At 44.0% G+C, this 72,089-nt stretch overlaps 2 protein-coding genes and 1 pseudogene across 5 annotated transcripts; all 3 read left to right on the top strand.

The window, feature by feature from the left end:
• The first annotated feature begins 33,374 nt into the window (after positions 1-33,374).
• On the top strand, positions 33,375-50,891 carry LOC311351205 (diacylglycerol O-acyltransferase 1-like). Of its 3 annotated transcripts, XM_084471305.1 has the most exons (17): positions 33,375-33,652; positions 35,512-35,599; positions 36,739-36,779; positions 36,882-36,967; positions 40,640-40,692; positions 41,047-41,152; positions 44,971-45,099; positions 45,382-45,450; positions 45,642-45,745; positions 46,125-46,163; positions 46,586-46,627; positions 46,957-47,001; positions 47,387-47,499; positions 47,802-47,867; positions 48,612-48,699; positions 48,786-48,848; positions 50,429-50,891. In XM_084471305.1, exons 1-17 carry the CDS (start codon positions 33,426-33,428, stop codon positions 50,576-50,578), a joined length of 1,509 nt encoding a protein of 502 aa, XP_084327431.1. In that variant the 5' UTR covers positions 33,375-33,425; the 3' UTR covers positions 50,579-50,891. The 3 variants fall into 3 exon arrangements, 2 of the variants coding, with proteins under 2 accessions (XP_084327431.1, XP_084327432.1); XR_014636724.1 differs by lacking the exon at positions 48,612-48,699 and having other exon boundaries at positions 50,429-50,444; XM_084471306.1 differs by lacking the exons at positions 36,739-36,779; positions 36,882-36,967; positions 40,640-40,692.
• A 6,597-nt stretch (positions 50,892-57,488) lies between these two features.
• On the top strand, positions 57,489-60,656 carry LOC311351371 (G-protein coupled receptor 20-like; the record flags this gene model as incomplete). The annotated part of the gene is given in 7 exon segments (XM_084471490.1): positions 57,489-57,504; positions 57,507-57,673; positions 58,371-58,637; positions 58,857-59,110; positions 59,388-59,472; positions 59,864-59,989; positions 60,453-60,656. Coding segments are annotated over 7 exon segments (1,119 nt in total).
• Positions 60,657-64,124: 3,468 nt separating this feature from the next.
• Positions 64,125-71,173, top strand: LOC311351688 (solute carrier family 45 member 4-like; annotated as a pseudogene). The gene is made up of 12 exons: positions 64,125-64,383; positions 67,475-67,663; positions 67,765-67,944; positions 68,133-68,775; positions 69,024-69,180; positions 69,332-69,593; positions 69,795-69,914; positions 70,009-70,108; positions 70,221-70,301; positions 70,402-70,502; positions 70,629-70,673; positions 70,877-71,173. The product of its transcript is annotated as a solute carrier family 45 member 4-like (transcript).
• The last annotated feature ends 916 nt before the right edge of the window (positions 71,174-72,089 follow it).

Here is a 72,089-nt window from a genome sequence, read left to right as displayed (position 1 = left end):
CTTCTTATGACAAATGTACTTATTGTAAGTAGCTTTGGATAAAAGCGTCTGCTAAATGCCCTAAATGTAAATGTAAAATGTAAATGTTTGTCGGCAAGTGTCTGTTTAGGTCACAAAGTTACGATTGTTTATCTTTCACATCATCCCTTAGCACCTGCTCCATTGATCATGATTTAGTATTTTTTACACAGTCTGAACTTAGTCTCTATCAGGTTATTCTCTTTCTATGGAAGTAAATAACATATGTTTACACCTTTCTATATGTTTATTGTATCAGGGTTGCTCTTACAAGGGGGCTTACAGGGGCTGTAAATAGTTACCTATATTAGTGCTGGTTTAAAAATTGTATTGTTTATTTACGACGGACCCGTAACACATTGCCCATCAATTCAGAACAAAATGACACTGTTGTAGGCCTTGAGAATTCAATCTTGGTTAGCACAATGATCCACTTCTGATAAAGGGTATATTGCATATATGTTCTGTTATCTTTAAAAACAGAGTGATATACCTGTTAGATTCAACAATCCTCAGTACCTGTGGTACAGATGATTATGGAATAGGTGTGAAATCAAATGTTTATGATTCGGATCATGCCGTCCATGTATATGTATTTATACTGTGTGTGTGTGTGTGTGTGTGTGTGTGTGTGTGTATTTATTTACACCTTGCTTGACGGTGTTTAGTAGTGGATGTGCCAAGATTGAGGAGCCAGTTGCATTCATATTCATCAATCTATAATGTGCTGTATATATAATATCTAAGAGACAAGCGCCGGATGCAAACAAGCTCAGAGTGAAACGTTTTAATTGGCCTGTTCCATTTCCATTTCAATAAGCTGTCCCCTCCCCTCCCCTCCTCTCTCCCTCCCATTCCTTCCTCTCCTTTCTCCCTCCCTCCCTTCCCTCCCCTCCTCTCTCCCTCCCTTCCATCATCTCATGTTCTCTCTCTCTCGCTCCCACCCCTCTCTCCCTCTCCTTACATCCTCTCCTCTCTCCCTCCAACTCCCCTCCCCCTCCCCAACCCTCCCCCCACCCCTCTCCTCCTCCCCCCTCCTCTCTCGATGGCTCACTTTTTAACTCCCATCCTGTCTAATGTTTGGCCTCCTCTCCTGTCCCTCTCAAAGGGGTCAGCAAGCTAAATAATTTGCAGGAGTGTGTGTATATTGGTGTGTGTGTGTGTGTGTTCATAAGTGTGTATGCACACGTGTGTGTGTGTGTGTGTGTGTGTGTGTGTGTGTGTGTGTGTGTGTGTGTGTGTGTGTGTGTCTTTGTATGTGCCTGTGTGAGAGTGTGAATGATAGGGGTATTTTTTGGAGTGTGTCTATCTTTAGACAAAGAAAGGAGTGGACAACAGGGAGCTGAATGAGAGAGAGATGAGAGGGAGGAGAGAGAGGCAGAGAGATGGGATGGAAACAAGAAAGTTGAGGATGGAAGGATTTGATGAACGCTATAAGTGGACCATTGGCATCTCATATAAAAGACTTTCTATTTCCCACCATAGCAAGGCTGATTGGCAGCACCACAACGCAGCATCTCAGCTAAAATTATTCAGGACATGCCCAATTGACCACTATTCAAATTCAAATACCACTGCTTACTGTAGTATTTTAGGAAGTTCTTCAAATGTAAATTTGTTTCAGTGATGCTAATTTCTGCCACCGCCGGAGAAGCAGAAGGAATGATTGTGAAGGTCTTTAGGTTCCTAAAAACCCAGAAAAAACATAGTTCAAAGCTGAAGAATTTTCCTGTTTTGGGAAATATTTAGTGACAATGGGCTGTACTATCATTATGGAACAGCCATAACAATGCTTATCCAGATGTATTAGTTGGTGGGAGAAGACTAGAAGAAAAGAAGAGTTTATGACCTTGATATACAAAAAATATATATATATGTATATTTTGCATTTGCTGGAGGGGATAATTGCTTGAAGATGCTTATCTTCCTTTGTTCAAACTTTTATTCGTATTGCGGTACCAGTAGCAGCTACTTTATAATAATATTTTCTTATTCAATAGGTTACTTAGTAATTGTATAAACAACACAATTATATATATATATATATGTAAACTATAAAAAGACAAGAAGGTTCTTATGATTTCAGTTAGGCTCATTTGAAAAACAAAGGATGAGGCCTAAATCCTGTCAAACTGATGTGTCAATAGGCTGTCATCGATACACTGATCCTCCTGCACCAAGACTTTGCACTTGCAGCAAAGTCTGCAAGCACATTTGCAGGGTGCAGCAAAGGAAATGATCTGAAGCCCTGCTGTAATCTCTTACAACTCTAAAGAAGAAAGAAAGAAGGTAAAGATAGAGGAGCCATGGAGCTGCCATATCCTCCATCTTTCAGACTCTCTTTTATAGGTTTTATCTTTCACATCTTTCTCCCCATTTCTCTCTTCAAATCTTCATCCCCTCTTCTCTCCTCCCCCTCTCCCTCTCTGTTCCTGGACCCCTCTCTGGACCCCTCTCTGGACCCCTCTCTGGACCCCTCTCTGGACCCCTCTCCCTCTCTGGACCCCTCTCCGGACCCCTCTCCCTCTCTGGACCCCTCTCCCTCTCTGGACCCCTCTCCGGACCCCTCTCTGTGTACCCCTCTCCCTCTCTGTGCCCCTCTCCGGACCCCTCTCCCTCTCTGGACCCCTCTCCCTCTCTGGACCCCTCTCTGGACCCCTCTCTGGACCCCTCTCCCTCTCTGGACCCCTCTCTGTGCCCCTCTCTGTGTACCCCTCTCCCTCTCTGTGCCCCTCTCCGGACCCCTCTCCCTCTCTGGACCCCTCTCCCTCTCTGGACCCCTCTCTGTGCCCCTCTCCGGACCCCTCTCCCTCTCTGGACCCCTCTCCCTCTCTGGACCCCTCTCTGTGCCCCTCTCTGGACCCCTCTCCCTCTCTGGACCCCTCTCCGGACCCCTCTCCCTCTCTGTGCCCCTCTCTGTGCCCCTCTCTGGACCCCTCTCTGTGTACCCCTCTCCCTCGCTGGACCCCTCTCTGTGCCCCTCTCTGGACCCCTCTGTGTACCCCTCTGTGTACCCCTCTCCCTCTCTGGACCCCTCTCTGTGCCCCTCTCTGTACCCCCCTGTGTACCCCTCTGTGTACCCCTCGATGCCTCTCTTTGTGGGTCCCTGTCATTCTCCTGGCTGCCCCGGGCCCAGACATATGGTTCTCCCCTCTCTGCTATTGTCATCCATTAACACAGTTGTCAGGGGGAATTACCGAGCCAGCATGCAGCATGCAGGGCTCAGACTGCACAGCCACCACAACATGATGGGAAAGACGTGGTGGGGATCTGAGAGTGACTAAAGCTATTTAATTTATCGATATATCTATATACTGTAGATATCTACACAATAGATAGATATATCCCAATCTGCATCTAACTATTTCTGCCCGTCGATAAATACACTGATATACAGGTATATGTATCAGAATAAAAAGACAGATAGATAGACAGATGGACTGATGGATAGATAGATAGAAAGATAGATAAATAGATGGATAGATATACAGATAGACAGATATATATAGATCAATAGATATATGTGTGTGTATGCATAAATCAGCTTACCAGTGTGCTGTGATTTTACACTGGTTTTGGCTTAGATATATGTGTGTATCAATAGACATATACTGCATGGACTAGATCTCTACACATTAATACAGCTATAGGATGAGCGGAGATCCAATATAGAGTGTGTCCCTGCTCTAGGTTGTGCATCACCAAGCTGGGAGTGAGCTAGTGTCTCTGAACCAGCGTGTGTTGTGTTGTGAGAGCACTTCTGATTAGATGCTAATCAGAAGTCCATGTCAGTCTTGACTGGACTTGATTACTGTCAAGAGCTTGATTGGCTCTGAGTAGTACATCCCAACACACACACACACACACACACACACACACACACACACACACACACACACACACACACACACACTCACACACACACACACACACACACACACACACACACACATATGAATACGTTTGTAAACACACACTCACACACGCACACACACACACACACACATGCACACAAGTACACACACCACATCTCCTGTTTTCTAATTAAAGTTGCAGTGGTGAAAAGCGAGCAGTGTGATGTCCTGCACACCAGTCAGCATCACAGGCACCGTGATGACAGTGTGTCTGTTTGATCCTATTTCTCTGTATGCGCACGTGTGTGAAGGAGTGTGTGTGTGTGTGCGTGTGTGTGTGTGTGTGTGTGTGTGTGTGTGTGTGATTTGGTGTATATGCTTAGTGTAAACCTGATGTGTGTTGGTTAGTGTGAGTGTGTACGTGTGTATGTGTGATAACAGCTCTATAATAATCAACCCACAGGGAATAGCAGAGAAGAGGTGTGACAGCTTGTCTGAATGATAACAGACACACTCAGGGGCCCGTGCACACACACACACACACATGCAAAAAACACAGCAACACACACACACACACGCACACGCACACGCACACACATACACACACACATACAGCACCCAAACAAACACACACACACACGCACACACACACAAGCATGCACACACATACAAACACACACACACACATACACACACACACACACACCTAACACGACTCTTGTAATATTCCTGCAAGGTACGGATTTATAGCAATACACACATACATAAAGTAAACTGCTGTTACTCACCCATAGCTCCACAAGTTGTTCTTGAATGTCTATGTTGACTGTCAGCTTACTAAATGTAACGCTCCAATCAGCACTTAAAGTGTCAGGGCAAACTCTAAAAAGATGTCAGTAGAAATGTGTTTCATAAAAATAAATATACACATAAATATATATATATATATGCCTTTACCCATGTAAAATAAAATATGTTCCATGTTATTTCAATGGCATTGCTTTTCTGGTTAAAGACTTAATGCCCATGACGACAGGTTGAGTCAAGTTTTTTGACACAAAAAAACACCTAGTGCCTGTTGCACAGCTACAACAACAAAATCACTTGCAACAGATGAATTGGAAGGCAGTCAGTGACTACTCCCAAAAGTGGGGGTAAAATGTAGTCTCTAACTGACATCCACGCCCCATCTCCCCACTAACACAGCTCTACAGCCGAACTAGCACAGACCACTTGGGCTATGGCTGCTGCCGCGAAAGACGGGACAACACATCTGCTGTTAGCTGCTATGTACTGATCAGCACGTGGAAAAAACGTCCACCATCGCCACTTTCAGAAGAGCAGCACTAATTAAGACAGTTATAGATAGATACAGAACAATGAACATAAATATCGTCAACTGTTAAGCTAATGCTAATGCTAACAGACTCCCTGTGGTGACAATCACTACCGCCGCAAAGCGCGCATGGAGCGGGGAACCGCTTGAATGTGTAGCGCCAACTGTCTCAGGTAGAAGAGGTCCTGAGGGGCTCCGCTCAATGTTATCGTGAAGATGTATACCAGGAGCTGGTGGGAGATGAAGGCTAGCTAGACGGATATACTGTCAGGTGTAGACAAACAGACAGCACTGCGGACAGCCGGGGAAGAGGAGCAGACAGACAGAGGGATGGTGGAGTGGGACGGCGGGCTGTTTGCGTCCCTCCCTTGCGGTCCTGGGCTTTGGTGTCTGTTTGAAGCTCTTCCCTTCCACCATGGGTTTTGTTAATCTTGTCAGTTGAATATCGCTCGCTTTCTTCTTACTTGTCACGACAAGAAGTCTTTAATCTTCCCTCCATTACAGCATATACCTGTAAGAGGAAGAAAAGGAGTCGGTTATATTTTTTTCTTCTTTGTAGATCATAACACGACGGGAACTGTCAAACCGTGTCCATATTCCATTGTTTTAACCTTGATATCCGAGGCGTAAAAGCGGCTGTTTGATAATTGGATGCTTCAGATGATTAATATTACGAGTGTTGAGGGAAGAAGAGTGGATTTGCAGACTCAATAATTTAAAAAGTTCTGTAACGTACGTCTGCTCTTCCTCTGGAAAAAAAAAAGTGAACACAAAAAAACAACATCAACCTAGAAGTTAAGTTAAAGATAATGTTGTGGAAGTCTGTTGCAAACCTGCTCACCAACACACAACAGAGGAGAGAATCTCCATCGCTGTATGGGAAACAACAGTATAATGGCTGTTAATTAACTGAGATAGGGCTTTGGTACTGATGGGAGCGGGAGAAGGAGGAGATTATGGGGAATGAAACAGTTTAGAGCACATCCAATCAAAACAAATCAGAATAGTAGAGAACTGCGCCTTGCTTAGAGTCCTTTGATTTGGTCCTGTCTCTTTCCACAAAGGAGAATTAACGGAGCAGAAAATAACTTAGAAACGGTAGAACTATGGAAGTATGGGCAGAACCGAGTCCTGCACAGCAGGAACAAAAGAGCAGAGAGGGGCACAGAAACAGCAGCTTGTGGGGTCTATTCTTTGGTGACTCTGTTATATGGCTCTAAAAATCCTCAACTGTTGGAGTTCATCTTGTCATAATACGGCTCTTATTTTCTGGCACAGAGTTTGCTGACTGGGAGAATGATCGCACTGACGAGAAACCAAGCGTTCGCACTTCAGCCAGCACCTGACCCCCAACACATGGTGTCACACACACACACACACATGCACACACACACAAGCACGCACACACATGCACACACACACACACACACACACGCACGCACACGCATGCATGGACACACACACACACACACACACACACACACACACACACACACCCACTCATGCACATGCACACGCACACGCACACGCACACACACATGCACTCACACACGGACACAAACACACACACACACACACACACACACACACACATGCACACTAATACACACACATGCACACACACACGCACACACACGTACACACACACACACATATGCAAATATGAGATGACCATGTGCTGTCTCCCACATGCAAGAATGAATACACACATTACAGCTACTCAAATAAAGCGACACACGCGATTGGCACAAACACCTGGTTGTAAAAACAAGCAGGATACACAGTGTAAAGAAAACATGAAGACATCCCCCCAGGACGTGTTAGACAGTCACTAGGATGAAGGGTTAGGGTTAGGGTGAACCCAGACACTCTCACAGAGACCCGGCACCAAGGTCGTCATGCTGTTTAGTGTTTGTGTCTTTTTTGTTTGATTATGTTTTCTCGCTGTTGCCATCTTCATTTGTGTGTGTGTGGTTTGGCATGTGTGTGTGGTCGTGTGCCCCTTTGTTCGCTTGTGTGTATGTGTGTGTGTTTGTGTGTTTGTGTGGGTCTGTCTGTGCTTGTGCTACTATGGGTGTATTTGCATTCATATTGTTTTCTACATAATGCGTGTTGCGGGAGATGTAAAGCAGCTCTCGCATCCTGGTGACTGGAGATATGACCTCGCCTTGCTTGTGCTATAGCTGTAAAAGACTTGTATGTCATTGCTTAGCTGCATTTTAGATGCAGTTTGACAGACCAGACCACCTGCTTGGCAAGTGCTAGTAGCAAGTCGCTTCCACTTGTAATGGGTAAGCATCGACCTTTTTTGTGTTTTACATGGTAATATCAGCAAGGATTCAATCTTCATATGATATCACATTCATTTAATCTCTGATGTCTCTGATGTCAGGAGTGCGGGTGTCTCAATGTTTTTATGATAGTTGCATAGTCATTCTCACTGGAAACCTTTTTGTTCATTTGACTGTTCACACATCTTTGCCATTCAAAACAACACATGCACAATAGAGTTAATCCATTTATTTTTCATAACGTCACACACCCCATTTCAACATACTCACGAGAGTTACTTCTTGCCGTTAAATGGCATCTCCCTGTGTGTGATGACCTCTTTAGCGGTTGTGCGCTGTTGCTTGGGATTTCAAGGTGAACGTGTGAATACAACTGCACATTTCCCGAGCCACCGGGGACGGTGGGGCACTTCCTGCGAGCTGGCGAAGACGTGGGGAGAGCGAGGGGCGCTTTGTCAGTGATCCACTCACAGGGCCCTTCTTCTACACCTTCCTGTCTGCTCAGCTGCCTGCTGCTGCTGATCAAATGCTCCACAAGTGATTGATCTTCGGCTTACGCAGACAGCTCCACCCGCAGGGGAGGTGCGGCGGAGGGGGAGAAGAGAACATGGCTGGAAGTAGAGAGGAGGAGAGGGGAGGGGAAGGAAGGAGAGGAGACAAGAGGAAAGGAGATGAGAGGTGAAGAGATGAGAGGAGAGGAGAAGGCAAAGAGAGGTGAGGACAGGGGAGGAGAGGAGAGGGGGAGGAGATGAGAGGGGAGGGGAGAAGAGAGGTGAGGAGAGGGAGAAGAGAGGAGAGGGAGGAGAGAGGAGAGGAGAGGGAGAAGAGAGGTGAGGAGAGAGGAGAGGGATAAGAGAGGAGAGGAGAGGGAGAAGAGAGGTGAGGAGAGGGAGAAGAGAGGAGAGGGAGGAGAGAGGAGAGGAGAGGGAGAAGAGAGGTGAGGAGAGGGGAGGAGAGGAGAGGGAGAAGAGAGGATAGGAGAGGGAGAAGAGAGGAGAGGAGAGGGAGAAGAGAGGAGAGGGAGGAGAGAGGAGAGGAGAGGGAGAAGAGAGGTGAGGAGAGGGGAGGAGAGGAGAGGGAGAAGAGAGGATAGGAGAGGGAGAAGAGAGGAGAGGAGAGGGAGAAGAGAGGAGAGGGAGGAGAGAGGAGAGGAGAGGGAGAAGAGAGGTGAGGAGAGGGAGAAGAGAGGAGAGGAGAGAGGAGAGGGAGAAGAGAGGAGAGGAGAGGGAGAAGAGAGGATAGGAGAGGGAGAAGAGAGGTGAGGAGAGAGGAGAGGGAGGAGGGGAAGAGGGGGGAGGAGAGGAGGAGATGTTAAATTCGGGGGGGGGGGGCAGGAGAAAGAAAGAGCAAGAGAGAAATGGCAGCTAGAGAACGATAGATAAAGAGAGTGAGAGATGGAAAGAGTGAGGAAAGGTGGGAGGAAGTGTAGATGAGTGTAAGAGCATGCAGAGAGAGAGGAAGAAAGAGATATTCAGAAAGAGAGATAGGAAAAGGAGGGAGAGAAAAGGAGAGAGAGGAGAGGACACAAGTACAGGGGGAAATGAGAGACGGAGCACTAGAGAGAGAGTCAGAGAGATAGAGAGAGAGATAGAGAGAGAGAGAGAGAGAGAGAGAGATGTAGAAAGCTGTTGAGGAGATTGTGTGATCCTAAAATCACTGACATGCATCGTCTGCTCTGTTGTTTGAATGTCTGTTTCCCCATCGGTGCAATGTGGGCTGAAACATCACATCAAACAGCACAGAAGCGGGCGATAGAGGGATAAAGACAAGGTGAGATGCAGAAAGAGAGAGAGAGAGCGAGAGAGAAAGAGAGAGAGAGAGAGAGAGAAAGAGTACCTTGACATGAGTGCCCCAGACCTTTATTCTGTCCCGCATATTGGCTTTCTTTCCTCTTTCTTGTCATTCTAACTTCATTCTAACTCTCTCTCTCTCTGTCTCTCTTTCTCTCTCTCCCTCTCTCTCTCTCTCTCTCTCTCTCTTTCCCTCTCTCTCTCATTCTCCCCCCAGTGGAGAGTTTTGAGCATTGAGTAAGCGACAGACGAGATAAAAGCTGTTTCCTGAATCCTCCCCTCTCAGCTCTTCTGCTGTCAGGGAAGAAGACAGCAAGCCAGCAGAGCGAGAGCGGGCTTCTGCTGCACTGCACAGCTGCTGCTGATGCTGCTGCTGCTGATGCTGCTGCTGGTACTGCTGCTGCTGCTGGTATTGCTGCCACTGCGGCCGCCACTGCTGCTGCCGCCGCCGCCGCCGCCGCCGCCACCACCGCCACTGCAACTGTTGCCACTGCCGCTGCTGCCGTTGCTGCTGCTGCTGCTGCTGCAACCCGCAGGTAGGGGAATGCAGACGGACAAGTGTGTAGGGAGGCAGATAGAACGGCAGAGTGGCAGGCAGAGGGACGGACAGAGAGACAGGCAGGTGGGCAGGTACGTAGATAGAGGGTCAGGTAGCCAGCCAGACAGTCAGCCATGAACATGCCACCAGGTGTGGTGTGTGATGAGCCATTACGAGCCGTTTCTGGAAATCTGCCCCTTATGACATCACAAGTGGGCGTGTCCACCTAGATGTGTGGCGGATAGATGAGCAACGTTTGCTACGGTCCACTGGGTAGGCTGGTAGACGGATTTATCCAGCGCACATCTAGGTGGACACGCCCACTTGTGATGTCATAAGGGGCAGATTTCCAAAACGGCTTGTAACGGCTCATCACACCACACCTTGTGGCATGTCATGGGACCTTTAAATAACTTCAAATAACCCTGACATGATACTTTTGTCAAAATGAGGGCAATAAACAGTCTGAAAACAAAACAACAATATCAAAAATATATATATTTATTACACGGCTCTTCTCAATGCTGTGGAACGCTCCGTTCACTTGCATGGGCCTTCCCGACTTCCGGTGGTGAATTATTTTTCAATAATGACCGTTGCTACGCATATAATGACCAAGTAGTCCGGTAACTTATCAACCCCAGCGTACTCGGTTGCTAAGCGACGTCAACGTCTTTGCTGGACTATTTCTGTGCTGATCAACACTACGAATGGTAATTGTAAAAAGACACACCGTGTGAAGTTGTTTTTCGTTTTGGCAAGTAGCCGTGTAATAAGCGGGATAATGTATAGAACACCAGTCATTATCTAAAATAAGCCCCTCCGCTTCGCGTCGGTGTCCTGTTCGCCCTGTTGGGGCTTATCTCCCGATAATGACCGCCGTTCTATACATTATCCCTTACATATATAATATAATGTTGGCTTCAGACTCTCTCTGAGTCTGTTCAGCTGTTGGCTTCAGACTCTCTCTGAGTCTGTTCAGCTTCAGACTCTCGCTGAGTCTGTTCAGCTTTTAGCTTCAGACTCTCTCTGAGTCTGTTCAGCTTTTAGCTTCAGACTCTCTCTGAGTCTGTTCAGCTTCAGAATCTCTCTGAGTCTGTTCAGCTTCAGACTCTCTCTGAGTCTGTTCAGCTTTTAGCTTCAGACTCTCTCTGAGTCTGTTCAGCTTCAGAATCTCTCTGAGTCTGTTCAGCTTCAGAATCTCTCTGAGTCTGTTCAGCTTCAGACTCTCTCTGAGTCTGTTCAGCTTTTAGCTTCAGACTCTCTCTGAGTCTGTTCAGTTTCAGACTCTCTCTGAGTCTGTTCAGCTTCAGACTCTCTCTGAGTCTGTTCAGCTTCAGAATCTCTCTGAGTCTGTTCAGCTTCAGACTCTCTCTGAGTCTGTTCAGCTTTTAGCTTCAGACTCTCTCTGAGTCTGTTCAGTTTCAGACTCTCTCTGAGTCTGTTCAGCTTCAGACTCTCTCTGAGTCTGTTCAGCTTCAGAATCTCAGAGTCTGCAGGCCATGCAGGCCTTGGCTCCAGTCACACCAATTTTGTTTTTGTGGCATGCGGATGTGTGTGTGTGTGTGTGTGTGTGTGTGTGTGTGTGTGTGTGTGTGTGTGTGTGTGTGTGTGTGTGTGTGTGTGTGTGTGTTAGTGGCTGGTAGAGTTTGCCTTCCCCCTATAGTTTTTTGTTTCATTTGCATTTACCTTTGAGCCACATCTGTTTGTGTGTGTGTTTGTGTATATGTCTTTGCATGTGTGTGTCTCGACGTGTGTGTGCATGCTGTTTGTGTGTCTCTGCGTGTGTGTTTGTGTGTGTATCTGTCTGCATTTGTGTGTGTGTGTGTGTGTGTGTGTGTGTGTGTGTGTGCATCCCTGGGGGGTGTCAATGTATGTCTTGGCCTCTGTGAGTTTGTCTGCATGGCCCTTTCTGCCAAGACTGGGCTGCTCTCTCCATCTGCTCATTGTGTCCAGAGGTTCTCTGGCCTCCTCTGGGCATTTGGCTACTGAAGTGGACAATTCACGACAGACAATAGACACACAATAGATGAGATGCTCTAAGCTCTGTGGGATGAGTCACAGAATGCAAGTTTAGTTCCAGCTCTGAGTTAGCTTACATCGCATTGTTCGTCCTCTCATACATCTCCCCATGTCTCTTACCCAATGGGTTTATCTGGGCTCAGGTAATGTCTGATGCTTGTTTTCACTTTCACAACAACATGGCAGCAATGATCATTGTGTGTGTGTGTGTGTGTGTGTGTGTGTGTGTGTGTGAATTCATATGTGTGTGTGTGTGTGTGTGTGAGTGTGTGTTCTTCATCCAATATCTATTAGTTATTCTTTCTCCATGTTCCCTTCGTCTTCATAAGCCATGAGGGGGTCTGGTTGGGATCCAAGTCAATCCCAGGACTCACACCAACCTTGCCTCTTCTTTCTCTTCCTCTAGCCTCTCCTTCTCTGGGTTCCTTCCTTCCTCTCAAACGTCTTCCTACTCCTTCTAGAATACAGAGGCAGCTCAAAAAAACTGTTTTCAGTGTGAGTTCACCAGGCTAATGTCTGCTGGTGAACTCTGCATGGCCCCTCTATGATGACAGCCTTAAAACACTGCGTGTCTGGACAGCTCTGACGGTCATGTAGCAAAAGTTGGTTGTTTTCCCGTCCCGTTTCTCAGCCCTACGAACACCAACATTCATCACCACACTACATGTTCATGAGTCCGTTTGTCTGGGAGGGGTGTCCCTGTAGAGGCGGCGTTCCACTGGATCAAGTGCAGGGAGTGAATCGACTTCTGGGGGAGAAAACGGAACGCTCCCGCCCCGGTTCCCTTCGGGATGAATAAATCACCATATCAACCATTCCCTATCTGATTATGCACGCGATGGAAGACGACAGCGTACAGTCGCTCTAAAATGTTTTCCTGTTTGTAAAATCCACAGAGGTGTCTTCACGGATGGAGTTTTGATCGTGATACCCTTGAGCTTGTAGAATATTCTGGTGCAAATTTGATCAAGGGTGCCGGACATAAAACAAAAAAACAAAACACTGGGAAGGAACTCAGCATGGGAGGAAGATGGGAGATGAGATGAACCTTAAGGAGATTAAATTATCCCTGTCTGACCGCACCCCAACCCGACCTGTTTCCATTTACAACTGTGAGCAGGCTTCATTATAAAACATGAAAAACTATTCAATCCACTTATATTCTACCAACCCTGATATTGGAGGAATTATACCTGCATAAGAATGTGGTATACAGACAGCTTCATCTGAGCCTGACATAAACCACTGACATTATCAAGGTGGTGAAGACATTGCGAGTGTTTGTGTATGGGTTATTTCATGGATGTGTGTTTCCGTTTGGCAGACAAAGGGAGAGACTTGGAGGAAGAGCGCCTTTGAGAAAGAAAGCCAACTAAAAGTAAAACTGACTGAGAGAGAGACAGAAAAAGTGTGTTTAAGGAACAACAGAGGCTAGAGGAAGGAAGAGAGGGGTGAGACCAAAAGAAAATAGCAGACGGCGAAAAGTTACACAAGAGTGCAGTGCGCTACAATCAGAGACAGGTTGGCTGTTGGTTCCTTGGGGACGTGCGGTAGTATGCCATCTAATTAACAGTGTCCTCTCCGCAGCGTGGCTGGCTCCCGCAGCCCAGCAGCTATGATTAAAAGAGAAGCTCTCAAAGGACGCCAAACGCTTCCAATTCACCGTTGATACTTCCTGGACGCCAGCCACACACACAATCAGCCATCTCCTCTCGGCCAGGACGCAAGCTCTTTCAACTCCCTGTATTCGTATAAAGTGTCGACACACGTGCATGCACACACACTCACACACACACACACACACACGCCCACGTAGATGCATACATGCAATCAGACAACAACATGGACAGTTTGGGACACTTGCAAGCACAGACGCACATATGGACAAATATCTTCTCTGGCACTGCCTTTATCTATTATTCTATCTCTCTTTCCAAACTTTTTTTTCCCCCCAACACTTAAATCCCCACCCTCTGCCCTCCCCCTTCTCTCCACCTCGCTCCCTGCCAAGGCTGCACATCAAAGCAGATGATTGGTCTCTAACTGTTTAAGCAGGCTTGCATTTTACAATGTTCTCTGCAAAGAGACCAAAATAAAGCACCATGAATATTGAGGGAAAATCTTTTTCTATGCTAATATCCAGCTGAGAAATATCCATATCAGTCGACTACGCTTGGCTCAATTTGACTTTACACTCAAACGCCTGGCAACTCTTTACTCCAAAGTCCCTGTGGCTGAATGTCATACTTTAAATACTGATTTCTACAGCTTTGACAAGGGGATATAAATACATTAACACAAGTCAAGGTTGCTGGCTAAGTGGTCGAACCAACTAATTGATGACAATTCAACCTGATTCCACTTTGTAAAAAAGGTAACTCCACTCTTAATTGAATCATCAACTTTTCAAGGTTGTTGGCTTGGTTTGTATTAATTAATTTTATACCAGCTAACAATAAATAACCTTAATTACTTGTGCTTAAAAATACCCATTTACTTTGAAGATTGGATTTCTTAATAAAGAAAATATATATGGCTGAGTGTGTTTTTAAGCATTCTAGTTCATAAGGTAATGTACAACTTTTACATTGTCATAGGAACTGCTTAATTTACATGCTTTTATGTGTTTTGCAACTTGAATAACAAATGGCACTGCCTTTTATAAGGGATTATTTAATAGCTTTTGATTGGGTGTTGATTGCTTTTCGACTATCCTACGTTTATGGCATCGTATATGTTACAATGTTAACAAATCATTAGCGAGTTAACACTTAGTTAAAGATTAGGTAGCAGTTCTCCATACCTCATGCAAAAAAAAAGCATCCAAACACAGCATCATAAGCATAGAACATATATATATATAGAACATATAAACTAACACCACCATCACAACATCATACATCGTGTATATCGTTTTGGTGGGGGGGAATTATATTATGGTATACTGGAGAAAGTCAGATAATATAAAGGATATGCAGACACCAACCAATGCTCAAATACAGTCAACTGGTAGCTCTGTGATGGAGTAGCCCGCTCATGGCACTTGAAACAGGCTCTCTGTTTGGGTATGTAATTACAAGAGAATTAAGGGGGGATCCTGGTGGCTTATAGAACTCATTTGTACAGTTGTGATATCTTCCACAGCCGGCTCGGCGTCTTCCCTTCGTCTCTCATCAGTGAATGAAGCCTGCTATGAAAGGCGTGTGGGAAGAGGTATACAGAAACACAGCAACACGCCCTAGGGAGTGCGGCAGAGAAAAGATATGTTTCCCTCTCAAAAGATTGATAAAAGAGAGATATCCCCCCCCCTCCCCCCCCCCCGGGCTAAGTCTCTGACTGGCGGCGCGTCTCGCTGGGGAGCTAGGCCTGGCTTCAAAACAATTAGCCGCAGAACGAGAGCCGTTTAAGGGGCGAGGAGACAAGAAGATCTTAATACAGCCAGCAGTGGAAATTTCCCCATGGAGGACTCAGTTTTATAACCTCCTTACGGAGTCGCTCTCACTCAGCTACTGCTGGGCCATCTACCCTGTCTCACACCACGGAGAGGGCCATCTACCCTGTCTCACACCACGGAGAGGGCCATCTACCCTGTCTCACACCACGGAGAGGGCCATCTACCCTGTCTCACACCACGGAGAGGGCTATCTACCCTGTCTCACACCACGGAGAGGGCTATCTACCCTGTCTCACACAATGGAGAGGGCCATTTGTAGCACGCTGTGGAAACTAAGAGGAGAGGCTAAAGGTAGAAAAAGCACAGGGCATCAGCAACAAGGGAGGGAGAGAGGCTTGGAGGGAGGAGGGAAGGTAGGAGAAGAGCAAGAGAAATACTGTCATGGAGAACCAACACAGAAGAAAAGCATAATGAAGGAAAAGTAAGGAGCACAATAAGAGACAGAATCAAAAGGAGAGAGGAGACCGAGCGTAGAGAGGCGCAGGGAGTGAGGCAGAAAAGAAACAAATGGAGGCTGGGGTGAAAGAGGGACGCCTGGGGAGTTGGTAAACTGAACAACTCTCAGCTTCCTGGATCCTTCTCTCTGTGCCGTTGGGGGCCAATCAGTGAGAGCGTCTGTCTGTGGGGACCAATGACAGCAAATACCTTCTGAGTCAGCATGTTTAATCAGGATAGAAGACACAGTGAGAGCTCATTTTATCGCAGTCTTAACTCGCTGTTGAAGATATACTTATGAGCTCTTTTAGCATATATTGGCATGCTTTGTGCTAAGGTTCAAAGGGGTATAATTGAAGTTGGGAAGTCTACAAAATAATGATTGCTACGCCCTTAGACCCTTATTCTCCCTTGTAAAAATGTGCTGCAAGTGCTGCGGCCTGTGTGCGGCCGAGAATTGAGGGGATATATCTGGAATGGTTCAGTGGTGTACACAGGATTCCTCTGCAACCTTTAAGGTCCTTCTCTCGATCTGACGATGCTATAACATGTGTGACGACACAGGTGGGTCTTTGACCGCGCCCCCGCTGTGTATACCTGTGTTTCTCTCCCTCCTAATTAGGAGATTGTCGACAGGTGTGGGATGGACCGGTACGGCAGTATAAAAAGCCTGCCCAGACAACAGACCTGTTGGTTGCTCCCTCCTCCCAGCATTTGATTTCCGCTGCTTGTAACATATGGACTGATATAATATCAGTCCATATTTCAAATATTCAAATATGATTAGGTTTTTAACGACAGAGACCCCGACATTTTTTTCTCGCTCTTTGAGGGGATTGCCGATCAGCGGGAATGGGATGATGCCGAGCGCACTTTGCTTCTAAAAGCAGTCCTCGTGGGTCGTGCCCAAGACGCGTTTGTGGCGTTGTCAGTGGTTGAGCGAAGGTGCTACAAGTCAGTGAAGACGGCGGTATTGCGGGCTTACAAGCAAGTGCCAGAGTTTTACAGGCAGAGTTTTAGAAATTGGAGGAAAGGTGACCGGCAAATGTACTCTGAGGTGGCCAGAGGCGTTGTTGGTTATTTTAATCGCTGGTGTTCCGCAGTAAATGTAACAACTTTGGAACAACTGGGTGAATTAGTGGTATTGGAGCAGTTTAGAAACATTGTACCAGAGCATCTGGCTGCCTTTATCAATGAGCACAAGGTTAAAACGGCCGCAGAGGCTGCCGTACTATCGGACGAGTATACTTTGACTCATAGGAATAAAGGTAGGGACTGTGCACAGCCTAGACCTGTCAATCACACTCGAGATGAGTGTCCCACAACTCGTTACCAAGGGAACAATAGTGGTCAGTTTGTGGGTAGACAGGATTCCTCATATAGGAATAAGGCTGATTCTGAAACGTGCCATTATTGCTGTGAAAGTGGTCATTGGAAGAAGGACTGTCCGTCACTATGGAATAAACTTCCAAGCAGGGCAAACTTCAGCAGACCATACTCCGCTAAGGGGGTTGGATGCGTGGCCAAGGTTCGTCAGTCAAGTCCCACACCTAACGTTGAGCAGGTGAACAAAGACCCTACGGAGGGTACTGCCTCAGAAGGGGGTTCAAGCTGTGGGGCCGTCCTGTGGAAGGCCAGTGCTTTTCTGAATCCGCTGTTGGGCACGTAGGTGAAGGCTACGGACCATTTATTACAGACGGTTTTGTTTCACTTGTGGGTAGTTCAGAAAAGAGGCTGGTAAAGATTCTGCATGATACTACTGCTACTGAAACTTTTATTGCTGAGTCCGTTTTGCCATTCTCAGGGCAGTCAAGCACAGGGAAAGTTGTTCTAATTCGAGGCATGGGAATGCAGACTATGGCTGTTCCCCTCCACAATATCAAACTTAGTTCTGATCTGGTGATGGGGGAGGTTATTGTCGGCGCGCGCCCTGCGTTGCCTGTACTGGGAGTGCATATCATTTGGGGCAACAATTTGGCAGGGGATCGTGTCTGGCCAAGTGGGCCAGCAGTACCAATAGTGAAGTGCAAATAAACGTGCATGCCGTCAAATACCGAATTTGCCATCAACATTAGAACGTGATGATTTTATTCTGGCTCAGAAAGAAGATAATTGGTTAACAGAATTAAGGGATGGGGTTTTGTCAGGGGAAGAATTGCAGAGCGCAGACCGGGGATATTTGATTCATGATGGATTGCTTATGCGTAAATTCATATCCTTGAAAGATGATCTGATTGAGACGTTGTTGCAAATTGTTGTGCCAAGGAAATACAGGGAACAAGTGTTTAAGGACAGTGCATGGGGAGGGGGCTGGACACTTCGGGGTGAATAACACATATGATCGGCTACTACAGCATTTCTACTGGCCGCGGTTGAAGTGTGATGTGGCAGCGTTTATCAAAACATGTCATACCTGCCAAATAGCTGGTAAGCCGAATCAGTCCATCAAGCCCGCACCCCTACATCCAATTGTAGCAGTGGGACAGCCATTTGAACGTCTGTTAATAGACTGTGTTGGTCCACTACCCCCATCGAAGTCAGGTTTGAAATTTTTGTTGACCGTAATATGCCAAATAACAAGATATCCCGCGGCATTCCCGATAAGGAGTTTACATACAAAGTCCATTGTTAAAGCCCTGTCTCAATTAATCTCAGTTTTTGGGATTCCGAAAGTAATTCAATCTGACCGTGGCAGCAATTTCACTTCCAAAATGTTTGCAGAGGTTTTGAGTCAACTTCGGGTGAAGCATAGCCTGAGTAGCGCATATCATCCGCAGAGCCAAGGTGCGCTCGAGCGATTTCATTCGACCTTAAAGTCTTTGCTGCGCGCGTACTGTTCAGAGTTACAGCGAGACTGGGAAGAAGGCCTCCCGTGGTTGCTGTTGGCAGCACAGGAAGTATCACAAGATAGTCTGGGTTTTAGCCCAAATGAATTGGTATTTGCACACAAGGTTCGCGGTCCATTGTCTGTGCTTAAGGATGGCTTGAAAGAGTCGGAACCACCGGTTAATCTTATTGATTATGTGCATGGTTTTTGCCGCAGGTAGTTTTTTGGTTTTTGGCCGGACGGCGTGCAAAGAAGAATCTGGCTAAGTCTCAGGAGTGAATGAAGGAGATTTTCGATCGAGACGCCGAGAGGAGACTGTTTAATCCGGGGGATCAGGTATTGGCGTTATTGCCAATCCCTGGCTCACCGTTTCGGGCAAAATTTTCTGGCCCTTATGATATTGTTCGCCAAGTCACTGATCAAGACTATGTAATCGCAACACCAAATCGTAGGAAATCTTCTCAGCTTTGTCACGTTAATTTATTAAAATCATATTTTTCTCTGTTGTCTAGGAGTGACGTGACTGAGGATGCTGTGGGAACTGCTGCGTTGGCAGTCAGGGGTACATCTTCGTCTTTTTCCGTGGGGGGAGCTGGTGGAGATGATGAAGGTGGCCCTGATGACTGTTTGTTATTGCCACGACTGAAAAATTCGGAACCATGATGGCCTATTGGGGCATATGTCTGAGAAACAGAGGGGTGAACTAAAACATGCACGAACGTGATGGAGCACGATATAGATGTCGAAGATGCTGTGCAAATTAGGCAGCGTTTCTACCGTGTCCCACCGGCCAAACAGAAAATCCTTGAGGTCCAGTATTTGATTGACAATGGGCTGACTAAATCGTCCTACTCCAGTTTCGACGTCACCGTGTTTGCTGGTAGCAAAACCAGACAACACGTTTAGATTCTGCACAGATTACCGCAAAGTTAACATGGTAACTAAGCCTGACTCCTTTCCACTTCCTTGGATAGAGGACTGTATAGACCGTGTAGGGGCTGCAAAGTTTGTTACAAAATTGGATCTTCTCAAAGGGTATTATCAGATCCCCTTAACAAAGCAAGCACAGGAGGTATCTGCTTTTGTCACTCCATCTGGCTTATACTCTTACAATGTAATGAGTTTTGGTTTGCGAAATGCACCCGCTACCTTCCAACGTCTTATGAATCATGTAATAGCTGGGCTGGAGGGTTGTGCCGTTTATTTGGACGATGTTGTGACAGTGGGTGATACCTGGACTTTACATTTGTCCAGATCGGCGGCGCTGTTTGAGAGGCTTCCGGAGGCTAACTTAGTTTTTGTTCTAACTTTTCTATGGTGGTTGCCCCGCTCACAAATTTGTTGAAGGGAAAGGCTCAGTTTATCTCTGACTCACGAGTGCAAAAGCGCTTTTGATAATGCTAGATTGTTGCTCAGCACTGCACCTGTCTTGGTGGCTCCCCGGCTTGACCATCCGTTTAAGATCCAGGTGGATGCCAGCCAGGTTGGGGCAGGCGCAGTGCTGTTACAAACGGATGAGCAGGACATAGACCGTCCTATCTGTTATTTTTCCAGAAAGTTTAAAGCGCTGGCCCTGGTGTGGTCACTTCAGCACTTTGATGTGTATGTTGGGGGGGGGGGGGGGGGGGTGTTCATCCGGTGGTGGTGTTTTCGGATCACAATCCGTTAACTTTTCTACTCTTTGGAGAATCCGAATTAGCGCCTGATGCTTTGGACGTTGTTTTTGCAGCCCTTCAATATCTAGATTTGTCACATTCGGGGCGTGGACAACGTAATGGCAGATGCGTTGTCCCGCTCCCCAGAGTTGTTGGAGTAGGTGGTGGACTGCATGCATGAAATTATTTCTCTCCGCCCATGTCCCTCTTAAAGTGCTTTTCCTGGCCCGGATTTGCTGTAGGACCGGAGGTCGGGTGAGTGTTGGGTGGAGATAACTGGTGGTAGTGGTGGTGGTTTTTTTCTACTTGTTTTGGATTGATTGGTTATTGATTGATTTATTTTCATTCATTTTCATTTTTGATTGTTTTTTGTGACGACACAGGTGGGTCTTTGACCCGCCCCTGCTGTGTATACCTGTGTTTCTCTCCCTCCTAAATAGGAGATTGTCGACAGGTGTGGGATGGACCGGTAAGGCAGTATAAAGAGCCCAGACAACAGACCTGGTGGTGGCTCCCTCCTCCCAGTGTTTGATTTCCTTTGCTTGTAACATATGGACTGATATCCACATGACCTTTTTGCTTACTTACTTGACTTGACATACTGACTTGCACCACACTTCTTATTATTGTATTTATTATATAATAAATTCTTGATTATTGTTGAGATAGCGTGGTCTCCCCAGTTTATGTTACATGCATTGAGCCAGCATGTCACACGTGTCACTACACAGTTATACTGGTGGTGCCATCTCTTCTGGAGCACGCTGGGCCCTCGAAACCTTGCTCAAGGGCACTCCGGCAGGAAGCCACCTCAGGGACCCTCCCCGACCCCTAGCTGTAGATCATGACAGAAGGTACGCCGTGGTAGCATGGGAAGCTCTGTAGTGCGGAGGGCCGTGCCTTCAGGCAAACCCCAGCCACAACTCTGGTGATAAAGTGACCTCTCCCCGAAGAGAGAACACAACAAAGTCATCCGGCCTCCAGCGCTCGTACCCACCCCACGCCGTAGGGAGCGGTGGGGCGGCACCGGGAGCTGTGTTAATGGACGTTTGGGTAGGATCCGCCCAAAGACAGGTCACCGTGTCTTATCTGTACTCGCTCCTCCATTAGCCTGTAATTTGTAATGTTCCTCGACCGCCGCATAAAGTATGTGTAAAGATTGCAGTGGCACGTCTCCACCCTCCTCTAAGTGTGATTAATGGCCTTCTCCCCTCCCATGGTTCCTACGCTGAACGCCAGCTAGCAAGTGATAGGAGTACCTTCACCACTCGTTGAGGCACAGTCAATGTTAGTGTTGTCTGCCTTTCCCCACAGCCTGTGTGGACCGCTTGCACTGAACTCAAGGCCACCAATTTAAATAAGTGCAGTGAGCAGGTTGCCCTCCGAGCTAGAGCCTGTCTATTTCCTTCTCTTCAGTCATTAATAAAGACGACGCTTTTTGGCTAGGCTCCCGTAGGTAGAATACCTGACACATGAAGTTGCCTTGTCGGCACAATCATTTTAGAACACTTATGTCAGACCTGTCCAGCGGAATTGGGCTTCTGGATACTAGAGTCTGAGTGGCTGGACGAAACTAGCCAATCGTAGTCAATTACATCCCTCGCCTGTACAATGTGTTGAGAGGACATGCAACAAGATCAGTTGAGGCAAAGGTGTTTTGCACACCATTCTCATGAGATAGCCTATCTTTTGACCTGGCTTTCTGTTTGCTTCTCTCTATATGCATTCAACTTTAATCCATAGCCTCTATATTATTTGCATGTTAAGGTGTCCCTCTGTCACAATTAAATGATAAAGCAGTGCCGTTACAGGTTTATGTAAATCCCTCCTGCGAGAGCCGGCTGTTGATGAATAGCATGGAATTACACAACAGCAAATAACTTGGGGTGGTGTAGAATATTCCCCCCTCTCGTTTTAATTGATAGGATTGCACAGACAAATCCAGTGTTTATGAGTGTTTCTCAGGCCCTGTTCGTTACTGAAGGGAAGGGTTTAAGGAGAGGAAGAGAAAATATATCCAGTGCAAGGTGCTCAACCTGAACATGTTTAAGATCCAATGTAATAAAATAAAAATAAAATAAGTCTCCCACATTGGGAGCAATTATAAAAAAATGAAATAGTTCTTTGACATGTGGGGAATGTAACTGATTAAACAATCTGCCACCCAGGGATCAGGCCAGTGAAATTGTTAAACAGTCTTGTCATGAGGGACCGAGTCTGAGTGGTTTTACAGTGGGACCCAGGCAGGTACATTTAAATGATAATGTTACTCTTGTCCAACAGGAGGCTCAGACCCAGCAAATGTAGTCTCTGAACCCGCAAAGTAACTCCATTAACGTAGACTTCTACAAAAGTAAGTACCTGTCTCAGGATCCAAATCCATAAAGCTTTTTTCATTTGGAAGGTAATTTGATCCAATGGTGGCATACACCTTTAGCGGAATATAATTGTGGACACAGATGCTGGTTGCAATATTTATTAATAATATTTTGCCTGAGAAATGTAATAATGTTTTCACATCTGAAATGAACCATTCTTTTTTCAGTGTCAGAGGTTAAAAGTGCTCAAGTGGAGGGAGGAGAGGAAAGGACATGAGAGGAGGGAAAATAAAACGGGAGAGGAGAGAGCTTCATTTGAGTTGGGAGGTCTATAGATCTGCAGAACAGAGGTTTTGAATTTGATGAAACAACCTTCTCTGCGTGACCATGAATAGGAAATGGACAGCTGCCTCACTGTCCTATATATGCCACTATATGCACAATAGTGATCGGGATGATAATAATCTATACAGCTAAAGATATTCAAAGTTATCTTTAATTTATATAATACAATTCATATTTGGGTGGATAGGTAGGCAGGCACGCACACACACACACACACACACACACCTACCTGTCAGAATGCTCTTTTTTGACTAGCTATAAAACCCAGCAGGGACTGACAACTCACTGTCAGTAAGAAAATAAGCGAACACACACACACATGCACACACGCATGCACACACACACACACACACACAAATATGCCCACACGCATGTACACACGCATGCATTCGCTCAAACATACACACTTCATGTGTTTCTCTTGTGAGAGTGTTTGTTGCTGTTACACTGCAAAAATGTGTACCACCTTAGCCATAGTTAAACAGACATCTATGCATTGTCCACCCTACACTCATCATATATTAACCCTACACAAATATCAGAAATTAGGCTCAAATTGTTAATATGCTTTATAGACCACCATGTATAATGTTTCCCCTGTTTAGGAAAGCTTGCTCCCAGATTGCGCATGACTCCACCTGTGCACACATACTCTTTAGATAATTGCTGCATCGACATCTGAGTAAAAGGCATGAATACACACAGCAGTTTGAAAGTCTTCGACTCGTGATTGTAAAGCACTCTCCAGGCTGCGTCTGCTTGTTGTGTGAGGCTGGCTCGGCGGTGATCTCAGCCCAGGGAAATGCGACTCGCTGCCCCTTTTCTTGTGCCGGCATTATTTTCTGTGGTGACAAAAGCATCCTTGAAGTCCTCGAGGTGCGCTGGTTCTCCGAGCCAATTAGAGGAGCTTCAGCGCGGCCACTCCACAACACGAGGAGGAGAGCTCTCTGTATTGTGTTATCATTATTTTTAAATAAATGAAAAAACGGAAACATGAAAAGGGAAGGGGAGAGGAAATGAAAGCAGACGAAATGAAAGGACAGGGGAAAGGAAAGTCAAGAAGTAATGACAAAAATAAAACAAACGGTGCAGTTTAGGGAAGGAAGTCCAAATCCATTAGATGCATATTCTTTTCTATAGCTGCAGTGTCTGTGTCAGTGATATAGTTTGTGTTGGACCGTCGATGCTTATGCCTGCATGAGCCTGTGTGTTTGTGTGTGTTGGGTGTGTGTCTGTGTGTGTGTGTGAGAGAGAAACAAAGAGCTCTTTGCATGAATAGGTGTACACGTGTGCCCGTGTGTGTATAGCTTGGGAGGAAATTTAGGAAGACAGATGCCACCATCGTTTCAGCGCACAGCAGAAAAGTATTGATCTTCCTGTTTCGGCAGCCTATCTCTCTCTTTGTCTCTCTGTCGTCTCTCTCTCTCAGTATCCGACTCCATAACTCTTCTCATGGCATATTCCTTCCCTCATCCCTCCTTCTCCGTGTCCTCTCTCACACTCCCCTACTTCCTTCCTTACTCTCCATCTCTCCTCTCCACTTCTCTACGATAGCCCCCGCCCTCCCAATCCCTGAACTTCCACCCCCTATCTGTCTTGCCTGCTGCTGTCTGCCCCTCCCTCCTTGACTCCTACAGATGTTATCCTTGTAGCACATTTTCATCAGGTTGCCAGAGAGAGAGAGAGAGAGAGAGAGAGAGAGAGAGAGAGAGAGAGAGAGAGAGAGAGAGACAAAGAATAGGAGAGTGGAGTGGCAAAGAATAGGAGAGTGGCAAAGGAAAGAAAAAAACGAAAGAAAGAAAGAAAGAAACACATTTCAGAGCTCAATACCTCCACCCTCAGGATACAAGGCTACCTAGTCTCTTGTTGCAAACAAAATGAACCCCTTGTGAGTGATGTCTTCCCATTGAATGACTGTTCATCTTGCTTGTGAGTCCCTGCTCTTTAATTAAGACATCCACTTCCTTGTCTCTTCTCTCTGTATGAGGAGTGTCTTCTGCCGGGTTGTCAGAGAGCAGGAAACGTTAGCTGACTTAAAGAGCAGATGACACAAGGTGAAAGCGCTGTGTGTTTGACAGGGAGCAAAACCAGGAGGGAGAAAATCACTATTTTCCATTTCAATGCACCCTGCTGCTGACTCCTCCCCTCTCCTCACCCACCAAACACACACACACCGCCGGCAAGGGAAGACAGTTTGGGAGGGACGCTGGATGAGTTTCTGTTGGACTTTGACTGATTCATGTGAAAATGTTGCTGTTTAAGGTTGTTTAAAATAACAATGAGCTTTAAACCCACTGTTGTCTTTGGAGGCTTGACTTTCCTTTTCATGCCTTTATTGAATGAATCATCCACTTTTTTTTCTCATTATCATAGCAAATTTATTAATTAAATCTTTACATGTCTTCATTGGATACAGGATAAATACATTCACACATAATCGCATTGCTAATACAAACTCTTGAAATTGAGAAATGAGGTCTACAGGATGTTAACTTTTTCTAAATGAATTCAGTGTGTGTGAGTGGGTTGCTAGTGCGAGCAGAAGATGACAGATTTCAGTTGAGGAGCGGCCTGCATGCAGCCAGAGGTGCAGAAACGTATCACCAGATACACAAAGTATCACCAGATAGACACACTGCCAACAGAAACAAACACACAACTAAAGCTATACAAATAGTTAATTGAATCCAAACTATAAGACTTAAAGCTTCACCCTCTTCCTTCATTCCTTAATTCCTATGTCATGCTTGAATGAATCATTATTTTATGAATCAAGTTTCTACTGCTAAGAAATTAGCAGTGCTTTATTATCAAGAGCCTCAATCAATTTTTTCATTTCCATAAAATGGAATCAAGTGTTTTCTAGTTGTTTCACTATGGGAACATCAGAATATGGCTATGGCTAAATGGATGAGAGGGTTAGAATAAATGAAGGGATGAACTCAGAATACTGAGTTTTAAGGAAACACACACACACACACACACAATATTTATTCCCTGTGGGCTTGAAATAGTGAAGGTTTACTATAGACTGCAATTTCCTCCCTCAAACCGTTTGAGATATAGTAACAGAATGTTTGCATTTCAAATTGTGGAATTGTTTGTTGTGAATTAAGTGCTTCTAAGGAAAACGCTACTCATAAAAGTTGAATTATGGTGATTCATGTGTTTTTGCAAATGGAAACAGTTAAATTTTGCATTTTATAATATGATGCTTATTATGAAAGAAAGTACTTTCGAATGTCAGGGTGGAAAAAGAGGCAACAATAAAGGAAATAATTCATTTGATGTTTCAAAATCTCATACAGGCTGTAAACTGGACTAAAATTGTATTATCTTGGCAGATTACAAGTAGGATGTCATATGAACACTGGCCAAAGTCTGATGACAAAGAAAGTCAAAAGACACAGCTATGTTTGATATTGGCATCTTAATCCCCCAATACATTGCCTTTCTGTAATATAATATATTTCTTAAAATAGAAAGAAAGCAAGCATTGTGTGTATTGAATTACCTGAATATGGTGTTTGATGAATGACATAATTCATCACACTTTGGGGTTTATACACCTGAATAGAGTTTTGAGAGAAATAGAAACCCCTTTTCAGTTCCATGTTGTGCATGCCAACCAAGCAACCAATGAGCTGAAGGCCCTGTGACCCCATCAGCACTAACACATGGTGGACAGCGGGGGTAAGTGATGGGCTGAGGAGAGCTCACCTCAATCATCCGCCCGGTCGGATGGGACGTATGGAGGCACTGTGTATTTGTGTATTTATTTAATAGAAATGTGTTATTTGTTTATATATTTGTTTATTACTTTATTCATAAATGAATTATTTGTATTATTTATTTAATTCTACTCTCTTTTCCATTTTAGCTTTACGGTAATTGGTTTTGGGATTAGGCTCTGGGCTAAAATAGGTTAAATCAATGTTGGTACAAGAAGTGAAGAGAAATGAATTAAATATTAATATTCAAGTCGTTAACGGAGAGGTCTCTACAGAGCGCTAACACGTTATTAAGAGTCCGGGAGAAGAAAAAAATCCCTTGTTATGTCTCAGTTAGCTCCACTTCAAACGGCTAGCTACAGACAACTCTTCTGCGGTTATTCTCTCTCCCTGAGTGTGTGATTAGATTGGTGTGTGTGTGTGTGTGTGTGTGTGTGTGTGTGTGTAGGGGGGATGTTTGTGTAGTATTAACGTGTGTGTGTGTGTGTGTGTGTGTGTTTCTGTGTTTTTGTGGGTGTGCATGCATGTGTGTGTGTGTGTGTAGGGGGGATGTTTGTGTAGTATTAACGTGTGTGTGTGTGTGTGTGTGTGTTTCTGTGTTTTTGTGGGTGTGCGTGCATGTGTGTGTGTGTGTGTGTGTAGGGGGGATGTTTGTGTAGTATTAACGTGTGTGTGTGTGTTTCTGTGTTTTTGTGGGTGTGCGTGCATGTGTGTGTGTGTGTGTGTGTGTGTGCGTGTGTGAAAAGAATAAAGAGAACAGTTCCTTGGACAAATCCAGTTTAAATAATCATCCTGTCCTGGCAGTCCAGATACCAACACTGTGTCCCATGTGGCTTCATTACGGCTGCCGCTAATTAGGGCCTGAAATAAACACCACACACTGCCTTCATTAACACAAACACAGCAGCGCCTCACACACACACACGGGCACGTGCACACACACACACACATACATACACACACACAGGCATGTGCACACACACACACACACACACACACACAGACCTTTATATCAAATAGTTGGAAATTTGATGAAATTTGTATTTGTACAAAAATATGAATTTGTATAAAAATATGAAACAACAATGTAGAGGCAGATGTATAACACAATTCTAGTCAGCCATGCACTAATATACACACACAATGCAAATTTGTATTCACACACATCCTGGAGTATGTGTCTGAACAAGGATTATATATAATTAATTCAGGTTTAATCATGCCAGTAATTTGAATTGCTTACTTTTTGTTTGCATGAATTGTGCAATTGAATGCATTTGCATCATGTTCATGGGCATGTTAGAAATCTGAAATGTACTGAGCAAATTAACAAAGTAAAAAGGCACATCAAGTTCAGTTTTGTTCAGAAAAGAGGAAGAAGTTATTAGAGTATGTAATGATGTCAGTTAACTGAAGTCTCAAAGAGGGTTAGATTTCCGGTTAGGAGTTGGGAATACCTCCCTGTGCTTGTATTGTCCAAGTGTGAATTGTGTGTGTGTGTGTGTGTGTGCCAGTGTCAACAGATGGACTGACTTCCTGTTGTAGGTCTCATTGCCCCCTCCCCCAAGGCACAATCAACTAGTAAAGTGGAGCAAGCCAAATCAAAAAATACATTGTCAGACTTTCATCTTATCAATATTTTAATGTTCTAATTGTGCTTGACAATGATATTGATGTCCTACGTACTCTTTAAGTCTGAATAAAGCATAGACTCCATTGCAGTAAATAGTCATGTTCAGTTCTTCACATATACTTGCAATATTGTGGGTGAAAGCAGACTTCCTACCGCTGCAATAGAAGAATAAATTCAAAGTTTGGACTTGTTCACCTGCATCATGGTAGGGAACCCAGTGGTGCATCATACAGAACTGTTTATAAAATACCTATCAATTCTGTCAAATATAAAGCCATTCCCTTCGCACACGCACAGAGTGGACATAGCCTAGTATCAAACACGGCCTGTTAAACATACAAATACAAAACATAGTTTTCTTCCCAGGTGCTCTGTTAACTCTGGCTGCACTCTGATACTCCTCACATTATTTGGAGTCAATAAATTTCAGGAGGCATTCCACTCTCTGACAGATGCACATCACTGGAGCAGCAAACTGTGATCCCAACCACCATGACTTTATGCTACCATACTTTGGGCTCAAACTATGTTTGTTTTAAGGCCATTTTTTGGATTAAAGTCAAAAACAACTGTGACAATGTAGCTGCTACACTCCACCAAGGTGACTTTTACTGGACAAGGACATCACAAGGTGATGTTGGAAAAGCGTTTTATTGAATAGTTTGTGGACAATGTACATGACCTGAGGGGTATTCCATCAAACTCGCTAACGAAAGCGGCGCTTAGTTGATTAAGCCCGGTTAGAACTAGCGCCAACTTCCACTTGACGCTTAAGCCGTTCCATCAATGCATGTTCAGCCGCGCCTTGCTCAGGTTAGTTCAAGCCAGGCTAACGTTATCCTGGATTATGCGCGTTCACGAGATATGTAACCAGCACATAAACGTGAATGTCGAATTATGGATCAAATGTCCGAAAAGGACAGAGCGGGATCTTTTCCAGCGGCGAACAGAAGCTGCTTGTGGAGGTCTATGAGGAGTAGGCCTACACGCATATAATAACTCAAAAAGGGAACACCGTAACCATTAATAGAAACAGGGCGGCTGCCTGGCACAAAAATCGGCGATCTGTTGAATGCAAAAGTAGGCTACCTAGTATTAAGCGTAACATATTTTAATTTAATATTGACCATGGATTTGACAGCAGGGAGATTTGCACCCGGTCGTCCGGGGTTCATTCCCCACGTAATTAGTAATATAGGAAGGATTACTAGAGAAATCAAAGAACTTTTCATGCCATTTATTTTCCATTTCTTTGAATATTCTTAATTATGGAATTAATAAAGGGAATTACAAAATGAAGCCAATGCCAAGAATACTACGAAATAGGCTGGACGCCAACTCGGGTCGTGCGTATGACTGGGCAAGTGCCAGACCATTCACCCAGCCACTGATTGCTGATTACTCGATAATACATAGATTTGTGTAAAATTGTGTTGAAAAAATAGCCACAGTAACAATAGATAGCAATTCATTAAATTGTTTCATTTGCATCATTTAATCATAGACCCTTGGTGAAAATATAGGCTGTTTGTACTTCATATATGTACATTTATGACAAAATCATGAGGACTAGGCTTGGCGGAACCTTCTGATGGTACAATTGTTGCTGACAGATGGATTTCTCTGAAACACCGCTCAAGTTAGCCTGACAGTTAACCTGCTCCTGACCAGGTTAGTTTGGTCGGATAAATTGCCATGGTTACTTAGCAGAGATTCCCTTAAGTCACGTTCATGGAACGCAACTCTAGCTGAAAGAAGCCCGGCTAAGCGAAATAAGCCCGGCTTTACGCTTAGCTTGGTTGATGGAATACCCCTCGGGTGCTCCATGTTGCCGTGCAGAAGCGTGTCTGTGGGGAGGGCTGGTTTAACCCGTGCACATTGATTACTCAATGCCCAACAGGTGTCAGTCTGACTTGGGCCAGGTGAGGCTGCTTGAACCAGCCGTCATCCACACACACTACACCACAACATCAGCATTTCTTTGAGTCATATTATATTATTCTTAAAGTTGTTTTGGCTTCTACCCGTTTCCATTCCCACCCACTGCAGCAGAATGTCTGTCTTTATTTCAATGTTGTTTTAGTTCATCTCTCAGCCATTTTCTAGTTATATCTGTCCTCCCTCTAATTTTCCTCTGCAGAAGACAGGCCCAGATAGATGGACATCATGGAGTCCTTGGCCAATCCATAAAAGTGCTGAGTTAGCACACAATGTTTTCAACCACACAATATCTGTCGCTCTTTCGACATAGACACACAGACGCACACATGCACATACACACACATTCACAAAAACACAGTATGAGAGAGTGAAGGAAATGTGTAATATTAATATAAGGCCCAGGTATTAATGTAGTTAGATGTTGTATATGTGTACACATGGATGGATAGGACCACACCATAGTTGCGCAAAAGGGGAATTACTTTATGACTTCTATATAGACGGATTAAAATACCCAGCAGAGAAAAACATGTTGGAGCAGTATGTGTTTGTGTAAACACACACACACACACGCACACACACACACACACACGTACACACAGAAATACACACCTGCTCGTGTCAGCCAGTCTGCTCACTCTTATCTCTCAAGACAAGCTCCTACACAATTAGCATTCGTCACAAACACACACTTGACAACAACCAAGCGTTTATTCACATACACTGTTACACACTTGAAGAAGAGCATGCTCATTAGCATACACGCATTCAACTCATAGACACACACATGCGCATGCACGTGCACGTGCACCGTCACACACGCACTCACACAGACGAGCTCACACACAAGTGCGACAGCTGCGTGGTGTCTGCGGGTGTGCTGTGAGTGTTCCACACACAGCGCTAAAGTGAGTCATCCATCCATCCACAACTTCATTACAACCTGCAAGGACAAACACTTCCTCTCATCCCTGTTATCCGTCTATAGATATTTATCTCCCTAGCTGCACCTACTCAGCATCTCGCACTCTATCTTGCTTTTTCTGGGTGTTCCCTTGGTCACTATCCATCTCTCCATTTCTGGTTCTCAATCAAACTGTCCCTGTCTATCTCACCCTCTCTCTGGTCTGTCTGTCTCTCTCTCTCTCTGGTCTGTCTGTCTGTCTCTCTCCTTCTGTCTCTTTCCTGTCTGCCTCTCTCTCTCGCTCTCTCTCCTTCTGTCTCTGTCCTGTCTGCCTCTCTCTCTCTCTCTCTCTCTCTCTACCCCTCTCTCTCTCCTTCTGTCTCTGTCCTGTCTGCCTCTCTCTCTCTCTGCCTGCCCTAAGTGCCTATGGGTGGGGGCTGACATTTGTTGACAAAGGCTCAACTAGAATTGTATACACATTTACGTGTCTGTGTTTTCAAGCTGTAGGGTATGCCCACACATATCAATACATAAAAACATATACGCAGACAGACATACAGGTGGTGGAACAGACAGGAATATTGGCAGAAAATGAATACAAATAACAATAGACAGAAGTACAAAGAAGGTAGAAATGAAAGCCGCACGGCAATAGCAATGGTAAACTAAGTGGAGGAGATACAGAGACAGAACATGTTTATCACAGGGAAGACTTTTCAAAGTCACATCTTTTTGTTGGTACCATCTGCCTTCCAGGGCTTGGGTCGGCAGCCTTGGAGAAAGACAGAGTTTTAGGGCTTTTTTTTTTTTTTTGCTATTTCAAGGCACTAAACCCTGAATAATGTATGAACAAAACCTCTTATTCTCTAAATTTTAAATGGCCACTGCTATCAAAAATAAACCCGATCTGGACAACGTCAAGAAAGAAAAAAAAACTGGTCACAGAGTTGGCCAGGTGGGTGGAGTCCACGTTGGACCTGGTGGTTCTTTTGAGGTGAATCCTAGTGGTTTTAAACCAGCATTTACTAGTTTGTCTTGACTAAATTAAACAGTGATGAAGGATTAATAAATTAATATATTTTTGGGACGGTGGTGTGAATGTGGTTCCAATATGATGCAGACTAAATTATTCTCATTCACATATTGCCTCAATAAAATCGGAATAATTTTGTTTTTTGCCGCCCTCTAGTGGTCACAACAGCATTGGGTTGATCTCAGTACATTTATTGTTTTATGGGATGGTTTACTGGACGATGATGTCTTGGGGGTGTTATAATATAGAAAGATGCCTACTGTTTTTGGGGAAATACTAGAACAAATTACATTTACATTGTATAAAATGTCCTTTTGACATTTTAACCAGTTAGATAAAATGATGAGCTAAGAATGTGTCATCCATTGATATGAATGATAGAGCTATCTGGTGAAACTGAAGCCTACGTGAGCAATTTAACACACACACACACACACACACACACACACACACACACACACACACACACACACACACACACACACACACACACATTTCCAAATATCATGTACTGTTATAGCTCCTGTAAATTATTAAATTGGGATGGGATTGGGATGAGCTAAATAGGTCTACTAAAAAAGTTGTACTCAAATTCAAATTAGGCACAGTCCACGGGCCTTCCTAAAAAAAAATAGTGATCAGTTTCTTATTGATCCTTATCCTTGCCGTATCCAGTAGGAGACAGTCCCATTACTCCAACCCTATAGACAGACAACCCTCCAACCTTATAGACGGATAGCTCTGATAAAGCTGGATCAATGCTGCTGATCAGCTTCGTCGTGAACAAGGACACGATCAGCCTGCAGACACTCTGGACACACAATACTCTGGACAAACACCCACACCAAATGTCATGGTGCACTATTCTGGAAAAGAGTCCACCCACTATTCATATATCAAAATAAGGTGTTGTTAAAGTAGTCTAGAGTTATGAGACGTCTACTTAGAAAGCAATCTCTTCTGCTAAAGTAAATAGAAAACAATTGTTTTCAGTGGTTCTCCCAGCAGTAATGGGCGTCGTATGCGGATGTCGTTGGGTCTGTCCATGTCCTTTAACCACAGCTGAGCTCAGCTCACTCCTACTCCCACTCCTACTACACGAACCGGGAGGCTCTCCCACTGGGCGGGCGGGATGGCGGATTATCTCGCAACTTCCTCCTCCACGCAACCGTGTCAGTTGAGAAGGGGGCATGTCGTTACCTGAAGTAAACTTACCAAACACGCACATGCAAACACCCCCCCACACACACACATGTATACACACAGCGATATGTTAACTTTGAAGCTTACACTTTGAAACATGGGTGATTCTTGCGCCATCAGGCCCGCCGCCCTCCGCAGAAGGGCTAGTTTCTGTGCGGTACGAGGCTCTACTGTGCAGCCGGGCAGCGGCGGGGCTGCCGCGGCGTGCGGCTCCGCGCTGACTGCGAGCAGAGAACCAGGCAAGCACAATGGCTCGCATACAACTCACTCCAAATCAAAACACGAAAAACGAAAACGAAGGAATGACCACGGTGGCAGATTGAGGTGAGGATAGTGTTCTTTTAAAATGATTTATTTCTGGGCCATACATTTCCATTTAAATGGCTCAGTTGTGTCGTCTGCTAACTGCTGGGGCCCACACACTTATTTTGGTCTTTCGTTCTGTTTGTAGGTATATACTTTTTCTATATCCATAGAAAAAGTATGTACAACCCCGCACTGTTTACAATGTGTATGTGTGTTTTAGCTGTCAACCATTCCTTTAGTTACTTCCCTCATTCCCCTTAATAATTTAAATATTATTGCGAAATCCGAGAATAATTGACGATATGCATTTATTTGTGCACTATAATAACACGCAAGGGACTAACAGTCCAGAGGGGTGTAAAGGAGCAGTCACAGGTCCTACTAGTTAAAGTTCATAGTAAACTGTTTATATTTCCCTAAAAAGATATGCCACCAGGATACCCGGTATTAATATGTTCACCTGTTGCGTTTCATCCATCTTTCTTCTTCGGTAGAAATCCTTTTGCATACACATGGTGTGATTTCACCTCGTCCATGCATCCACCAAACCACACACTCTGCCATTCATCAAACCTTCATCCACTCAATACATCCTTCCAAACATCATCTACCCATCCCTCCCTCTACTACCAAACCCCCCCTTTACTACCCAACCCCCCCCCTACTACCTAACCCCCCCTCCACTACCTAACCCCCCCTCTACTACCCAACCCCCCCCCCCTACTACCTAACCCCCCCCTACTACCCAACCCCCCCTCTACTACCTAACCCCCCCTCCACTACCTAACCCCCCCCTCTACTACCTAACCCCCCCCTCTACTACCTAACCCCCCCCTCTACTACCTAACCCCCCCTCTACTACCCAACCCCCCCCCTACTACCTAACCCCCCCCTACTACCCAACCCCCCCTCTACTACCTAACCCCCCCTCCACTACCTAACCCCCCCCTCTACTACCTAACCCCCCCTCTACTACCTAAACCCCCCCCTCTACTACCTAACCCCCCCTCCACTACCTAACCCCCCCCTCCACTACCTAACCCCCCCTCTACTACCTAACCCCCCCTCCACTACCTAACCCCCCCTCCACTACCTAACCCCCCCTCTACTACCTAACCCCCCCCCCTCTACTACCTAACCCCCCCCTCTACTACCTAACCCCCCCCTCTACTACCTAACCCCCCCCTCTACTACCTAACCCCCCCCTCCACTACCTAACCCCCCCCCCCCTCTACTACCTAACCCCCCCTCTACTACCTAACCCCCCCCTCCACTACCTAACCCCCCCCCCCTCTACTACCTACCCCCCCCTCCACTACCTAACCCCCCCTCCACTACCTAACCCCCCCCTCTACTACCTAACCCCCCCTCCACTACCTAACCCCCCCCCTCCACTACCTAACCCCCCCTCTACTACCTAACCCCCCCTCCACTACCTAACCCCCCCCTCTACTACCTAACCCCCCCCTCTACTACCTAACCCCCCCGTACTACCCAACCCCCCCTCCACTACCTAACCCCCCCTCTACTACCTAACCCCCCCTCTACTACCTAACCCCCCCTCCACTACCTAACCCCCCCTCTACTACCTAAACCCCCTCTACTACCTAAACCCCCTTTACTACCCAACCCCCCCTCTACTACCTAACCCCCCCTCTACTACCTAACCCCCCCTCTACTACCTAACCCCCCCTCTACTACCTAACCCCCCCTCTACTACCTAACCCCCCCTCTACTACCCATCCTTCTGTCCATCCATCCATCCATCACCTCCCCAACCCTCCCTCCCTCCCCTCCATCCATCCACACGTCCTTCCGTCCATCATCTCCGCACCCCTCCCTCCATCCCTCCTTTCATCCATGCCTTCTCTATCTAGTTGTCACCAGCAGCAGGAGTCCTTGCTGAGCTCGTCCAGTGGTTTCAGTAATTATCGCGGAATCCTCAACTGGTGTGTGGTCATGCTGGTGAGACACACACACACACACACACACACACACACACACACACACACACACACACACACACACACACACACACACACACACACACACACACACACACACACACACACACACACACCATAATTTGCATAGAATACCTATACAAAGCTGAGCTTTTTTTCCAGTAACGTTGAAAAATCTTGTATTTAGTTTGGTGACATCAGTCACCCAGTGGTTTTTGGCAGATCAACTGCTTGAGATTCAGGGTGCTTTGTTGATGCTGGGTGGTTCCAGTGATATACTGACGGGACCTACACTGTCCACCAGTTGAGTCTGTCTTGAAGCTGTACGGAACTATTCCGGGAGACATCAGGAAACATATTAATAGATAATAGACTCAAGCCAAAAGGCCAGTTCAACACTCCAGTTAAACTTGTCACATGTAGAAAAAAAAGATTTTCAGTTTTTTCTTTGCCAAGGAGAAGCTGCAAGATAAGAGGAGAGAAGAAAGAGTGGGAGACAGCAGCAAATGGTGTTCTTTTTTTCTTCTTCTGCTAATCCGGACTTTGAACGCAGATGGTTGTGTTCGTCGCTGGAGGTTTTCCTTTTTATTCCTGGTGAACCCCAGCGCTGTACCCAGCGAGCAGCGTGGGGGCTTTGTGTCGGGTAATGAGATATTAAAAGCCATCGAGATGGAGGGAGTGAGAGGAGGAGGAGGATAACGAGAGGAGAATAGAGGAATGGGTGGTGGATACAAAAAGAGGTGCAAAAGAGGAGAAATGCAGAAAGAGAGGGAAGTATCACGAGGAGAAGGATGGGGAGAGGAACAAAGAGTCTGGGGCTTGACTCAATTGGAAGAACTGGAAGGACTAAAGAAACAATGAAAACCATGAAAGAGAGGCAGAGAGTTAGAGTTATTGCAGCACACTGCAAGTCTCTCTATAGTACCGGGACGAGCAGAGATGACAGGGTTGAGCGAATCAGAGGGAATCGAGAACAGGCTGGTACAAAACAGTGGAACAAGAAGAAGAAATCTGACCTAAAAATACCAAAGACTGCGAGCTTCCAGCAGCCTTGACTCATTCTGTAACTCATTCTGTGTTGCGTCACATGCTACTACTCCAGTAACCTGACCGACTGTTTTGCAATCCTCTGTGTTACAGGTCCTCAGCAACTCACGCCTCTTCCTAGAAAACCTGTTAAAGTGTGTAACACTGTATTCTTTCACTACATACATGCATATTATTCCCCGCCCCTTAACAGACCTAATGATAATATAACATGTCTGTCTGTTTATTTCTATCAGGTATGGCATCCTGGTGGACCCCATTCAGGTGTTGTCGTTGTTTGTGAAGGACCCGTACAGTTGGCCCGCGGCCTGCCTCGTCATCGGTGAGCGTGGGAAGTTCTGTGGTACTGCAGTGATGCATACTGACCGTTGGCTCAGAGCTGTCCCAACACAACTGTTGGCACATCTTCATATGAGAGAGAGAGAGAGAGAGAGAGAGAGAGAGAGAGAGAGAGAGAGAGAGAGAGAGAGAGAGAGAGAGAGAGAGAGAGAGAGAGAGAGAGAGAGAGAGAGAGAGAGAGAGAGAGAGAGAGAGAGAGAGAGAGAGAGAGAGAGAGAGAGAGAGAGAGAGAGAGAGAGAGAGAGAGAGAGGAATGTAATGACAGTAAAGAGGGATAAGGCTGCAGTAAATGAGGCTTAAAGGAGAACACCAAGACGGGGACGTGAGTCTGATGCTACGAGGAATGGAACCAGATGTAATGTTGAGGCCTGTAATGGAAACATTACGACATGAAATGAGTCTGAATGGGTGGCTCATTCTCTGATGACATTGACTACCTAAGAGAGACGCACACACACACACACCAAACTATGTTGTACTGAACAGTGTGTATATACACTGTTGGGTACAACAGTGTGGTCGGTTTTGATTGACAAAATAAACGCCTGAAGACTTCATTTGAATTTAGACTTTCCATGTATTATTATAACTCATCAACATGGATAGCTTGTCTTCCAGCAGTATATGTAAACACAGATGAAACACTAGCGCTTGCTTCATAACATTACAGTCATTTTACGCTGCAGTGCCTGCCGACCCCGTCCCGCATGGTTCAACATGAACACCGTTTCACCACCCAGGGTGTGTGTATAGGTGGGGAGACAGAGATGGAGGATCATTTGCATCCAACAGATAGTTACACTGTATTTGTTAGATTAAGAGATGGAGAGTACTGTTTTTTATCAAACAGAGTACAGAGTAACAGTACTCTGAATAATATATGACATTGTCAGTTACCGCAAGAGTGAGAGTGCAGATTTTGAATAGCACATTCAAAGAAAAACTATACTAAATAAATGAGCTCAAGTATCCATCAAAGTACAACTCAACATTTGCTGATACAATTGGCAAGTAGGCAGTAGGCACGCTGACTGATCAAATGTAAACCACACAATAGAATTACAGAAAACATGAAATTTGTAACTGAACAAACTTTATGATCAAAGTTGCAATACTTAACTTTTCAACTAGCGCATAGCCGTAATTGACCTGAGTACATCTGGAGTCAATGCTGATCCATAGGGATTCATATAATGTTATCAGTCACATCCTAGAACTGATTACTTCTAAAGAGGGCCGGCCAGCCCGTACCTCTCTCTGTCCTCCAGAACGTCCTGCAGCTGCACACTCCCCTCACCCCCCCCACACCACCCACAGTCCGCCAGCCTGCGTCACACCGCTGCCCAGCCGCTCAGAGAGGCCGCTGTCCCCCGCCTTCCCACTAGGATGGGCTCATTATCACACATTGCAGCTTCAAACTCATGGCCTTTATAGAACAACTCTCAACGTCTCGTTATTGAGGACTGAAAAAGAAGCATAGACAAAAGTACTGGTCGTGCTTGCCCAGTGTCTGTTGTGCTCGTTGATAAGTGAAATAGCAACCGGTCAGCAACCAAACGGTCTTAGAGTTATGGCACAGTATGATAAATGTCTGGATACGTTCGCTGGCGTTTTCTTCTTCACAGCAACACCCAGGCCCCGGGTGGCCATCGGGACTTTCGGGAGGTTTCCCGTCGGCCAGGTCCACTTTCAAATGTATTTTGGGCCGCTTGGGTGAAAGAAAAAATTAGTTTGACCATTATTTTTTTTCTCCTAAAGTAGACGTTCTTAATTCATGGATTCATGGATTATACAATGTACGGTAGTTCACCCCTCACAATTATTTTAGTTGGTTTGGCCCATGTTGCGTCTTTTCTAGAGCGGTAACAGAAGAGAATCAGCGAACAGAAGCGACAAGTGTTGTTAATTGTGGAGGGCAGGAATCATGTAAAATATAAAAGACAGAACAAACGTGATAGATAGTCAATTATATAAATTCTAAAATATTTTGTAGCCTCAGAGCAGCAGTCCAGCCCTCCCTGATGGTGCATAGTGAACCCCATAGACATGAAGAGGACAGGACTGAGGGGACAGGTAGAGAGGACTTTAAAAACAATATTACAATTATTTGATATAAGATAACCCACACATAGAACTGACAAGATTCATTGAAATGATCCCAAATATGTAATGGGTTAACATTGTATTTTATATATATCAGTTAAACTAACAGATCCTTGAGGTGGATTTTTCATTTGGCAAACGTTGATCCAAAAAGGGGTAGTACGAGTTGTGTGCTGTTCTTATCCAAATTCTTCCATCACTGGAAAAAAGTGGGCCGGTGTGGGCCTGAAACGCCCGGGCTGAAGATGGGTCCCACTCCGGCCATACAGAAATAAAAGATGGGAGTGTCTGCTGTGCAGACACGATGGACACATGAGGAAAAGGGCCCTGTCTCCATATGCTCAAAGACATGAACAAGAACTATGTGGAACCGAGTCGATTTAATTGGGTTTTTAGAAATGTCTTCACCTCTGGAGCAGAACTAACCCAACGCCACGATTCTTGGATGTGTCGTTGATTTGTAGATCAGTTGCTGCATCTCAGTTGACCAGTTGGTTAAATAGCGTTCATCATGAGATGCCTTTTTGAAGGTAGATGAGATTTTCTGAGGTAGAAACTAGAGAAATCTAGTTATCCATTCATACAACATTTAAATCTGCGATTTGTAACGTTTGAATCTATTTTCTGACCAATACATATTACATATTTATATATACAGTACATGTATATAAATATATTCAAATATACATGCTGGACACAACGCTAAAAGTATGTTGCGAAAATTGCAGTGTTTATTGAAGTATATTAAAATGAATATGTATGCTAGGAATGCAACGATATGATTCATGAACCTCTTTGTGCATAACATTGGTTTGCTGTTTACTCAAAGGTTGAAGTGATGATTAGCCGAGTCCATAGTGGTTCAATAAGTCTGCTAGGAGATCAGGACGGAGGGCAAATACATGCATTTAATGTACAGTTTTTTGTCAAATTAGCCCTCATCTTGGTTAACTTGACAGTGTGGTCATGACTTTTATTTTAATTTAGTTACTTTAATCCCTAACTGTCATGTGATCTTGGCAAGTGCTTGGCAATATATTAAGGTCAAATGAATAACTAATAATGTTTTTGTGCATATTCAAGTTAGCATTTATAATGAATGATTAAGTTTTGTGTGTGTGTGCTTGAATGCACTCAAACCCTGTTCCTTCCTTTGTGGCAGGTGGTGTGTGCTGTGATGCGCATATGCCCCGTTAGTGCTGGCTCATTTCATTCATAGTCCACTGCTGGGTGCCTGTGTGTGGTGGTCTGGGACTTGTGCATGTTTTCAGAGTCCTGTTGGCTGGTCAGGTGGTTGACCTCACGAGTGGCCCAGTGGTCACCTAGAAATCCTTGTCCTTAATTTCGTGTGCGTCTGGCGACGATGTTTGCTTGTTTTCACTAGTTCACCCCGTCATGTCTATTCCATTTAGATATTCAAAGATATTTCATACTCAAAGACATGTCACCTGACAGCCTGTGCTTCAAATGACTCATACACAGCTTTGGTAGCGAGAAACAAGGCAATTTTGTCAATTACTTTAACATTGTTTTCATTCATTGTCTTTTACAGTTTCCAATGTATTTATACTGGCGGCACTCTACACAGAGAGACAGCTGTCAAAGGTGAGCTCATCGGCTCTGGTTCCGGATGCATAGCAGCACTTCTGACTCATTCTCCAGACAACCTGACTGGTTGAACAATGGGCGAGGCCCTGTTTGTACGTTCAGAGTGACACATACTTGGTAGCACACAGGCAAATTTAGGTTAAAGGTTAACATACTTGTGTCACTGTTTATAGGTAATTTAAATGAGTAAACGTGCTTGTACATACTTTGTACATGTTTCAGTAGAATTTGTAAATTATTAAAAAAGTAAATTGTAAATTTATTAATTTATAAATTTGTAAATTATTTAAAAAGTATTTTATATATATAATGTTGTATGGGATTTATTACTTAATGAGTGTCTCTTTGCAGGGCTCCCTCAGTGAACAAGTGGGGCTTCTTTTCCACTCGGTCAATCTGTCAATCATCCTTAGCTTCCCTGCTGTTGTCGTCCTATTGGTCCCCTCCATATCCCCAGGTAAATAGACTCCTCTGTTTGTGTTGGTGTGTGTGTGTGATGAAGTGGGTGGGGGTGTAGGTGTATGTGTGTAAAACAGAAATTATACATTTGGATTCAGTGTTACAACAGCGCCCATCTAGTGTTTATACAGTCACATGACCATGACTGGGGCCTCATCCAGTTGGCTCTGGATGAGGGGGCGGGCAAAGCTGCCCGAGTGGGCGGGCATCAACAGGCAGGGTCATCTAAAGGTCATGTGCATGTGTCTCCATTAGTCTGACTGTCAGCAAACAGTACACACACAACCATACACTACTGTATAACACACAGTACTATAGAATAACAATGATTAATAGACAATGTGTTCATTTTACATGAGAAGGGGAAAGGATCACAATCGTGTCGCTAGGGGTGCATCATTGACAAATTATGATGTTGCGTTATTGTTCAGAAATATTGTGATATTGATTATAATTGTGATATTCTTAAACATAAAAACATAAAAGTGATGGAGTAACGCATCAAAATAGATCCATAACATCAAAACAAGTGTTCTAACAACAAAAGGGTTTATCTGGTGCGCACATGTATATCAGAATAGTGCTTCTGTGGTGGTGTCTTAAAATAAAAATAACTAAACTATTAATTACTAACTAAAATGGGTCCTGTATCAAAGACACCAACCTAACTAGAGACACCACCCATATGAGTTCTGTATCAAAGACACCAACCTAACTAGAGACACCACCCATATGAGTTCTGTATCAAAGACACCAACCTAACTAGAGACACCACCCGTATGAGTCCTGTATCAAAGACACCAACCTAACTAGAGACACCACCCATATGAGTTCTGTATCAAAGACACCAACCTAACTAGAGACACCACCCGTATGAGTCCTGTATCAAAGACACCAACCTAACTAGAGACACCACCCGTATGAGGCCCAGTTTGTCTAGCGCCGTCAAGGAGACGGAGGAGGATCCTGGCGGACTCCAGGCATTGGGCGTAGTTTTAATGACGTCTAGTAGTCTGCCTACATTGTCTGCACAACAATGCAACCCGACAGACTGCGAGCCCGCCCCCCTCGGGTTGGGGTTTGGCCCCTGGGAGCACGACGTCCTCACTTTTACCCCGCCCCCCGGACCATGCACACACGGGTCAGACCATGTGACCACACAGTAGGCTCCATAGGGTAATGTTCATTTAGTGGACATGTACACTTGCATGTGACTGGGCAAATGGCCAATGAAACTTGATCATTATAAAGCGCTTTCAAGCGGGCTCCAAACTGAGCACAACAGAGTCACACAGCCACCGGAGGAGTCTCTCCACACAGAATATTGCATGCTTTTATTGTTTCATTTTCGGTTTGATATTTGATTTTGCCCAATGTGATATTGCAATATCAGTATTGAGTCAGTATATCACGCTCCCCTACTTGTTGCCAATACCAACATGCTTACGGTTGGCCAACCAGTAGTGTGTACGGTAAATCAAGCTATGTCACCGACTAACGTATACATGCAGCACATAAACCACTGAATGACAAAGGTCACGTCAGACATCAAGGGAACACAATGCAGATATTGAGTGTACTTAAGGAGATCGAGTACTCCTCGTATAGCATAGGCACCGGATAAACCAAACATTCAATGCATTGAACACATTCGACCATACCGTCTCATCTTCACGTGCCATTTGTTTTCTCTTCTCCTCTCCTCTCCTTCCCTATCCTTTCCTGAACTCTCATCTCATGTCCTCCCTTAGTCTCTCCTCATCTCCTCTCCTCTCCTCTCCTCTCCTCATCTCCTCTCACTTCTCCCCTAACCTCTCTCCTCTCTCTTCTCCCCTAACCTCTCTCCTCTCCTCTCCTCTCTCTTCTACCCTAACCTCTCTCCTCTCTCCTCTCTTCTACCCTAACCTCTCTCCTCTACCCTAACCTCTCTCCTCTCTCTTCTCCCCTAACCTCTCTCCTCTCCTCTCTCTCTTCTACCCTAACCTCTCTCCTCTCTCTTCTCCCCTAACCTCTCTCCTCTCCTCTCTCTCTTCTACCCTAACCTCTCTCCTCTCTCCTCTCCTCTCCTCTCTCTTCTACCCTAACCTCTCTAGTCTCTCCTCCTCCTCCTCCTCTCCCCAATGCTCATCAGATTTCTCTGTGGGAGGTAGAGGCATAGGATTCAATCCATCTGTCTGTCTATTCTCCTACCACCACCGCTGTTTACACAGGAAGTCTATGTCGGAGAGCAAGTACGTGTGCGTGTGCACGTGTGTGTGTGTGCGCGTGTGTGCGCGTGCGGGTGTGGGTCTGTGACGACCGCTACAAGCATCCAGGTAGTGAATAACAGGAGCCAAAAGAGTACTGCAATGTTGCTCAGTGTTATTATTATAGACATTAGACTTGTTTAAATGTTTCCCCGGGTGGAGCCCCGTTATTATCAATTCAACTCATTTTGAATTTTAATGAAAATACTTTAGGGATTGTGGGAGGCAAGTTGATGGCTAACCTTTCCTGGCTTTTTTCAGTTTTTTTTAAATCGCTCTTTTGATGTGTGATTTATAAGTCAGCTCTAAGGGATGTTTAAATGTCCCAGGAGAATCAAGACATAATTCCAAAATTACAAATTAAGCGTAAGCCACCGGAGGCAATGATTTATGCCTCGGCTTTGCATCGTGCCCCGAAAGCCTTCCTTACTCTTTCTAAAAATGCTTAAAACTGGTCATTAAAGGAATATTTTTTTTAACAGAAGTAATCGTATGTTAGAAATATAAAACTGTTCCAGGAAACATCAGGACAGCTAAACAATGGCAGTGAAATGACAAATATGATTTTTTAATTTAGCATTAATTAACAGCTTCAAAGTCACAATCTGAATTCAGAGGATTTTAAGGGATGCTTACATGTTAACAACTATTACCATTTGAAAAGCTTCAAGAAGAGTCTAGTCTCCTCTGCTGTCCCTCTCTCATGGTTAGACACACTGCAGTTCACCAGAGAGGCAGATGGCTCATCGATGGATCTATGGGAGCTGTAATGCCAGCTATTCCGACCTATATCACACACATTGTGTGTGTGTGTGTGTGTGTGTGTGTGTGTGTGTGTGTGTGTGTGTGTGTGTGTGTGTGTGTGTGTGTGTGTGTGTGTGTGTGTGTGTGTGTGTGTGTGTGTGTGTGTGTGTGTGTGTGTGTGTGTGTGTGTGTGGGATGGTGGATTATGCAAATTACTTTAGCTTTGTCCATCTACCATATGGTAGCTGTTGATATTGCTATGGTAGCTTTATGTGTCTTTGTGTGTTGTTCTAAATAAGACGCAACACACATAAGGACACACGGTGGCATACACACAGATATTCACGTATTTGAAATGGTTGGCTGTGGTGAACATCACAGACTGGGTGTCCTTGGCAAAGTTAGCTGAGCCGCGCTAGCGTATTTTTTTGGGGGGGCCTCATTTGCTCTTCAAATGATGACCTCGTCTTTCCTATTTTTCTTCTTTCTTCCTTATGTAAATTAATTTTACCTCATTTCCTTTCCCTCCACTTTGTTATTTACTTTTTATTCGTCCCCCATTCCAGTTCTCTCTCTCTCTCTCTCTCTCTCTCTCTCTCTCTCTCTCTCTCTCTCTCTCTCTCTCTCTCTCTCTGTGTTCCACTCTTTTTCTCAGTGTTTGTGTCTCTCTCTTGTTCTCTGTCCCTCCCTTATTTACTCCCTCCATCTCCTCACTCTAACGTGTTATTCATCTAGGTGTCTTCACAGTTTTCTCACATAAGAGAGAGAGTTTTTCTATGATGGTAAACATCCGCTGAATCGCCCTGTTGTTGTGTCCCTCGGCCAGTTGGCGGTGTGTTTGCGTTGGGGACCTACACCATCCTCCTCCTGAAGCTGTACTCCTATAAAGACGTCAACAGGTGGTGCAGAGAGCTGAGCAGCATCAAGGTCAAGACACTGTCCAGATCCAACTCCTGTGAGTTCTGCTAGACAAACGGACCCAGTGCTGAGGGCCGGCAGCAGACTGAAGTCCTAGTCAGCGGTTGCATTATTTTCCAACATGTTATTTGATCATTTATTTATAGAGCAAAAACATGTCATTTTGATTCATCTGTGTGAGCAACATCAGCCTTGATTATTTATTTTATTATTAAATGAATACAGAGGTTACCAATGCATAAAAACAAATGAATAGACGCAAACAAAAGGTACACAATGAGTTCATCTGTCCTTACATTATTGCATTAATGTGCTGCAGGTCCCTCAGCCCAACAAGTGATTGGCGGAGACCAGAACATCTGTTACCCTGGCAACCTGACCATCAGAGGTACCCCTCCCTGAGACCACTAACGTTCACACACAGACCGACGTGCTGGGCCTTACTAAAGGCTCCTCAAGTTTAAATGTATTTCCATTGGGAATAAACTCAGTTGCTAATACATTACGAGGTAAAGCGTTTGAATGTTCCTGTTTGTTTTCTCTCTCCCTCTCGGTCTCTGTCTGCCGGTCTTTGTGTAGATCTGTACTACTTTGTGTTCGCCCCCACTCTGTGCTACGAACTCAACTTCCCTCGCTCGCCCAAGATCCGCATGAGTTTCCTGCTGAGGAGGCTGCTGGAGATGGTGAGAGGAGACCCCTGACTCGCTGTTGTCACTTGATATAAGTCACTATTATCTCTCTTACATTATCATCACTTCAGCCAGATATATTTGAGTGTGAATGTATATTTTTGAGCTGGTGTTATTTGCAGACCTTTACTGATTAGGCGGGGACTCTCTACACTTTTTCTACACTTTCTACACTGGTGATCATTTAATTATGTATTCATCAGTGCTTTCATTGTGAATCATGTTTGTTTGATAAAAGCAATTCATTTCCACGCACCGCAATTCACAAATCTATTGTAACTGGTATAATTTATATAATTTATTATAGAACTTATTGAAAAATGCCTATAAATAATATACACATTTTTATAACTAAATCTCTTATTAATTTCAGCTCTTCCTCACCCAGATGCTAGTTGCTCTGACTCAGCAGGTACAACATGTGTAACATCATATTCACTTTGTAGTATCTATTATGCTTTTTCGTCTGCATTGATACAGTTGAAGGGATAAGCCGAGATAACTGTAAATTGGCGATTGCCTGTTTTGCCCAGATCAGACAAGTTGTTTAATTCCAAATTCACGATAGTACGTCCAGAAGAGGACTGCGCCGGGTAAGCTTCTGCTCTCTGTTTCCACCTCCACTGGCTTGCAGAGTTACAGTAGCCTAGCTCCTCTTCATGTGAGGGAATACACTTTTAATTCATTTACAAAGAGTTCCAGCAAATAATGCAATTGGTTTAAACAACTGGTCTGAATCTGGGTATGATGGGCAAGGGCCAAGCTCCAGGTATCTGGGCGTATCCCTTTAACACTGTTGAGCTGATCTGTGGGTCTTACTTCCTCTATTTTCAGTGGATGATTCCAATCATTCAGAGCTCCATGAAACCACTGGAGGTATGGGCGATCCACGTATTTAGACAAGTTATACTTATACTTGCATTTGGTGACATTTGACGTTAATATGCATCAATAAGTTGACATTTTAATTAAAACGTTGACGTGTTGCAATATTATGACCCGGCATGGTTTTTGGGTGGCCTACTTATTCTACCTACTAGCATTAGTAATTCTCCAACTCTTTGATATGTGCCAAGCAGTAGCAGATCTCCTAAAATAAATGTATAGAGGGTTGGAGCGTATTTTTGAAACTTTGAGTTGTAACTGACACTGGAGTCTGGTCTTTGTCTGTCTGCTGTCTCCTGTCTTCCCGTGGCTCCTCCTAGGACATGGATCTTTCCAGAATGATGGAGAGACTCCTGAGGCTGGCTGTGAGTAGAGGAACGCTAACCATATAAATACACTTCTTTCTTTTACAGGTGCACCACAGGTAGAGTGCCACACTGTATTATTAATGGACACCACCACTTGACCCTCTCTACTCATATTGTTTTCTATTGGCCTAATGACGGTTGGTTTCTTATTTATCTTAGTCAAAACGGTAGAAACATGAAATCTGACGCCTTTTGCCCCGGTTTGAAATTGTATATAAATTTATATCCGTAATGTAGAGAGATGGCGGCTTTCAGTGAGAAACAACAACACTAAACAGGCTTTGTGCCGAGGGGGATGCTGTCGGCGGGGGACTTTGTGTGCAGGACATGAAAGTGCAGAAAACAAAGCATTGTTTTATTTATGAGGCCTCCATCTCCGTAGGTTCCAAACCACTTGTTGTGGCTGATGTTTTTCTACTGGTTCTTCCATTCATCGCTGAACTTCACCGCTGAGCTGCTGCGCTTCGGAGACCGGCAGTTTTACAAGGACTGGTGGTGAGGGAGGGGGCCATAGCCCTTTACACAGATCCACTTGTTTCACTTTAAAACCTAGTTTCTCAGCTGTACAATGAGCCATGTAATTGCAGATGGAAGACTAAAACGGATAATACAAAAAAACTGATTTAAAGATATCAAACCGTGTTGGAGTCCTGTTTTCAGGGTAGGCTTGATTCTTTCAGTGCATAATAGCCCACTGGTAGAAAACAAATCCCAAACAAACATCCTACTTTATGTTGTTTGTCATTGCCTGTGCGAATTTATATAATTTCCACTGAATCAGGCGTCTCCCCCTGCAGGAACTCTGAGACGGTGACATACTTCTGGCAGAACTGGAACATCCCCGTCCACAAGTGGTGTCTTCGGTGAGAGCTACAGAGAGAGAGAGGGCCTTCTCTACCGGAGTGCTTAGCTGTTCTCAGAGCTGCTGAGGCACAACAGCAGGTTGCCTGCTTCAATTATACTGCAGCAGCAGAGCCCTTGTAGTTTGTTTATTTCATCTGAAGTGGAGTGTTAAACACAGCCTGCGTTATTAAGTATCCCGGATTATAGTCGTGAATTGGAGCCAGTGATGCAGTTAAAAATAAGTTTATTATAGTACATATATTGTCGAACACAGATAACTTTTTGTCTGACTTTTCATTTGCCTAGCCAGTTGGTAGGAGTGGGTTTAATTAATTAATAAGGGATAAACCTGATGAAAAGCATATTCATAAGTAACTATCTAAAGGAAACAAACTAGCTATTATGAATGGCATTTCTGAACTTCATGGTGTAAATTACACGTGTGCTACGATTTTAACTATGGTAATTTGTTTTAATTGGTTGTACTATCTTAGGTCCACTATTTCACTAGCCTATAGTATTTTAGTATCCTATGCTATTATAGATAAATCAGTAAATAACCCATTTTTTTATCAATATTAGCTATTATGCATTGGATGCAATATTATCAGATGGAAAATATATATGAAATGCCAACCGCAAAATATCAGGTTGTTTTAATCTCACTAGATCTATGGGTCTGTATCAACATGTGTTCTTTACTCTCCCATCAACTCCTCTATCGATTCATCCATCACCCTTCAATCCATCCTATTGTTCTGAAGACACTTCTATTGTCCCCTGCTGAGGAAAGGCTTCAGCAAGATGGTCAGCCAGTCAGCTGTCTTTTTCCTCTCTGCTTTCTTCCATGAGGTTAGAGCTCAGTCCACCTTCATCGTTTTAGTATGTCAACACATATCTGAATCATGTATTGACCCGTGCTGTGTTTCACCTGACAGTACCTGATGAGTGTTCCTCTGAGGATGTTCAGACTCTGGGCGTTCATGGGCATGATGGCTCAGGTAAGACCAGCATGGTTAGAAAACTGTATGAACTGTGTGTAGAATACATTACTTAAGGCATGGGGTTATGTTCAAACTGTGTGTAGAATACATTACTTAAGGCATGGGGTAATGTACTTGCATGTCATAATACAGTGACACTTTATTGCAGTCAATGTGCTCATTGTAGAATATGATAGAAGTCTAGTATCTCTGGTTGTTGTCCTTAGAGACTTTAGAAGTAGGAGGGTGCAGCAAACATTGAATCCCATGTTTATACAATGTGTAGCCTACAATTGTTCTCCCTTTAATTATGCTTTCAATATGCATTTAATGGAAGTGAAGGTATTTTACTTCCTACTTGTAAAAGCGTGATCCAGGCTACTTACTAACGGCCTACTAGATATTACTTGCCCAAACCGTGCACACACATGAGAGCTATGCATGCCTGCATTTTGGTCAATGCAGGCAAATCCTGCAAATCCAGACCCACATCTAGAAAGCTGTAGGGTCCGGCAACGAGTAGTGAAACAGGCCCAACTCCAGGGGCGGCCCCAAGCATGCATTTGAAAATATCACTGCATGCAATTGGATAACACTACGACCAATCAGAAGAATACAAGGGGTGACATATCCAGACCAGCGGAGCTAACCAATAGATAAGACTCTTGCCGTATCCGGTTGGTAAAACAGCAACGCTTTTGGCCCCCCTATATCAGATACACCGCGAGGGGAATCGGGGAGTGAGTATATTGCTCATTCTCAGAGTGACTCGCTGAGCAAATTAAAATTTGCTCTCACAAGAACTCTGGATTTCCAGGGTAGGCAAAATGCATAATATATCATAGAGACTGATGAGACTAGTTGTATTGAAGGTATGAATGGCTAGTGTATCAAAGTAAAAGGCTCAAAAAGGTAAAAGCCCTGGTCTGAAAAGTGTCCAATGTTTAGGTTCCCTGCACCAGCTAGACTAACTGCAGGGACCTGTTTTTCTCTGTTCGCCAATATTTACTAAGCCTCATGTTCTGTCTCAGGCAGTACATTCTTTTGATTTATGACTATGGAATAGCCAGCCTACATTCAGAAACAGTAGTAGGCTACAAATAGTTTTATCTTCATAGTCCTATGATAATGGCTTTAGATTTTGCACTTTTTATTAAAGGATTTTATTAATGCTTCATTATTGATATGAGCATGCATGACATAGCTTTGCCTTTTTGATTTGTACCATTTTGTATTTTCATAATAATGATGCTTTGTGTTCATCTTAATATTAATTTCTCGTTTTCTCAATAGCTGTTCTCAAATTATTTTAAATGAAAGCATTGGTTCATTTGTAGCTCATTCTAGTCATCACTGCTGTGAAAACCAAATGCTTTGTTTTACAATAAATATTTTTTTCATTAGTTGTATTTGACATTGAGCAAAATTTAGTTAAAGAAATCACAAAAATATCCTTTTTCAAAATTAAATGATCATTTTTGCCAATCACGACAATTTTTCTTGGTGAGATATATGCCGATAGATCATAAAAGAACATCAAACTGTCTGATTCTCGTCATTCCTTATTTTTAGTTTTTATTGTTTTAATTTCCAAACAGCTCCCATTGGCTTGGCTCGTCACTCGCTTTCTGCGTGGTAACTATGGAAACGCGGCAGTGTGGATCTCACTCATCATTGGTCAACCCATCGCAGTCCTGATGTACGTCCATGACTACTATGTCTTACACAACAGACAAGAGAATGACTGACCACACACACTCTAGCACACTCCTATCCTTTATACAGCTAACACGACTCTGAATATATACTCTGAATGTTGATAACTAATGATTTTCTTCAACCTAAGGCCACATGAATGTATATTTGACAAAGCAATACATATATCATATATCTATGCCATGTATCATGAAACATGGTTTTAATGTATGCCATGTAATGTATGCCATGTATCATGAAACTTTACTCAGGTTTTAAAATGTTTGACTAGAAGGGGATTGGATGAAGGTTGTTTAATAAATACATGTTTTCCGACATTTAACATATTAACTTGTTGTGACTACATTTTTTTCTAGCTATTGACAACGAAGATATGTTTGCTTGCAACACATAGATGTTTACCATCCCTACTAAGTGACTTAAACCAATTTTGAAATATCGTGTTTGAGGGGATAAAGAATATATGTTTATAGATATGAATGGGGTAACATTGTAAACATTGTAAAATTCAGTGAAAAGGTTTTACTGAATTTTGAGGAACAGAAAAATCACTTCAGTCACAAATGTGGAAATTAAAGACATTGACAAACCAGTCACAGATTCATATTATCTTGCATTTTTTGAATACACGTGTAACAGGAATCTAAACTAAAAATCGTACACCTGAGATGCACAGAATGCTAGGCAATACTCTGGTCAAACCTGTCAGACATGAACACTTTATTATCCAAGGAACTTTTTTAGGGAGATGAGACTGCATTTAAAAAGTCTGTGCCCCTTATGATCCCAATGCCAACCTTTTAACTGATCCTGTTGAGCTTCCTCCTACTTGCTGTTAGCGTGGCTTCCTTGGCAGGGAGCAGAGGCAACGGTAGACACAAACATGGGGGAAAACTCCCTGCTCCAGATGTTTAATTACTGTAAAGTAAGTTGACAACACTTCAGCCGTGCTTGTCTTGCCTTCGTACACTAATCCTATTTCACCACACCGCACCTGCACACACACACTTACACACACACACACACACACACACACACACACACACACACACACACACACACACTTCACCGGCTGCTTATGGCTGCTAGAAGCAAAAAGCTGCAAATCAGATGCAGCGTCTGTGAGCGTCTGACAGTGCTGCCCTGACCCGGGCATTTATTCCCATTTTAAGAGTGTCTTCATATTTAGTTTGATCTTCTAATCCAGAAGATATCTTTTTTTTTTTTGAGGATTTCAAGACAGAATCCCATTCTTGAGACACGGACCGATGCAGCTCATTCTCCAGTCACACAGCCACTTTACATGCTGAAGTACCATCTGCTACACAGTCGGGTGTTTCTCTAAAAACAGTCCTAGTCAAACTGCACTCTCGGACTAGCTGGGAGTCTGAGACCGCAGTGGAGATCGTTGATTTCCACATTCATCTGTGGGTATAAATTATCTTCCATATTGATGATGTGAAGATGGGTTTGGGAACCTGTTCTGTATTTTGTCAGGTTCACACAGGCTTAAACAGTTGGAGACAAAAGTAGAGTTTACAGTGTATTTGCATTATTTAAACAGTTGTCTATTAATATTAGCGTACAATGCTATAGCCAAAAGTCCCTCATGTACATGAATAAAGTCACAATGTATTTAAATCTGAAGGTGTTTAATAAGGTGGTGCTGCTGCTTGGATATAAAAATAAAATAGGTTAGGTGAGCAGGGGGGAACAAATTCATGTGTATGGAAAGAAGTATCACTTGAAATGTATGAAACTTGAAACTTGCTGATCATTTAAAAAACGTAATTATAAAAAAAAATGCATCCTATTACAACAAGAATTGGAAACACTTTGTAGTCCCGAGAGATATCTTGCTCTCATTGTTTTTTTTACCTTTCCCACTTCCAAACTTCTAACGGGGGGACGCATTTAATACTTTGGAAGTGTGATAGACCCCCTGACTACCTTCACTCTGATCGCTCTCATTGGTGCTTACTAAAGAGAGAAAAGTATAATCCTCTCTGTAAGAGGAACCTCACTGTTGCTCCTGACAAACTGATCTTCCCTTAAGGCCGGAGGACTGGACTAAAGTGCAAAAAACAGTCAACTCTCATCCGTCACTGCTGTTGAAACTGGTTCTGAACGGGGGCGGGGAGGAGTTTTTCTTGTCTGGTTAGTCTTGTCTGGTTTGAACACGCGCACACATAGACACTCTACAGCAGCTTTACGTCATCCTCTGCCAAATCTCAGGGCTTCTTCTCTACTCATACAAATACTCCCCCTGAATCTGTCATCCTGCCATGTCCTGCATACGTATCTCCCTCTTTATTGTACTTCTCCTTCCTCGTCCATCCATCTCCTTCTGCACATTCTCACTAACACGCTGATCCATGGTTCCGTTATTCCGGATCTTTCCAACAGGAACACTGACAGTTTGTGAGAGTGATTGTGGTCCACCAGACAGGAGGCCATGAGCGGAAGCAGTCCCATGGCATAAGATAGATGGACTTTAGCCCTATAATGGACAGGCAGCAAAAAGACAGACTGGCCAAGTATTGTGGAGCACTGTACGAGGGGAGCTCTGACTATAAGCTGAGTCTTACTAGGATTGTTTTCAACATATTCCTTTTGGAATATACAACTATGTATTATAAGGGATTTGAAAACAGATCCATATTTCAAACATAACAGAAACCACTATCTATACTCAAATTGAAGGGTTGGGGATAGTTTCCAATGAATATGTAGCAGTGGTAGTATCCACCACATCTTAATCCTGGTACACCTTGTCAGGGTCACAGATAGTGGGGTGGGGGGGGCAGCCGGTCATGATGCAGGGATGCCTGCCAAATGAGATGTTGATCCCCTGCAAGCCTCTTGCGTGTGTGTGTGTATGTGTGTGTATGTGTGTGTATGTGTGCGTATTCAAGCTAGTCTGTGTGTCCTTGTCAGGAGGAGGAAACTGGTCTACATGGGAGGAACGCTCACAAACAAAGAACTAAATCCCATTCACTATTTTATTAGTTATTAGTTTATAAAGCCACTACTGTTAACGCTATTTAGCAACAAATGTATTCTGTAATTCTGAAGTTCCCCTGATTCAGTAGGCACTTGTATTATTCTGTGATCATTAGTACTCTCCCATGCCTATTAGTAAAACAAATTGTCTGTTTTGTTTTGTTTTGGCTCATTGCTTACCCCAATCAATTTTTGGATTTCAAGAAATGAATCTAATCAATCAATAATATAAATGTCATTTGGTGAACTGTTTATGAATCTGTTTGGCAGCAGTGGCTCCGGCTGATCCCCAAATGGACATACAAACAGATCGACAGCCATTGTTTTATCACATTAATGATTGTTAGCATTTTATGTATTCCTATATATCTTTTCTAAGAATGTTTATATTTAGTTTGTGTGAAAATGTACTTAAACAAACGTGTGTGTGTGTGTGTGTGTGTGTGTGTGTGTGTGTGTGTGTGTGTGTGTGTGTGTGTGTGTGTGTGTGTGTGTGTGTGTGTGTGTGTGTGAGAGAGACTACATGCATGTGTGTGTTCATGTATATGTGTATGCCAGTAGAATATAAACAGACAGTAAGACTTCCTGTCAGAAGAGGACACCGAGGGGGATGAGAGGAGATTTGAGAGAGAGAGAGAGAGACAGAAATAGTAAGAGAAGGGGAGAAGGACAAAAGACGACTGCTAACAGAAGTTTACAAAGAGGAAAATCAGATTTAACACAATAAAGAAAAGGAAGTCACTAAGAGACCAAAGTCTGTAGCCTGGACATCAACATGGCTGATGGAGACGGATGGGACTACAGGAATAACTAATTTATTCTGGAGAAACGTTTTTTACAGCCAGCAAGAGTTTTGTGAAGAACCTCAATGGAATGAGACCGATTGGATTCCAACAGTTAATCCTAAATGTCATGATGATGGTTGAAGAACAATTAATCATGCGTACATAGGATTGGCCATCCGTGCCATAGGGAGAAAGTATGGCTGCTACTGAGTCCGTCAGATAGCGGTTCATAACAGCGACCAGGTGGACACCATTCCTTTGGTTTAATTGGCCAACTTTTCTATGAGTAAGTACAACATCAACTTACTCATTCAAACTGCCTAACTAGTAGAAAGTATGACAAATGTAATATATGTATATAACATGTATATATATATATATATATATTCTGATATAAAGTTGTAATATATAGTTGTTATATATATTTATATATATATTCACAATTATATACATAATATAAGGGATTTTAAATCAAATGCAACAGGTTAATGCAGTGTTTCAATTACTCATGACAAGAGAAGGGAAAGGGTTTTAAAAGACTTGCTTTCAAAGGGCGGCATTTTCTCCCCTCTCTGCTATTCCTACCCAGACTCTGAGCCTCCTGGGAGCAGCACGGCGCAGCAGCAGTTTATTTGGACAGTGTTATTTGTGCTCTGCCTCAAACCCTCATTTCATCCCAGCATCGCTTCACAGCCACTGTACGTCTTTGCTGTCTGATGGTAAAGGGAGAAGATCAGAGATCCAGTCTAGTGGGGGGTAATGGCAATGTGAAGTGTTTTGTGTTATTTTTGTTAAACATAATGTTTCTGTAGCCAAAGCTAGAATCAACTTCCTATCTCAGCCTGTGTTTCTGAGCCGTGTAGACTTAATATGAACAGTGAGTCACTTCTTTGATCTTCTCCACACCGTGCCCCGCGACACGACAGGCTTGATCATCGTGTAGTGTGAGCTTAAGGAACGCTTCTCCCCACAGTTGTTTAATACATTTCCTACAATCATTTACATCCATAGGTTTGTTTTGTGTTAAGCATTCATGTTGCTTATTAAGGTTGCAGTAAGCTAAAATAACCATGGTTAAGAGATCTATTCTGATTGTTTACAATTTAGGAAATTTGTTGATATTTGATCACTGCTTGGTATCAGAATACACACTCATTTCTGGTGTCTCTCAACATCAGCATATCAACCCTTTAAATAGCCACTAAAGTGTCTGTAACTCACTGACTGAGACTTGCTTCCAACCGTTTCTTAAGAAAACCACTGAAATATGCCCTGCACCCCCCTGAACTCAGGGACGCACAGTGATCTCCTCATGTCCATGTTAATGAACCTGGTTTAATAGATTGAATAATACAAGGGATACTAATAGACCAAACCCATACATCCATTTCTTGAATGGATGTGTTTGCAGCCCTTCCAGCTGCGTGGACAGAGGCTAGAATACTTAATGTTGATGAATCACATTAGTCATGTCCCACCCTCCGCTGAGCATGTTATTCGCATTAGTCTTAATAGACTGTGTACTAACAGCTGGGATGCTATTTTGCTCTTGAGAGATTATTTCCTTCACATGGAACCATGAAGGACAATGCCGTTTGTTTGCCCAGATGAGGGAATCCCAGGGCAGACGATTTTTTTAATGCTGAATAACAGGGTGGTATATTCATCGATTAGGAGTTCAGTAGATAATGAACTCCAGTCAGTGTTCATCTCAACAGCAGTTCTCAGCTTGGTTTTTAAATAATGCTATACACAGATTGCTATGTGTAATCACAGAGTATGTGTTGGACTATGCTGATAGATTTATCTTTTTCACTGTCTTCAGTGCACTAGGGTTCAAAAGGAACATTGGAATAGAAATACATTTTTGTCTTTGTCTCTATTTTTATCCCCCTTTTCCCTCCCCCTTCCCTTTCACTATCTTCCCCTTCTCTACCCCCTCTCTCTTCTCTTCCACTACTCTCTCCCCCTCACTCTGTCTCCCTCTTCTTCTATGTCCATCTTATTTCACTCCACTGATATATTTACAGTCACTGATGCCCTCTGCTGTCTAACATTCATACAGTCGGCTCAAAGTTGAGCATTGATGGTTCTATTATTTACATGTTCCCCAGGATACTGACGACCTGAAGACACATGAAGTTTGAAGAACAAAAGCAAGGGCTTGCAAGCCAGCATAGCTCCACGGTAGACAGAGCTATATTCACAAATTCAAAGCACTTGCTTTGTAGCCATGAACATTCATGGACTGCTTTCCATGCTAAAATAGTTAGAATAATCCAATTTGAGTTACACTTTTAAACTAAAACATACACTGTTGTCTAAATACAACTGTAAAAATGAACATATTTGTGTTGTTGTTAATGAGTAGATAAATATATCAAGAGAAAAGATTGACCACTTGGCTTTGTCAACCTGGAGCCTGCCAAGATCAACAAACAATCTGAGGACCGGCACTCAGGAAGTGCAGAGTGTGTGTGTGTGTGTGTGTGTGTGTGTGTGTGTGTGTGTGTCTGTGTGTGTCTGTGTGTGTGTGTGTGTGTGTGTGTGTGTGTGTGTCTGTGTCTGTGTCTGTGTCTGTGTGTGTGTGTGTGTGTGTGTGTGTGTGTGTGTGTGTGTGTGTGTGTGTGAAAGAGAAATGGACATTAGTATTTAGTAGAGAATATGCCCTTTCTGATGAACCAAAACCATGCCTTAATATTACTTATAAATGTTGGAAGTTATTATTTAGTTTTTTGCTGTCATTCTGTGGCTTATATTTAGAATGCAGTTCTTAGTTTATTTAGGAATAATTTGACAAAAATTAAGAAGCAGATGCAGAATTGTGTTCATATGCCAAGAGAGTGCATTACAAAGTTTGTAAGCCCATAGATTTGTGCCTCAAATTATTTTTAGCATTTGCTGTCAATGCTTGGAAGACTTAAGTGGGCTTACTGGATTAAACAACACCTAGATAATGAACCCCTCACATTTTACACTGCCAGATATGCTTTGGACCAAGCTAAAAATACTATAACGTAATACAACTTGTTCATTATAATTACTTATTACTTCCACTCAAACAAACAGACTCATTGTGGTTTGTAAGAGGCCTTTCTAAAGTTACTAATGTTAGAATTTTGTTTTACATATAGATTTAATATCCATCATCACCATGAAGTCCAACTCCTCAATGGATGGACTTTGAACAACAAGACGTTAGCTGTGGTCAACGGTTCAGGCAATGGGAGCGGTGTGGAGCCCTACCTTCAGAGACTGGCCCACCTGGACGAGGGACTGTACCACGACTTTTACAGCCTCTGGATCGCTCTCATGGTCATCAACTCCCTTATATTCCTTGTAGGTACATCCTTTTTCTTTCTGTATTCCTATTGAAATGCCAACATTACCCTCACATACACGTGTTGCGTCGGGCCTGGAGTTGTAAAAAAATGTATAAAATGTATGTATCTATATCTATATATAGCCCCCCGAGTGATAATAACACAAGTTAACAACTGCCATCTTGGCATCTTGTTTAAACTATCCCCACTGTCAAATGTTTTTGCTCTTACTTTTCAGAATATCCTCCATTCTTTTAAATTGAGTTTATAGATTATAGGGTTAGAGTTTTTCTCCTCCATTTTCTTCCCCACTAAGATCCATCTTTCTTTTTTGTAGGTAAGATTTAAAAGTTGTAAAGAGAGCACGTGGAAAGGATTTTGAAATTTACCAACACAAAAAACATCCCCTCCCGCCGAAGTGTTGCATTCACACACCTGAGATTGACAGAAAATATTAGTTTCCTGAACCGATAAGCAAAGAGATGCCGTGATTGGTAAGAGCCGAGAACAGTCTACAATCTAAATTGCGGCAGGTGGAGTCAACACAAAATAAATATTTCTTCCAGAGCAATTCACTGATTCGCAGATGGCTATGGCCTATTCTGAAAAATCACACTCAAATAATAGTTCTAGGATTTGACTTACAGCACCTTTAAAGTCGTTCCTATTGTCCTTTTTTCTAACGTTTTTTCCCTGGTGTCTTCCCTGTGCAGGTAGGCATGGTGCTCAACACAATGGTGCTCTACGTCTTTTGTTTGCGCACAAAGCCCAAGACCACCTCTGTGATCTACACCATCAACCTGGCGGTCACGGACCTGCTGGTGAACCTCTCCCTGCCCACCCGCATCCTGCTGTACTACAGCGGGGGGGCCTGCCTCCTCTGCTCCTACCTGCACATCTTCTCCTACTTCGTCAACATGTACTGCAGCATCCTGTTCCTGACCTGCATATGCGTCGACCGGTATATCTCCATCGTGCAGGTCAGTTATCGGGACTACTACTGGGTTCTACTTCTTCTCCTTCATTACTTATGTTACAGTTGCTGGATTATCCCAAGATCATATGAATCCAGGAAGCATTCTGCAGCTGACTTCTAAACAGTGTAAAAGTGACCTGCTGGTTGAATATTGTGAAAGCAGTCCATTCCAACCATAGTGTGAAACACAGAAAACAACGGTTGTTTTTGGTTGATCCTGTAGGTCGAAGCGTCCCACCGGTGGCGTAACGCCAACGTGGCCAAGTGTGTGTGTGTCTCTGTGTGGCTGTTTGCCATTGTGGTCACCTACTCCTTCCTCTCCACCGCCTTCCAGCACAAGGGCTGCTGTGTCTCCAAGCTTCTCTTCCTCACCATCACAGTCTGGTGTGAGTTCTTTCTGCCCCTTGTCATCATCGCGGTCTTCACGTTACGCATCATGTGGGCCTTGGTGGACCATCGACTCATGCAGCAACGCAGGTAAGGTTCAGACAACTCTTTGTTCGTCTTCATCAGACTCATAGCTTCCTGGGAGTGTTTGTGGCAAACAGTTATATTTGTGATAGAACCAACTTGGGGTGAAAACTCTGAATGCGGTTAGCATTTATTACTCATGTTTCCATATTTCAATTTCTTTAAGGATGTATTTCCTTTAACGGTGTTGATGTAAGCAGTGCAAAATGGTTATCATATTGTTAGCAGAAATACACAGTGTTTGTTGACCTTTCAAATATAACATTGAACTTGTTTTTCCCAGGGAGAGGAGAAGGCGAGCTGTCCAGCTGCTGACGACGGTGCTCATCATCTTCACTGTGTGTTTCACACCCTTCCACATCCGGCAGGTGAGAGAGTAATAGGTGCTAAACATAGTGTTTAAGAATATCTGTCACAGCCGGTGCTCTCACCTTGGGGGAATGTATGCACTAACAGAATTTTAAGATGCTTTGGATAAAAAGCATCCCTCTGGCAAATGACATATATTATGACTGTTGGCTCACTACATCATTACTGCTTTGCTGTTAAGCAGGGCTGATGTAGAGAGCAAATAGTTAAGGGTCAGGAGACTGTTAGTATAAGTAGGAAGGGTTCATCTAACTGTAATACTGACTGTAGTAGATCAGGAGGTAAATTGGCACTACCTTTTGTAGCATTTGTAGATGTGCTCTTAATATACAGAATAGTGTTGATCATCAAGACTTATAGTTACAATGCGTGCTGTGGTCTGTGCTGCAGGTGCTGCTGTACTTCTATCCAGAGATGCCCCACCATGTGATCGTGTGCCATCTGACTGTGACTCTGAGCAGTCTCAATAGCTGTATGGATCCTGTGGTCTACTGCTTTGTCACTAACAATTTCCAGGTAACACAACACAAGAGTGATGGTCTACATCGCATTTATCCACCTTTCTTTCTTTATTTCATCATCTGATTTGTCATAATAGTTATGTTTAGTTATACACTATACAGTGTATAACTAAACAGCCTACAAATATCCAAAAATGCCAAATCATCAATTAATTAATTAATTCATAAATCTTTTAGTCACCTAACTAATCAAGGTGCGTCAATTTGAATTGGTCCTTGTTGGTCTTAACATGGCCACATACAACACCCCCCTAACACTCTGCCCTCCAAAGGGCCAGGGAATGCCCCAACCCGAGAGGGACAACCTTGATGAGGAACACAGAGAAGGGAGCCCTGCTTCTGCGGAGGGTTAGGTTTAGGGTTAGGTTTGAAAAAACAGTTGCCTATTAAATGAGTTAAACATGAACAAATCCTGACTCATTTACTTTATGTTCTGTTCTTCCTCATTGTTTCCCCAGTCCACCATGAGGAGTCTGTGTCGCCGCGCGGAGGCGGAGCCGAGCAGCAATGACATCGTCAGCATGCACCACAGCTCCAAGGTCTCTGGAGGTATGGTCAACGCCGCCACTAACAACACCATCATGATGACCTCCGCCAGCGCCGTCACCCCCCACTCCTCTCAGAGGATCTATAGCGTGAGGAACAACCATCACACCGTGTGATGGCCCTGTCATGTGACTCCGAGAGAGGCAACGGAGAAGTGGGACTTTTGCATCACTATGTTTTGTTTCACTGCTAAAATGAAAGTGTGACGGCAGGCTTGCATCTTCAACACAGGATCATGAGAAACAGTTGATGATATTACAAGGACTAGCACATCTAGAGCGGCACACATTTACACAAAGAAGCTTTGAAACTGCCCTGGGGGATGAGTATATCACAATCAATGATCTGACAAGTGCCAGTGCTAAGAGACCACCCTCCTCAAGGACAATGTGAGAGGAGAAAATATTGTCAATAGACGACAGATTTTTCGACCTTTGATAATGAGATGTTGGCTCACTTCAGCGACTGCCCTTGGAGACAGAGGTATAGCTATGTCCATGTGGATCTCTGTACAGAAATAAATGTACTAGAAGATACTTATTTTTTTAAATACAAGCACTGAGTCAGACCAGTGGCGTAGCCAGAAATGTCCACGTGGGTGGGCACAGAAAAAACAGGCGGGCAAAGCCAATTTGATTGAACATACGATAGGCCTAGATTATGCACCATACAAACACTAATCAAAGGCATGTTATATTCCGTCACCCTCTTAAAGTAATGGCCTAAGTCATATTATTGACATTATGACATAAAGGTGTCAAGAAGGGGAAGATAGTGAAAGGGAAGGGGGAGGGAAAAGGGGGATAAAAATAGAGACAAAGACAAAAATGTATTTCTATTCCAATGTTCCTTTTGAACCCTAGTGCGCTGAAGACAGTGAAAAAGATAAATCTATCAGCATAGTCCAACATATACTCTGTGATTACACATAGCAATCTGTGTATAGCATTATTTAAAAACCAAGCTGAGAACTGCTGTCAATAGGCCCGCCCAGGCTACGCCTCTGTGTCAGACTGGATCATGTATAGGAATGTCGGCCTACTCCGCAAATGGTCTATGAAAAAAATAATCTGGGGATATTTATCATGCAACTGTTCATAACTGGAGTTATGAAGCAAAATATAAATTGTGCTGGTCAATATCTAATCTGTATATATATATATATATATATATATATATATATATATATATATATAATCTAATTGTGAATAACAATCACTTTAATTATTGTCAAGGCAAAGAAATCCATTAATGTGTACATGATTTAACCCTCACATTTCAAATTCACACAGCCCCATGGTGAGCCTGGCCCCTAATTGTAGAAGTATAAGTGGGTATATGTAGTGGGCCATCCAACGTACATCCGCTTCACATTTAACCTGTTAAGTAAACCTTCATGAATAAAGTTAGCTAGCCCATCAGTCACTTTTTACTCAAGTGTAGGCCTAATGTAGTGAAGGATGACTAACCATCTATTGGTTGTATCCATAAACCATTTGTTTGGGAGCAAAAAATAAATAGGAAAATGGAATAAAAGCAAAGGTAGGAAGACTGTGTACATTTTTTTAAAAATTTTAAACTAGTGAAGGAACTACCTATCCCATAAACCATTGCGAACTGTGCACCATCAGAGGGCCGTGACTCCTCCCCCAAGAGGTGCGTAGTGGGTCGGGTCCGGTGACGTCAGCCCCCCGCCCCGCGCTCTCCCGGTTTACGCTTCATACCGTAGTAGATACCGGTGAGACTGATGGGCGAAGTGACCAGGAGGACACCCGCTGCTGCTCAAAGTGCCTCCGGAGGAGTAACGCGACTCTTATAACGATTTTCGTTCACGAAGTACCTTCCGCACGCGAGCCACGCGACAGGTGCGTGGCACGAGGCTCTTTATTTACAGGTGTGGTTCACGTGGTGACGGAGCAGCGCCACAGCTGGTAGCTAGCCCCGACTCACCGTGGACCGCTGACCTGTGGATGGATCATATAACGCAGGGGTGCCCAGACCTTTTCGGCGTGCGAGCTACTTTGAAATGAGCAGGTCTTAATGACCTACCTACATTAAAATATGCTAAACATGTATTTATTTATATTTACTGAGTACATACTCTGATGACTTGCACTGAATGGAGTAAGCCAGGGTTGCATAGTCCCGGACAGTAGTGCTGGTAGCTGGTCTCAAGCAGGCTTCCGAATGACCATCAGTCATGGTGGAATGGTATTTGCACTTAATAATCTTCATTAGGGAAAAGGCTGACTGGCATAATTAAGTAGAGCGAAATAATGCAGTCAAGGAGGTAGCATCTTTCCTTATGTTTGGATACTTTTCCTTTGGGAGTAAGTTCCCACGTTTAGGTGGAGAACGTTATTCTCATAGTGGTATACCGACCAGTAAGATACTGGTGTTTACTGTGGGTAGTGTCAGTAACCGTGTCCCGTCCCGGGACCGCTGTACACACACGGGTCCTCCAGACGCGGTGTTGGGACTCTAAAGCTATCGTGACTCTTAAAGTTATGTGTGCCTGCAAAACATCAGTTTCAGATCTTGTTCAGCCGTCGTGATTTCCAGTAGGATTTAGAGAAATGTATAAAGATATTTCTTAGTATTGTTTTTCTGCAGATTGTCCGTTTGTGTTTTGCTTATTACCTGTTTAATGATGGAACTGAAAGAAAACGTTAATTTGCATTAATGTTATACCATTTTGTGTCAGTAATAATTATTGTATGTATGTTTAATCTCAGAATCTGTATGTTGTAGAGCTGACTAAAAAAGTTTGACTTCCCTGTTTTATCCTTTTCTTTCACAATAACTGCAGCAACAAGCATTCCTCCACATATTTTCTGTCTGATATATTTTGTCACTTAACTGGCACTTTTTTCTTTTTCTTTAGATTACTGAGGGATTTAGGGCTATGCTAAGAAGCTGGCCACCAATTCACCTGTTCTGCTGATAGAGGCCTACACCCAAACCAAAAAGGACAGCATTCCCCACACCACAGCCAACACACCACAGTCTGCACAGCCTCTTTGGTATCTCCAAATTCTAACAAACTGCACTGCCTTCCACTGAATTACTATGAATCTTGATCTTGGAATCGGTACAAAGTGTACACATTAACATTGTATAATCGGACTGTGTAACTGTGAAATCAATTGAGCTATTTGTTTGATTTATTTTATACCTCATATGTGGTAAAGAATAAAACAGCAGATTGTACTGCAGCTCAAGTGAAAGTCTCATGGTCGTCATGGGAGTATCAGCCAGTTTGCTTTACATGTAAATCCCCATAATTGGAGAAGGAGGAACCTGACTGGCATTCATGAATAAGCAGTAAGACGTAATTGTATTTATTTATATGGAGTCGTCATTTAAGGATGCCAGCTTAAAGGTCAACATGGATGCTACATAACGGGCACAAGTTAAACTGAATCCACCCCCTTTGTGCAGTGCAACAATAAAGATTCAAGATTAAGAAATTTAATATACAATACAAGTAATAATATAAGTAGATCAATTATATTAATTGAAAGGGAAGTCTCATGTTCACATAGCGGGTTACATATAAAAGATAAATACCCCATTAGCAAAAAATGGTTCCTCCGAGGAGCATACCTCCTCTGATCGAAGAGGACGAAGAGGAGCTGACCGGGGACCCCGAGATCAGGGGCTTACCTGAGAAAGACAAGCTGATGGTTGTTCAGGAGAGACAGGACGAAGACGAGGGTGAAGCCAGACCAGGGAGGATCTCCGTGCGACGCTGGCTGATGCACGGAGCAGTGATGATTGGACGGGACTAGTTCTGCTACGCCATGGAGACCGCCCTGGTGACGCCCGTGCTGCTGCAGATAGGTAGGAGCCCCTGACCCGTGTGCCAAGGTGCGGAGGTGATTGTATTGACAGAACGCAGCACAAGAACAAGTGATGCTATTGAAATATTAGCATGAATAAACAATGACACTATGGCACTCCTATTCTAATGGAAACAAAATATTCTCATAGTTGAAGGGGATGCTGACATTCGATAAAGTGATGCATAAACAAAAACAAGTCTCAATGATTTATCAAGTGCTACCCAGAGCTTTTATGACAAGGATTCTAAGTAAAAAAATATATTCTCTAAGCTTGTGCAACAAAAGCACATTGAGGCTAATAAAGCTGTCAGGAAAAACAATATAGCTTTTAAATCTTCTTCCATCCAGAGGTGGCCTACCCAGGATTCCCAGCAGTAGCCAGCCAGTGGCTATGCTGCTTGTTGCCTGGTTTGCCACAATAGCATAACAGGACAAAGGCCTCTACCCCTGGATAGGTAATGGTATGACAGGAATGTCCAACAAAGCATATTTTTACAGTGCTCAGAATTTCATAGAAATGTTAGCTTGCCCTTAACAAAAGTGCTTTAGAAACACAATTCCTATACTCACTACACTGCTGGGGTTTCAATCCCCCAAAAATATAATACTATCTGTGTTGATCATTAACAATTGTTCTAATAATGGATCATTCTTCCATAGGATTGAAGTTTGTTGATGTGTGATCCATCTCCTAAAGTCTGATTGTAATACATTCAAGCAGCGCAGGTGAATCAATACCATGCCTTTCAACCATTATTGCTGAGTAGAAGTCTTTTTTGATTACCCCTGTTTGATTTAGGAGTCTCTGGAGATCTGACCAGATTACAGTGTGTGGACACTATAGTGAAGACTTTATTGCTAGGTTTTAATTGCACATCTCTTCCTTTATAGTTTTCTTTAGTCAAGCATCTCGCACATGCTTATAAATGAAAGGTCTGTTCGACCTTATTGATATATCTACCTATAAAGAAAAGCTTTTTCATCAAATTCCTATTATAGTACGAACAAATTCAACATAAATTGCATCAAAATGTCTTCTTATGCCAGTTTGCACGTCACATGCTAGAATGCCTAATAACGAGCGAAATGTTGAGTATAGTGGAGAGAGACAGAAGCCTGACAGTCTCTCTGTGTGTCTTTATTATTTATGTGTGAGGAAATACTGGAGCAGAACAAGCCCAAACGGGTACACATTCCCAACGGAACCTGCAGGCCACTACCAGTCCTACCCCATTTTAGAGGATCGCATGGGCCTTCTATGATACAGATTTAATTTGTTAGATTTCATTATCATACCCTGTATTAATATTGCCGGGTTGCCTTTACTCCAAACAACAAAGAAAGTACTCCGAGCCGAGGGCCGGGCCTTGTACTGTCATGTTTTCTGTTCTACAGTCAAGAGCTGGTATGCACTATATGCAGGGGGGGTAGTATGCTGAGCATAGCTACCCTCCCATCCATTATGTGTGGGTAAAAAGGACAACAACAATCTCCCAGTTGATTCAAACTTAGTTCCCACATGACAATAATAGCAGTGTGTTATCTTGAGGTCTCCAAGTTACTACTTCTGGATTTATATGGAAAATCTCTGGAGAAATAGAGTGCCATGAAGCTGTTTAGTATTTAACAATTTTTATTATCTTGATTACGCAGGCATAACATGTTTACAAGCTCATCTTGACATGCTGATAGTGTAACATGGTTGTGAATCATTGCACAAATGATTAAACAAAAAGCACAAATGCTCTTTGTCATTTGGATACATGAGATTCATGCCATGTAAAGTGTGTGTCATTCCTCTAACTGTGGGCATCAGGTTGGGTTACTTACTGAAAGGATTTGAACACTAACCTGTTTCCCACAGAAGTGTTTTCTTTAAAAGATCTTTAAAAGTCTTGACTTTACAATGAACTGCCGCATTTTTTTTTTGTATTGTGCCTTTCATGGCAAATAATATCGAGTTCTGTGTCAGTTGTGTGCCAACATAGTGCTGTCCAAAATGTTTTTTATTCAATACTTAGTATTGAGTTTACTTTTAGGTGTATTTTAAGGATATGCAAAGCTATTCCCTAAATGTGAACCTAACTTGAATCACATTTAATTTAACAGTTTAATCAAAACCGTCTTCTGTCCTAGACTCATTTAAACCCTCACAATCCTGACCCGGCAAGCAAGATCTGGCTTTACAAGGGGATACTGAGAGCAAAAGAAAGAAAATTATATTTCCCATTCCTTGGAATCTGGGCCTTATCTGACATGATGAATCTTTTTGCCTCAAGGACCCATAAGGTCTGTCGGGTAGATTTTGGAAAACTTTGGAAAACCGCCTCCTAAGCCCAAATTACCAAATATTCCTCAATACTACCCGACCATGTTGTTTTTTTGGGGTTTTGATTTTATAAAAAATTTAAGAGATATGGCCAATTTATGTGAAAATACGCAAATGAGCCAACAACAGCCAACAACAACAGTGCTCAGAGAACCACAGAGGCCTACAATTCAAGGACCACCATTCCTTAGGTAAAGTGGACAGTTTAGTTTTGATAGCTAACAAAATGATGTCACAGGGTCATTTTGATGTCGCAGGTGCTCTCCAAGCTATTTCTTATAATGGAAGTCAATGGTGAAAAAAAACCGCTGACTTCAACCATTCCAAAGGCAAACAACTCAGGGTTGTGAAAGTTGGTACACGTATAGAAACTGCGCGTAAGCAGGCCTCCAAAAAGTAAAGTACCTCTTCAGTGATGGGGGACTCCATAACTCGTAATCAAACTAAAACTATCAGCCCCATTATTGGATCAATAACAAGCCCACTTCAAAGTGGCCCAGAAACTTGCCATGCTCGCACGTTAGACTCCCTAGCATTAGCATGACGGCATGCTTGCAGAATATTGTGCACACGACAAGTTGCCACAACCGCATGCATTCTTTCAGAAAATGCATGTGTGGCAACATGTCTAGTTTCCTCAATTTTCTTCATTCCTCTTTGTGCAACAACGGCAAGAAAAGCACCAACATCTGGATATTGCTCAAGAATCTGAATTCTCACGGTTTCTCTCGGTCCTTCCATTTTCTCTGTGTGTTCCTAGGCCTGCCAGAGCAGTACTACAGTCTGACTTGGTTCCTCAGTCCCGTCCTGGGTCTGATCTTCACCCCTGTGATCGGCTCGGCCAGCGACCGCTGCACCCTCCGATGGGGCCGGAGAAGACCCTTCGTCCTGGCCCTCTGTGTGGGCACTCTGCTGGGCGTGGCCATGTTTTTAAATGGCTCTTTAATAGGTGAAGACCACGTGGTCTGATGACATTGTTCACACCTGGCACCTGGACATGTTCTCTGTGCACATGAGTGTGTGTGTTTAACTGTTTCACTGCGTTCCCAGGCCTCGCCATAGGCGACACTCCAGGTAGCCAGCCAATAGGCATCGTGTTTACGGTGGTGGGTGTCGTGGTGCTGGACTTTTGTGCTGACGCATCCGAGGGACCAATCAGAGCGTATCTTTTAGATGTTGCTGACACAGAGGAGCAGGATTTGGCCCTGACCATCCACGCATTCTCTGCTGGTAACGATCACGACGTGTCCCATCAGACCTTCATAAACACTAACGTCTCATTAAAAAAGATGCCACAGCGGTACAGCGCGCTACCTCCACCTTTTTTTTGCTCGTGGAACAAACTCAAATACTTTATTTTGCATACTTGGCATCTTTAGGTGTTCTGCCGCATGATGTGTGTGTCTCCCTCCTCTTAGGCCTCGGGGCAGCGGTGGGCTACGTGCCGGGTGGTCTCGACTGGACCTGAACACGCTCTTGGGGAGCGTGTTCAGGTCCCAGGAACGGGTCCTCTTCATCTTCGCGGCGTTGATACTCAGCGTCTCGGTGGTGCTTCACCTGTTCAGCATCCCTGAGCAGCCGCAGGACCCCGCGCAGGCCGCCGCCGCCGGGGAGGAGGACTCGGCCAGCCAGCTGTCTCTCAGGCCCAATGGCAACGCTCTCCCTTACATCGATGTCATCGTTGAGGAGGAGGACGACTCCCCGCACGACCGCGACAGAGCCGATGCGGAGCGGGACAACAACATGGACTTCTTCAGCGTGGAGCGCGCGCGGAGTAAAAGTGACTCGGTCCTGGCGATGCCCGAGGCCACCATCAAATTGGATCCTGACCTTCACCCGGACGCGCATCATTTCCTGCCTGAGGCGAAACCCTTCCTGTCAGAGACACTGGGAGAGTTGGATGGTGCCTTCGCACCGTCTGATGCTGGTTGTCGGTCTGTCTGTTCACCTCTTCTTCCCTGTAGTACTGTGCCCCCTACTGGTGTGATGGTGGAATTACAGCCAGTAAGCCATTCTCTGACCCGAACATCAGACAATCATCCGGACAGCCTGAACAAAAAGGTGCAATACACTTTTATTATTATCATTGAGGCATTTCCCACTTTTGGTAGGGCATTATTTCACAACAATGAGCTTGTCTTTGGAGTGGTCTCGTAGATAGGATTACAATATAATCTATACTTATAATACCATAATTAACAACTCTGCCATTTGTTCAGCACAGCCATTAAATCTTTGTTCTCTGATCCTCCTTTTACAGAAATGGCTCTGTCTTCTCAGCCAATAAGTTCTTCTCTTATTTATTCCAGTGCCAGCCCAAGACGGTAAATGGAGTCAAACAGGGTGCGTCTACTGCTCACTCCCCCCCCCCCCCCCGCCAATCGCTCGGCACCTACCAAGTCGGGGACTCGACTTTCAAACACGTCAAACCCACCGCGACCCCACCCTCCCACCTTCTACAGACAAGTATGGTTTCACCATTTGAAGTTTGAATTAGAAGATAAACAAATGAATGCATGGGGCTGAACGACATTTTTACATTCATCGTTGCTTTTTGTCGCGTATGAATGATGAAAGTTAAAGAAGACTTTGTTATCCATCTCACCCCCCCCTGCAGCCCTCCTTCACCTTCTCGTACTATGGACGGGTGGGAACGCAGCCCCTCCGCAACCGCCGGATCAACCCCGGGGCTCCACCGGCCCGTCACGCTGTCCCGCAGTCTGAACGACCTCTCCACGCTCCGCCCGCACGCCCAGAGGCGCGAGCTGCAGCGCTCGGCCAGCAGCCTCTCCTCCGACACTCTGGCCGGCGAGGGGGAGGCGGAGGGGGAGGCGGAGGGGGGCACCACCGTCCGACTCCTGTGGCTGTCCATGCTCAAGGTGATGCACGGGGCGGTCAGGAGGCTGTTCTGCTCTAGGGTTGGTCTGTACAATCACTGTTCAGTCTAGTAGTGAACTGGCCTCTTTAGTGTGGCGTCTATTTGGCCTTGGAGTACAAACACAACCCTTAAGTGTCCCCGAATTCATTAGCATTGGCAACGACCACGAGCGTGACGGCACGTGTCTGTGTGTCCCGGACAGATGCTGAGGGAGCGGTGGCGGCTGTGTGTGTGCCACCTCCTCGCGTGGTTCTCCTATTTGGCCATGGTTGTGTTTTACACAGACTTCATGGGACAAGTCATCTTCCAGGGTGACCCCACGGTAAGACACTGTGTGATACACAGACACATGAATGATAATCAGAGGAGTAGGCGCCCTCTCTGGGGTGGAAGACAGCGTGTTTGTTTCTGTGCAGGCTCCATCTAATTCGACAGAGCTGCAGAACTACAACAGAGGAGTGCAGATGGGCTGCTGGGGACTGGTGGTTTACGCTGCTACCGCCGCGCTCTGCTCTGGTGAGCTTCACTTGATGTGCTAACACACTCTAGGTCTGTTCTGATCTCCTCACAAAATCAACACATTATAGAGAGCCCTCATTCAATCTCTTCCTCACTCTCCTCCCTCCAGCCATCCTTCAGAAGTATCTTGATAGATTTGATCTCAGCATCAAGATCATCTACGTGGTTGGAACTTTAGCATTTTCAGTTGGTAAGTCTCCTACCAGCGTAGAATATACAGCATTCAAGTTTCTGTTTTAGTTTTTTTTCATTAAGATATGTAATAAAACGCTTTCCCCCCCTCAATTTAGGAACTGCTGTCATGGTGATGATCAGTACCATGGGAGTCATCTCCATGAGTATCTCCTACTGTCCATAGGATTTACTAGGACAGTATCATGAAATCAAAGAGGTAACACACACACACACACACACACACACACACACACAGGATTAAGCAATGATTTGTAATTTTTAAGACCTTTGTTTTACTCTTTTAACTGATTGCATTTATTTGCTCTTGTTTGCTATTACACAGTATATTAATCACAGCCCTGAAAAATCTCGACAAGGTTTTGGTATTGTACATTTATTATTATGTAATCATATCAATTACCATATCAGTTATATTATTTAAGTAATCCAGCTGGATGCACACAATTCAATAATAATAATAGACATGAAGAGCCTTTAAGGTTGAGTGGTAGAATGTTGTGGAAGCTGAGCAGCTATTATACTGCGTTGTTCTGCGTAAATGGGAGGTTGTCTTCTGTGTTTGACTCCCAGGTGTACGTCAGTCAGATCCTGGCCGCCTCGGCTCTGGGAGCGGTGGTGGAGGCCGTGGGCAGTGTTCGTGTAATCCCCATGGTGGCCTCCGGGGGCGCCTTCCTAGGGTTCCTCGCTGCCTGTTTGCTGGTCATATACCCTGAGGCGGTAGCTAGCAGCTTGGAGCAGAGCATGGTGGCTCTGCTAAAGGAAACTGACCTCGGTGCAGAAAGGACCAATCAGGGGACAGCTAAGCTGAAATCGATTGATTCTGCGGAACCAAGTGTTGTTGGTGCGCAGTACGACCCCGCTGTGTGAGTGGGGATTCACTGGTTCAGGTTCATCGAATCTGTCCCCAAATCACTTGAATGAAGTGTTCATAACTATTGGACTCTGTCTTAACACACCGAATTCAGAAGAAACCCGTTCCACGTGTGACTTTGACACACTCTGACTTGATTTGGGAGTTTGGAGAAAGTGTGAAACCATGGCAACCTCAGGGATGGTGTTAGTGTTTGGATGTGTTGTGTATTATGAATGAATGTGCTAGTCTACTATAATCAGTTAAAGCACACAGGTGCACCAGTCATGAAATATTTGCTCAGATTAAATATTTATTATTTTACCTATTGATGCTGTGTATATTCGGATGGCAAGCAAGTACAGCACTGCTAGAGTGTGAAACAATAGTTTTGTATGATCTTTGAAAGAAATGTCCTTGGCAAGTTTCAAAGAGCATTGCTAAACTGCTAAACCAGCAACTGTGTCGTAAAGACGATGTGAATGTATTTGTGATGATGACTGACTTAACCTGGGTTTTACAAAATTATGTATTGCACTCTTTTTTTTATTCAAACCTTGGTGCTGGACGCATAAATCTTATGTCTATTTGAGGAAAGGGACTTTAAGCTTGCTGTCAACAGACACCGTTTTCTCTGAAATCGGAAAGACTTTAGGGCGCACTCAGACTAGGTCATCTATACCGTGGCCGAATACGTTTGCCCCCTAAACTCTAGACCGTTTGGCTAGTGTGAGCACGCCATCCGTACTCAAGTACAGTTAAATTCCGTGGCCTCAGTACACTTCGGAGAGGTGTGCTCACACACACGGGTACGCAACCCAGATGTACAAGAGGCAACCGTACTCAGGCCCAGTTGAGATTGCCTAGTGTGAGCTCAGGCCAGTTATTCGTAATGTAGCTTTTCTACACATACTTCATGTAGGTGTTTCAAAG

Source organism: Micromesistius poutassou, assembly GCF_964030765.1.
Source record: "Micromesistius poutassou genome assembly, chromosome: 8".
Taxonomy (NCBI): domain Eukaryota; kingdom Metazoa; phylum Chordata; class Actinopteri; order Gadiformes; family Gadidae; genus Micromesistius; species Micromesistius poutassou.
Note: the sequence above shows the minus strand (reverse complement) of the source record. Positions and strands in the feature narration are given on the sequence as shown.

Coding starts and splice junctions, on each gene's coding strand:
- LOC311351205 (XM_084471305.1), top strand. CDS start 33,426: ATGGGTGATTCTTGCGCCATCAGGCCCGCCGCCCTCCGCAGAAGGGCT. Junction 45,451..45,641: donor TGGCAACCTGACCATCAGAG/GTACCCCTCCCT, acceptor GTCTTTGTGTAG/ATCTGTACTACTTTGTGTTC. Junction 47,500..47,801: donor CAGTTTTACAAGGACTGGTG/GTGAGGGAGGGG, acceptor CTCCCCCTGCAG/GAACTCTGAGACGGTGACAT.